The sequence below is a fragment of the Ovis aries genome, chromosome 4, assembly GCF_016772045.2.
Source record: "Ovis aries strain OAR_USU_Benz2616 breed Rambouillet chromosome 4, ARS-UI_Ramb_v3.0, whole genome shotgun sequence".
NCBI lineage: Eukaryota > Metazoa > Chordata > Mammalia > Artiodactyla > Bovidae > Ovis > Ovis aries.
Window position 1 is genome coordinate 94,110,789 of NC_056057.1, and position 70,878 is coordinate 94,181,666.

The 70,878-nt window shown below is 49.3% G+C and overlaps 1 protein-coding gene and 2 long non-coding RNA genes across 5 annotated transcripts in view; all 3 read left to right on the forward strand.

The window, feature by feature from the left end:
* Positions 1-23,711: 23,711 nt before the first annotated feature.
* LOC121819423 (uncharacterized) lies at positions 23,712-36,372 on the forward strand. Its single transcript, XR_006059671.2, has 3 exons — positions 23,712-26,352; positions 32,605-32,790; positions 34,013-36,372. It is a non-coding gene; the product is annotated as an uncharacterized LOC121819423 (long non-coding RNA).
* Positions 36,373-38,256: 1,884 nt separating this feature from the next.
* On the forward strand, positions 38,257-54,500 carry LEP (leptin). The gene is made up of 3 exons (XM_027968780.2): positions 38,257-38,310; positions 49,758-49,929; positions 51,769-54,500. Exons 1-3 carry the CDS (start codon positions 38,264-38,266, stop codon positions 52,126-52,128), a joined length of 579 nt encoding a protein of 192 aa, XP_027824581.2. The 5' UTR covers positions 38,257-38,263; the 3' UTR covers positions 52,129-54,500.
* Positions 54,501-62,010: 7,510 nt separating this feature from the next.
* LOC121819424 (uncharacterized) overlaps positions 62,011-70,878 on the forward strand; it is a 17,531-nt gene continuing 8,663 nt past the window's right edge. The window contains exons 1-3 of one of the 3 annotated variants that reach the window (XR_006059673.2): positions 62,011-66,159; positions 66,817-66,941; positions 68,698-68,756. This is a non-coding gene — a long non-coding RNA (uncharacterized LOC121819424). Of the gene's footprint in view, positions 66,160-66,816; positions 66,942-68,697 lie in introns of all 3 variants that reach the window. The other 2 variants (XR_006059672.2, XR_009600529.1) reach the window with 2 other exon arrangements.

Sequence of the window (70,878 nt, forward strand, 5' to 3'; positions counted from 1 at the left end):
TTTTCCTGTTTCTTCTCATGTCCAGAATGTTTTCTTACTGTGTTGTTGGCCATTGTGGATGAGGCATTGTGGGGCATCTTGTTCACATTTTCTTCCTTTAATGGGTGTTGATTTGTTCTGGTAGCTCTTCATCCTTGCAGGCTAGTGTTTTTTGCTTTTTTCTTCACTATGTTTTTTTCCTTGCTTTAAGGTATGGCACTGATGCTAACTCATGGCTGTTAGCCCTAAGGTGTTGCCTTTCCAGGATTACTCCTGAACGTTCCAAGCATTTCCTGAGGTCTCGCTACTTTTGTCTGGACTGGAATTTGGTCTCTGAGCCCTGCATGACCTGCTGTAACTCTACACAACAGCCGCCCTCTGATGGGCTTTGTGGAGTCCAGTCCTGTGCAGAGCAGCCCTTGGCCGAGCACCCAGAGGAGACCTTGGAGATGCCAGTCTCCTTCAGCACAACTCCCCTCTCTTCACTGTTGTGTTCATTTGCTAGGGCTGTCGTAGCACAGTACCACCCACTGAGTGACTTAACTAGCCTGCATTCCTCACAGTTATGGATGCTAGAAGTTCAAGGTCAAGGTGTCACTCTGTGTATCTAGATCTCGCTATAAGAACGCCAGTCAGATTCGATTAGGGCCGCCTTAAGAGACTCATTTTACTTACTCATGTCTTTAAAAGCCCTGTCCTGGGACTTCCCTAGTGGTCTAGTGGCTAAGACTCTGTGCTCCCAATGCAGGGGCCCAGGCTTGACTCCTGGTCAGGGAACTAGATCCCACAAGTCACAACTAAGACCTGGTCACAGCCAAATAAGGAAATAAAATATTTATTTTATTTTAGATCTTGTAGCTTTGAGTTCTGAAATTTCCATTTGGATCTCTTTTATAGTTTCTATTTTCTGCTGAAATGTCTACGTCTGTTCACTCATTATGAATATCTTTTCTTTTTAAATGCCTAAACATATTTATGGTAGTTGTTTATAATTTTCTATCTCTTAATTCTAACATCTCTGTTATTTGGGGACCTGTTTAAAAAGAAATCCAGGTGGTTCAGTGGTAAAGAATCTGCCTGCCAATGCAGGAGACACAGGAGAGGCGGGTTCAAGCCCTGGGTTGGGCAGATCGCCTGGAGGAGGAAATGGCAACCCACTCCAGAATTCTTGCCTGGAGAATCCCATGGACAGAAGAGACTTGCAGGCTATAGTCTGTGGGATTGCAAAGAGTCGGACAGGACTGAGAGACACACGCACATGTATTTTGGTATATAAACGTGAAAGCCCTGCCACCAAATACAGTCACATTCTGAGGTGTGGGGGTTAGAGCGCCAGTGTGTGAATTTGGGGCTGGGGTCCCATTCAGCCCATAACAGCTCTCCTGCCCCTCAGAGTCTTGCCTCTCAGCAGCGCTGCACTCTGACCTCTGTTGTGTGGAAAGTGCCGCAGTTCCCCACAACCTGGACATGCTCTTGGCCACTATGAGCCCCAGACCCTCTCCGAGGGCCCCTGCAGGGGGGTCCAGCACCACAACGCCCTGAACCACTCCTCCTCGGGTGTAATATGCTCACCTGCTGTGCCATTTACTGTGCTTCTTGAAGTGAAGTGAAAGTTGCTCAGTCATATCCAACTCTTTGTGACCCCACAGACTGTAGCCCACCAGGCTCCTCCATCCATGGAATTCTGCAGGCAAGAATAATGGAGTGGGTAGCCATTCCCTTCTCCAGGGGGTCTTCCCAACCCAGGGACTGAACCCAGGTCTCCTGCACTGCAGGCAGATTCTTTGCCAACTGAGTCACCAGGGGAGCCCACCGTATTTCTTGCTCCCCCTAAATCCAGAGCGGGATGCTTCCAGACCTGGTCTCCACTTTGAACAAGAAAGAGGGTTTTCTCTGCACTTTTGGGAAAAGTTCTTTCTCCTGGAGGTCAGATCCTGGAGATCCCCCAGAGAATTATGGCAGCTTTCGGCTTTTAAGGCCTTCTTTTCAGAATCCAACTCTGCAGATCCAGCGAGTTCAGTTGGTGGAGTCGGGGTGGGAGGTTGCATTTTTATTAGCATCAGAAAGAAACAAATCAGGAAACTCTAAGATTATTAATAGAATGAAATTCTATAAACTGCAGTACCTCAATTCACCCACCATTCAGAATATACAATAGTTATTTTTATCTAAATTATTTCCTGAACAAGAATAAGATTCAAATGTTAAACAACTGTTACTCTATTTAGTTTCATTTCATGGTTAATGAAACTATGAGGACAATATGAACTTACAATGGATCTGGAAAATATTATTACTGAGCAGATAAAAAGAATGGTCTATAAATTACTGAGTAACACTTGAATAAGGAATGTTTCTATTTTAACATGAAAAAAGGAAAATGTAAATATGAAATGGAGAAAATTACAAGGGACAGCATGTCACCAAGCAGGTGACAAATCACAAAACATGAAGCTAAAATGCCAAAAGATACAGAAAGAGTGATTCAGCTAGTGATGAAATCACAATGTAAAAACGCCTAATTTTAGCAGGAGTTCTATTACACAGCAATGGATTGGATGCACGTATGAAGAGCCTGCCTCCTGTAGCTCTGCGGGGTGGGAAGGTCAGCTGGAGTTAACAGCAGTTGTAATAGGAAAACATGGCCAGTCCCCCTCCCACCTGTCCCTCCCTTCTTAACTTGCTTCTTTAACTCCTCCCTTCCTTTATCTCATCAACATTAACAGTGGCTGCTGGGTATACATCAGCTAACAAGACAGACAAGATTTCTGTCCTTACGGATTTATAGTCCAGAGGAATAGGCAGACATTAAACAAACAAACAAATCATTCTAATAACTATATATTTGCAAAAGGAGATTAAGTGCTGGGAAGATGCTGAGTGGACTTCATCTGGGTGCTCAGGGAAGTTTTCTCAGAGGGAGTGCCCATGAAGCAGGGAGTTATCCAATTGGAGAGGGAGGGATGATGTTCCTGGCAGAGGGGACAGCAAGGACAAGGGCCCCAAGGCAAGCTCAGCGTGTTCCAGGAGCTGGAAGAATGCCAGTGTGCCTGGAGCATGAGAGAGGGAAAGACATGAGGAAAGAGGGGAGCTGGGCAGGGCAGGTGAGCACATGTGATTTAATGATAAAGGTGATAGCATCTAGAGATTTAAGGAGAGGAAGGACATGAGCAGATTTGTACTAAAAAAATTAATAATAATAATAATCACAGAGGGAGGTATGGACGTGGAGTGAGCATGTAGGAGGCTGCTGTGGCCAACAAGGTCACCAGTGCAGAGGGTCTTCTAAAGGGCAGGGGCAGCACAGAAAGGGTGGGAGTGGGTGGAGTTGAAATACATGCAGGGGTTTGAACATGAGACATCTAAGGAATATGGGGTGAGAAAGTGGAGGTGCCCATGGTGGCCTCTCTGTTCTGTGCAGAACAGCCAAGAGGTAGGAGCACCCTCTCCTTTGTGTGTCTGAAACTCTTGTTTTACAATTAAGGGGCGTTAGTGCTGGCCTTTGAGAGGAAGCATGGGAAGTCCCTAAGGTCATTCTGTCAGTTGGCAGAGAGAGCTGGAACTGGAGCCCAGGGATCTACCTGTGCCCAGCGCCCACCACTCAGCAGTACTGGGCACAGATCTCCACTGAGTTCCCTGCTCCGAGCTTGGGGTCGGGGTATTCCACAGTCTCAGGAGACCCCAGCCCATCCACTCTCCACCACCACCCCCATGCAGCCCTGCCTCTCTCCCAGGCTGGACATCACCCCAGGCCCCGGAGCCTGTGGTGTGACCCCACTCCCTCACCCCTCACTGTGGGCCTGCCCTGCAGACCCCCTCCACCCAGCCCAGGCGGCAGGGACAGTGCCAGGCAGGCCTCCACACGCCAGCCTGGAGCACAGCGGCCGCGTCCACGTGCCCGCCTCCCTTCCTCCTGCTCTGTTTCTCCTCTCTGGCAGCCTCCAGCTTCTATTTCTGCCTCCCTCTGTCCCTTCTGCCCTTCACTTATCACGGTCATTATCAAGTCCTACACCTTGAGAGCTGAAAGTGACCCTCTACACGGTGGGTCCTCAACTTCCGCTTATTAAATTGGACTGCAGGTCACTTCCCCTCTGAGTTTGCCCCTGGGTCCTCACCACTCTGACCCCTCTCCCCGCTTCCAGATGACCTGTACATTGTCCACTCCTGATTCTTACATCCTCATAAATTTGCTGCATCCATGCTGCCTTCCATCTCTCTAGGTCAGGTCCCTCCTATTGCCTCTCCTCGGAACTGTTGCAAAGCCTCTAACCTCTTCCCCCGGCCAGCAGCCTCTCCCTTCTCCAATCAATTTCATAAAATTCTCCTGTTCCAAAACCTTCAGAATTATTTCCCATTTAGGTTGTTATATAAAACTGAGCAGAGTTCTCTGTGCTATACAGTAGGTCCTTGTTAGTTACCTTTTTTTTTTTTTTTTTGGTTCCACTATGCAGCCTGTGGGGTCTTAGCTCCCTGATCAGCGATTGCACCCATGACCCCTGAAATGGAAGCATGGTGTCTGAACCACTGGACCCTCAGGGAAGTCCCTGGTTATCCATTTTAAATATAGCATATGTAGAACTGAATCACTTTCCTGTACACCTGAAACCAACACGGCATTGTTAATCAACTAGACTCCAGTATAAGAATATATATATACACATATATAAGTGGGCTTCCCAGGTGGTGCTAGTGGTAAAGAGCCTGTCTGCCAATGTAGGGGACGTCAGAGACGTGAGTTCGATTCCTGGGTAGGGAACATCCCCTGGAGGAGGGCGTGGCAACCCACTTCAGTATTCTTGCCTGGAGAATGCCATGGATGAAGGGAGCCTGGCGGGCCACAGTCTATAGGGTCGCACAGAGTCAGACATGACTTAAGTGACTTAGCACTTACACACACGCATATATACAAACAGCCTGCAGAAGCTGCCCATTGCCTGCTGGAGGAAATACCTGACATAGAGGCTTAGTTTTGGCCGTTTGACCTTTTCTCACTCCTCCCCATCCCTCACAAACCACCCAATCTGTTTCCACCTGGAGCCTTTGATTCGGCCAGTCTCTCTCCACCTCTGAGTCCCAGAAATTCAAACCCCTCCTGCTCCCTGGGGCAGCTCCCGAGAGGCTCCTGGGTGAAGCCTCCCCAGTTTCCTCATGCTTCCCCACCCCTCCTGGAGGAGTGTCCCCTTCCTGGCCCCAGGGGCACTGGCACCTACTCAGACACCCATCGCTCCCTACCTAGCCCATCATTCTCTGTGCTGGCACCTGGGCAGAGGGGTCCCAAGGGAGATCAGCTCCCCAGGGAGGCTGAGGAGCTCGGAGGGAGATGAGTTTCGTCTGAGGGGCCCAGGACACCCAGGGAGCCACGTCTATGTTTTCCCTTCTAAGCTGGGAGCTCCTGGTGGGTCGGGACTGTGGTGGGCTCACCTCTGCCTCCCCAGCATCCTGTGCAGGTGTGGCAGGCGGCAGGCACTCACGGACATCTGCCAAGTGACCCTGAGACACACTCGGGACCAGGATTAGGGAACCCAGGAAAGTGCCAGGAAGAGGTGGAACTGGTGGACTGAGCGAGGAGGAGTTCAGTAAGGAAAAAGAGGAGAAGATGGAGAAATAGCGGGTGGAGGGGGCAGAGGGTAGGGGGAGAGACAGCCTCCTTGGGAGGAGCAGAGGGGCTGGGGTTGGGCTCAGACAGGGGACTGTGTCTGGATCTGGTGAGGTTGGTCCTGCCTGGACAGATAGTGTGCCAGGCAGAAGAGCTGGGGAAACAGAGGGAGCCCTGGCCTCACCCCACACCTATGGACGGGTCCTCCCACCAACAGGGGTGTGGCCTGAGGAAAGCGCTTGAGAACCTGGTCCTGCCTGTGTGGGAGGGAAGAGCTGGAAGCTGGAGGGCAGCCTGAGGCCTTCTTCCCTTGTGCCATCCCGCGGTTTACGCCTTCCACATCCCAAGAGGTACATGGGGAAGGTGAGGATCTCAGCAAAGCACACACACTGCCAGAGCAGTGCAGGGCTAGGATCAGAGCTGCCTGGCCAATCCTGGGGCATTAGCAGCGGTGCACACAGATGAAGAATCAGAGAAGCCTATGGAGGCACAACCTGGTGCTGACCGAAGTGGGGGCGGAGAAGGGGGAGTCACAGTTGACCTGGATGGGGTCACTAAGGGCTGAGCGTGGGGGGAGAAGAGGAGGCACCCGGTTGACTCTGGTGCCGGGAGCTTGGGGAGATGAGGCGGGTATTGCCAGCAAAGGAGTGGCTGGTGGGGAAGGTGGCAGACAGGCTGGGGAGGGGTGTTCCAGAAGGACTGCGCAACCAACTGTGTACAGCACTATCGACAGGTCAAGTGAGACAAGTTTGGAGAATCGACCACTGGACTTCCAGCACGCACATGACAGTGACCTCGATAGGAGTGATCTTGGGGACAAAAGTGACTGCAGGGGATTCAGGAGAGAGTGGGAAGGGGGTGATCAGAGTAGCGAGTAGTTTTGCTTGCAAGATGGGCAGTAGCTGGAGACAGATATCTGGCCAGCAGAGGCTTTTTATTCAGGTGGGAATGACCCAGGAGGGGGCCACTGGTCAGTCGGTGTCCATGAGGTGGCGAGAGGGGAGGGGTTCCAGGCAGAGAGGAAGAGTGGGCCTTAGGGAGGAGCAGGGTGGGTCATCAGAGGTCAGAAGGGAAACACAGGTGTGCGCAGGTGGGAGACTTGGTAGCAGGAACACAAGGTGTTTCTGTCTGAGCCACACACTGGGTTACTACGCCCACTGTAGTGGTGAGGAAGCCGAGGTACGGACAGGTCAAGTACCCACTATTAGGCAGTGGAATTAGAACTTGGCCTGGGATTGGAAGCCAGCAGACACTCCCCAGGGAGTAGGAGAACAACAGAGTCAGGGCAAGGCCGTCAGCAACCTCCTAGGTCCTGTCTGTCCTGGGAGCCAAGGGCAAAGGGAGCCGCATGGGCTTAAGGGTCAGACAGACACCAGCTCCGGGTGGGTCTCAGCCACTCACAGGCTGTGATTAGACAGGTCAGCTTCCTCCCCTGTGGGAGTATGTAGAGAGTACCCCCTCCACGGGGTCTCTGTGAGATGTGAGCAGCGTGTGATGACCTGCAGCAAGCCCTCCACAGTGGAACGCCCTGGAGGGCCGACATCAGAGCAAGGAGGAGCCTCGGAGAGGAGGACCACGCATCCTGTGGGGGTCGATGGGGCCCGTGCAAGCAGGAGGGGGCCGGCTGACTCCCTGAAGGCTCTCGGTTGCCCTGCCTCGCGGTCTAGTACCAAGGCCCGCGTGTCTCAGTTCAGACCCTCCTGTGTGCTCCTCCTATGCCGTCAAGGCCCTGGCGGGCTGCGGCACAGGCTGGAGAAGTGGGGGCCCGGAAGTGGGGCCGGAGGAAACCGCGGGGTCCCCAGAGAACCTTGGAGCTGGGGTTGGGGAGAACGGGTGGAGGGCACCTGGGAGCAGTCCGAGCTCAGACAGGCTGCGGGTGATTCTCAACTCCTGTGAACCCTCTGAAGCAGCCTCAGGCCCCAGTTCTCAGGATGCAAATAAATTACCACCAGGTATGGAGTCCGGAAGGCAGGGCGGGGCCAAGCATCGAGGAGGGCCAGTGTCTCTGGGCGGCCCCTGCTGACAAGTCTGTGTTGAGACCTGGGGAGAAATGAGCAACCACTCTCTCTGGCAGGTTCCAGATGCGTCCTCGACTCATTCAGGAAAAGCACGGAACAAATCACCCTATCCTGAACTTTGCCATGGAGCACAGGCCGAAGCTGTCTGTTCTGAGGACCCATGATGCTGAGCGGACTATGTCTCCCTCCACTCCTCAGCACTTGTGACCTCTGGGGGCTGAGTGGGGCGGGGGTGGTGGGGTGGTGGAGTCCTCCAGGCAAGACAGGTGAGACCCAGGCCAGGCCGCTCGGGGCACTTCTGGGAGGCTTTGCTGACTGCCCTCATTAGGGAAGCAGGAGGGCGCTAAGATGTGGGTGCTTGGCTGCCACCTCCATAAAGCGGTTCATTTGATACATGCAAGGGAGGTTTCACAGGCTAAGCCAGCTGGCACTTGACCCCTGGCTTCATCATAACCATCTCATCTGCTGAAACAGAGGGCGTTGTCAGAACACACCAGAGGCCCAGGCCTGCAAGTTCACAGTTGTCTGGCCTCAGGTCTCATCTGACAACTGTCATCCAAGCCCCTCTTGTTGGGGCTCTGGGCATTTGTAACTCTGCGAGGTTCCCAACAGGACCTGAGTGCACGGATCCCCCCACCCAGGCTATCTAACTGAACCCCAAATCACAGCAGGAGACGAAAAACTTCCAAGGTCAAAGAGAATACAGGGAGGCGTGGACCATGAAATGGAGAGATGCAGGCTCAAACAGCCCTCGCTTGACGATGCATTACCATTCTCCCAGCCCTGCCAGCCTCCCCACCAAATGGACCAGGTAAGAATTAGGTTGTGACACTGAGTGTGGGGAGGAAGGGGTTACTGAGATTCTTGCTGCCCGCTTGCTTCCTGGCGCTCTCAGCTCTCTCCTCCCCCCTCCTCCCTCAGGTCCTGGCTGCATCTCCTATCAGAAGGCCACCTGCAAGCCAAGCCCCGGAGGGCGGCGCCTTCCCCTCCTGCCCATTGGCCCTAGCAGGGCTTCCGGCCCCTTTGGATCTTTTTGCGGTCTGGGCTTGCTGTTCCTCTCTACAGTAGTCAGGAAGCCCTTACCCCAAAAAGTATCTGCGGGAGGCCTTGTCTACAGAGGCACGCCCCGGAGGGCTCCCGGTGGGTCACATACCAAACCCGAAGCCATCAACCTGACCTTAGGGCAAGTGCTGAGCCTCTCTGTGCCTCAGTGCTCCACCACTGGACCGTCAATCAATTGACCTGTCAGTTACCAGTGCGGGAAGTCTGGGGGAGATTCCACGAGGTAAGAAGAAATAGGAGTGGCTCAGTTAATGTGGTGGAGGTTGTGTGATGACTTGGCCCCAGTCTTCTGTCCTGTCTGGAAACCACCTCCCTCTAAGCTTCTTTTGGGGAATTACCTCTCCTATGCTGTGGGCACTCCTGGTGGGACTGTCACTTGAGGCATCTCACATTTCCCTGCCCACCGTCCCAAGACAGGCCTGGGAATTGAAATCCCATGGGCAGGGATATGAGACTGGAAATGAAACATCGATGCTGATTGAGTGGCAGCTCTGCTGATGGGGAGACTGTGAGCTCGTGCTCCTGGAGTCCCCTGAATTGCCTGGCGCCTGCCCTTCCCCAGCCTGGACCCTCAACTGCCCCCCTTCATTTTATGAACCACTCCCAAATCCCTCCAATAAAATGCTTTATTGCTCTAGTTAAGCAGTCAGTAGAGTTGCTTGCCTCAAGATCCAGAGACCCCTAGAGACAGGAGGTAGGATTGCTTACCTTGGAGAGGAGGCAGGGCAGGCCCTGGGGGAGCTGAGTGACCGTCCTGGAGGGTGGGGCCACCCTTGGTGTCAGCCCCCAGGGCACAAGGGACAGAGCAGAAGACAGAGATCACATACACAGCTCGGGTTAGGGTCCCAGGAAGCGTTCTCAGAAGGTGAAACAATGTTGGGATGCAGGACAGAGGAGAACCATGTAATATGGAGCAATGTGACATATAGATAAACAGGGCCCTCAGGACTTCCCGGGGGTCCAGTGGCTGGGACTCCCAGCTCCCAGTGCAGGGGCCCCAGGCTCCACCCTTTTGGGGGGAACTGGATCCCACATGCTACAACTAAAGATCCCAAGTGCTACAGTTAAGGCCTGGTGCAGACAAATAAATAATTTAGCAGAAAGATTAATAAGGTCCTCATTTTCTTACTGGGGGACAGGATGGGTTATGACAACTGCAGGTGGCTGTGGATTGCTGTCTCTCCTACCGGCCGTGGGTTTCTGGGGATGGCTTCTGTGGCAGCAATGAGCACAGGCCTCGGTGTCACGCTCAGAGAGGTCCCGAGCGCCTCGGCACTCTCCATCAGCGAAAGGCTCGCTCCCCTGCCCCTCTGTTCCTGAAATCCTCCCACTGGGGCCCCTGGCTGGCTGCTGTGCCCAGGCAGCCCACAGTGAGGGGCACGTGTCAGGCCTCCCCAGGCCCATAACCCTTAGAGGCCACACCAGAACCACAGGCTACAAGAAACAAAGCAGCTGGAAGTTTCCCTCCCTACACAGAAGCCTCTAGAGGCAAGTTGGAGACGTCTGGTGAGCTGGTGTAGTATGACCCACACTGAGTTCAAAGGTGCAGAAGGAACCTAAATGAGGCTCGATGTTCACTGGGTGGGGGAGAGGGCTTAAGGAAGGCAGGCTTGGGTCCCGGAGCAATTAACTAGGTGTGTGAGGTCACCCACCCAAACACAGTCAGACATGAGTGGGAAATGACAGGATAGTGACAAAGCCTGCAGGGCTAACTAGTGCCTGTGACTGCCAGAGCTCCTGCCCACGGTGCCATCCTGATCTCCCAACCCCGCCCAGCTGCAGAAGAGGTCATGCCCTGCCACCTGCCTGCGGGCATGCAGGTGGGGAATGTATATGCAGCTCAAGGGTGGCATCGTGTGGTCATTTTGAGGTAGTGCACCCCACAGCCTCCCAAGCGCTCCATCCATGGATCACTCCCCCAGGTCCGAGTCCGACTCTGTTCTAGGAGGGCAAGGCCTATAGTCCTTGCCCACAGAATTGGAGTTCTTTGAGTTGCTGTCCTGAGGGGCTCAGAGCCTGCGAGGGGTGTTGGAGAGGAAAAAGAGATGGAGTATGAGAGGGAGGTGGGGGGAAAGTTGCTAGGTGGAAGAAGCCCCTCAGGAAGGGTGTCTGCCCCCCATGCTGCTCTCCTGGGTCTAGGCCACCTTTCAGAGTGGTTTTCTGGGTCCACATCACAGGCGTTTGACTGTCCTTGCCCCTTCACTTGAGCCCCTCAGGCTGCAACTCAGATCCCTGCGCCCTAGGGAAGCTGCTCCCAGGGAAGAGAGTGGAACCCAGGGAGAGGGATTCAGAGAAGACTCCTGTTTCTGTTGTGAATTAAAGAATCTCAACTTCAGAATGGATCGGATCCGGATTTACATCTCAGGTGCTCGCCATACGAGCTGTGTCACCTCCTTTACCCTCCCCGTGGGCACCTGTGGCCTCATCAGTGACACCGCTACGATGCCCACCTTGCAGGAGCAGGGAGAGGAGCCAGTGCTGGTACAGGGAGTGGGCAAAACCATGGAGAGGAAGGCCCCTGACTCTGAGTCTAGGGGTGTCAGCTCTGGGGAGTGTCTGCCCGGCTGCCCGTTGCTCTTTCTGCTTTTGTGTGTTTGGGTTCATTTGGCAGCGAGCTGTTTGATTGAAACCAGCCACGTGTGCATGCCCCCTCCCAAGGCACCCCAACAGACAGGAGGCGTGCCAAGGGCCCGAGGGCTGTGGCCAGCACTGGAGCAAGTCCACAGGTCCCAGGAGCTGAGAGGGAATGGGGGCAATGGGAGGGGCACGGCTGCCAGAGCGGCAGGGAACAAGGCTGAGTCTTAGGGAGAGGGAAGAGGGGGAGGGGAGACGGTACAGAAGGGGCAAAAGAAAGTCAAGAACGGATGGGAAGAAAGGGGGAGAGTTCACGGCAACATGGAAAGTCTCTCCAGGTGGCCAGGGTCCCCCTCTTTGGGGGCTGACACTGATGGAGTGTCCCTGAACCAGTCCTTCTCTGGGCCTCGGCTTCTGCCTCCAAAAAACCAGAGGAAGTTGGATTCCTTCTCTCAGCTACCATCGCTCCCCTCCAGGGCCCACCAGCTCTCCTGGAGCATGGGAGCCATGAGGGCGCTGGAGGAACCGGTGGGCTCACCAGCCAAGGGGTCGGGGGGTGGAGGCGGGTGGGACTGAGACAGAACATCAAGCTCTGGGAGGAAAAAGAAAAATTACCAGCAATGAAACCTATAGGCTTCCCCAAACTACAGTTTGAATAGAAATGTCAACTACACCTGGAGTTATTACACTCTGTAATCCTAATGACATCTAATCCTATATACCAACTTGATAATATCATGAGCATATATGGCAATACCTCAGCGTGTTAATCCTGCCTTCCTCCCAGGAAGGGCTTTCTCCTCCTAGCAGCATCTGCCATCTGCCGAGCTGCCTTTGTTCTCCCCAGAGGGGGCCTCATCCCTGCTGAGCCTGGGGAGGGACAGTGGGAGGACCAAAGTGCTCCCAGATGACAGCAGTTGTTTCACCTGGAGGGGAGTGGACAGTTGTCATTTGATGTGTGCCTAATCTGGCTGGAACCCGAGTCCCTAGGAGTTGCTGAGCCCCCACCTTCAGCCTCTCTGTTCCAGACTCTCTTTTCCCCGCCCTTCCTCTGTATCCTTTTCTTCTCTTATTCCTCCTTCCCATTTCCCTCTCTTCTTTTTTTCCTGGCATCTATGGCATGTTTTGCCAAGGACACCCTCAGACACAGTTCTGTCCTTCGAGAGCCCCCAGGGACTAGCCCATCTCCTGCAGGGCTGTGTCCTCCAGCTGTGGGGTCTGGGGTGGGGAGGGGGAGCAGACTGTTGCTTGAGGTGGGAGAAGCATGGTTAGTGGTCTGTGGACAGGGAGCTTTCAGGATAGGGGACAGAACATCTGGGCCAGTGTACCCCTTATGTTGGACCCTGGGCTTGGCTTATCTGCAGGGCAGCCCATGATGGTCCTCAGGGTGTGAAACTGCCTTTGCTGTCAGAGCAGGAAATCTCCTGGGCTCTTTTAATTTTTTTTGGTCACACAGCATGTGGGATCTTAGTTCCTTGACCAGGGATCAAACCAACATGTGGGATCTTAGTTCCCTGACCCGGGATCAAACCCCTACCTCCTGCATTGAAAGCATAGTCTTAACCACTGGACCACCAGGTCCCTGGGCTCCTTTTAAGGAAGTGGGATTTTTAAGGTCAAAGTTGCAGAGTTATTCACACAATCCAGGAATCCCATCCCAAACTCCATGCTCCTGTGGTCAACCTTCTAGAACCGTGATTCCGGAAGCCTGGCCTGCCTGGACTAGCAGCTTCAGCGCGACCTGGGATCTTATTAGAAATGCAGATTCTCAGGTCCCATGACAAAAATGTGCTGAGACGCTTTGCATCACCTTGGGAGAAAGAAAAGTGCCCATCCCCTCCCTAATTCCACATTTAATGACAGTCAAGTTGGGAGTTTGAAATCAGCTGTGATGGGAATATTTACACCATGGGAACTGGCAAGCTCTGTAAATCAGTGCCTATTATCCCTTCTGAGAGCAGCTTCCAGCATACCACTGGGCCCCATCCAGACCTTCTGAATCAGAAACTCTAGAGGTGGGGCCCAGCAGTCTAGGTTTGAATACGCTTTCCAGGTGACTCTGATACACATCCAAGTTGAAGAAGCCCTCAGTGGGTCAGCGCTGATAGAATCATGAATCTTGAGACTGGGATAGAAAAGAAAGATGTTGGGACTTCTCTTGTGGTCCAGTGGCTAAGACTCTGCACTTCAAAAGAAGGGGGCCTGGGTATGATCCCTGGTCTGGGAACTAGATCCCACAGGCTGCAACTAAAGAGTTTGAATGCTGCAGCAAAGATCAAAGATCTCATCACGTGCTGCAACTGAGACTCAGCGCAAACAAATAAATAAAAATATTTAAAAAGAAACAAAGGAAGAAAGAAAAGGGAGATGTTGAGGGTGGCCAAGGAATAGCATTCCCAAAGTAGAAAACTTTGGGAAAGGTAAAGAAAGGAGAAAGTAAACCAGACCTTGAGCCTTCCCTCCAGGCAGAAGGGCAGCAGGCTTTTAGCAGGAAGCCCTGCTGTGCAGTTGGTTGCAGCCTGCCTGGAGCAGTCTGCCCCCTCCAGGTATCTGGATGAGGGACCCTTGCATGAGATCAGGAGGGCCCAGAATAACTGGCTGGAAAAGTGGCCCTCTTGATATTTCCACAACAAAAGCACATTTACGAGCATTTTGTTAGAGATACAAGGAAAGGAAGTCTTGGAAAATTTTTTTCAGATACAAGATAAAAATGGAAAATCACATTACCATACTCATTACTGCTCACGTCAATGGGTGCAATATGCCATGGGAATTTTCTTTGTCCAACTGTTAAATATTTCAAACATACAGCAAAATATAAGGGGGTAATACAACAAAATCCTTGCAGCTACTCCCAGAAATAGCAAAGCTGAACATTTTCCCACAGCCAAATCAGATCAGTAAAAAACAAACAAAAAAAAAACCTTTTGTTTGGCAAAAAGTTTGGCAAAGTTCCCTTTGTACCGCTTTTCCTCCCTCTAAAAAATAGCAACTGTCCTGAGACCGGTGGATTTTCTTTTCATATACGTGTTCATACTTTACTACATATGAATTACTCATATATCACACCCTGCAATGCTTTGGGTGCTTCTTAATTTACATAAATGGTGTCACACTGAATGTATCATTCTGGAACCTGATTTTTTTGTTGTTGTTGTTTAACCTAACATTACATTTCCAAGATCTACTCTTGCTGATGGGTGGAAACCTAGTTCATTCATTTTGATTGATGAATAGCATTACACTGTACAAATAGACCACAATTCATCAACTCACCTACTGATAGATATTTAAGTTGCTTCCAATTTTTCACTACCACAAAGGATTCTGGGTGAACATCCTTGAACTTGTTTCTCTAGGACACATCGCTAGAAGTGGTGCTGCCACTCTAGGGAGGGTGCATTCCCAGTAACACTCACATTGCTCAACTGCTCACTAGCTTGGCTGAACTGGTTGACGCTTCCACAGGTGTGGATACGATATATCTTAGAAGACTCTTTATTCAGTATGCTCTTGGATTGTGTTCCTTTCTGAACAAAAAAACCCATTCTAATGTTCTCCAGTTCATTCCTGACCTTTCTTCTCCTAACTTTACTCTCCTTTGAAGTCTTAGATTCTTCAGTCATCAGTTCTCCTACCGGCAGTTTTCAGGATCTGAACCGAGTGGCTCACAAGGCGTGACCAGTATGTGTGTTACAAGGTGGAGTGTATGGCTGTGTTTGCAGCTTTGCACCAAAGCCAGCAAGAAGGACTGGAAAGGGCAAGACTTCCCACAACATCTTTTCAATAATCCATCAGAACTGAGGGCTGGGGAGTACCCGCCATGATGGAGAATCCTCTCTTCCTCCATCCCTCGCTCTTACTTGGCATGGGTAGGGGGGAGAATTGTCCCAGGATGCCACCCTACTACACATCTGCCCAGCTCTCCTTGTTGTTGTTTAGTCTCAAAGTTGTGTCCGACTCTTTGCAGCTGCTTGGACCATAGCCCACCAGGCTCCTCTGTCCATAGGATTTCCCAGGCAAGAATACTGGAGTGGGTTGCCATCTCCTCCTTCAGGGGATCTTCCACCCAGGGATTGAACTCGCATTTCCTGCTTGGCAGGTAGATTCTTTACCACTGAACTGCCTGGGATCTCCAAGGTATCCCCACCCAACTCCAAATACTTCTTTAAGCCACACAACCCACCGGAGAGGGGAAGAAGTGTGCTTTTCTGGGGAGGGGCAGCTCCATTTCGGGGAAAGGGTTGATTTCTTGGCCCTGAGCCTAAGAGTTCTTTGTTCATGCCAAGGGCTGCCTCTTGCATCTGGGCCTGTGGGATTAGGAGAGCTGCCCAAATCCTAGACTGGGAGTGACAGTGGACAGCCTAGATCTTGATCACTGACCCTGGGGCTGTTCGGAACTGCTCTGGAGTTCCTTTCCTCCCAGGAAAGACTCCCTGAAGCAGGGAGTCTTCAAGGCCTCAGAAGTAGACTTGAGAAACGGACACCACAAAATCACTTGCCTCAAACTAAAGGCCTTTCAAGAGTCAAGAACCCAAAGTGAATAAAAAAATACAATTCACAGTTAAGTGGGAATAGGGAGGGCACGGACTCAAGGACTATTTCTGGATGAGACATTTCCTCCCCAGCACTTTAGGTGCAGCATAGGAGTTGTTTGTTGTAGGGGGAGTTTGTCCTTTCTCAAAAAGATGAAGCCTGAAACCCTTGGCTTCCTTGTTCCAGGAATTCCAGAATTTTGGCCTTAAGCAGCCCACTCACCTGGGCAACAGGCAGCTTTCTTCATGTAGGAGGACAGGAGGCCTACCCCTCCTGTTGGCAAGGAATTCCCGCTGGAGTCCTCACCTTTGAGCCCCGCCCACCAACCAATGAGGACTCGCGGAGGTGATGTGACTACATCCTGTTTCCCAGCCCAGTGGAGGAGGATGGGACCAGCTGGGGAAAAGAGCCAACGTAAGTGACGGATGCCACAACCATGTTGGTAAAGAAGTGGAAGGCAGATGAGTCAGCAGCAAGTTTAAGCAATGAAACAATTGCACCACGGGGTGTTTCTTAAATTCTTGTCTACTTTTAGAAAGTATGCAATTCCATTTGGTTGAGCCTCTCAGTTCTGAAATAGCTACAGAAAATGTTAAAAATGTTGTGGGTGAAGATGTGCACACATCTACCTCTTCTAAAACAGTACTTAATAATTCCACTGTGTGTCTCTCAGCAGATCTTTTAACCCGACTGTTTCTTAGTTTCCTCATCTGTAACAGATGAAAATTATCTCTGGAAATTCCTGTCAGTCTAACATTCCATGATTTGATATTATGCTCACATTCTTAATACTCAGGCTGGGTCCATACAATGCCAAGGCTACTAGCCAGTTTAGTTAGCATGGACAAAATGTTCTCTCCCATCAATTCCTTGGCACCATCTAGATAAAACAACCAGTTAATTGACACAATTTTTCATTTCACAACAGGTTGGTCTGGGATCATCTTGACCAGTAATTCATCCGTGCTGGTGTCCTGACACGCTGCATATCTCGAGCAGTTATGAGGTGTGTCATAGGCAATTTGCTATTAATAATCAACTATTGAGATTTTTCAGACAATTGATGCACTTTTTAAACGGTTAGAATAGATCCAACATATCCCTGTGATGATGCTTCTGTCACTCACTTGCGTTCTGATATGCCTCCCTGTCTAAAAGAAGAAAGGGTGGAGTTACAGCTGCCAGCCGGGGGTTGCGTGTAGCCCTGGGCTGATGGGGATGCCCATGGGAGGGTGTCACGTGGCATGCATGTGAGTGTTGCCCATCACCTGCAACAGAGCGTTTGACTTTGACTGATGGAGACCCTTGGTACATAGTGAGACATCAAGTCACTGGAGACTCAGGCCCTGGAGCAATCTGATCCAGATGTGAACTGCTGCCAGCATCCTATGATTCAGCGGTAAGTCAATAAAGTGTTGAAGAAAGCACAGAATGAAGGGCCTGCTCATTATGCCAGTCTCTTATTCCAAAACAGCAGTGTTTCCTCATAATCTGTTCACAGTTGGGGGAGGGGAGGGCGTATGAAGTAGGGATTATTGAGCATGTAGGTGCCAAGTACTGTGGCACACACTCACGGCAGGTTTGAATGCTGCTTGCCATGTACTTTCCATTCTCTGCTGTCCAATGGTATGGCACTTCCTCCCCCCTTATGGTTCAGAATCTTCACGTAAAATTCCGGCCAGTGAGTTGTGGGTAGAAGCAAAGTGTGTCAATTCAATGCCAGGGCATTTATTTGCTAGTTTTAGACCCTCCAGAATGCCCTCTCCCTCTACCAGGGGGGCTGGCAATAGTCCAGTGGCTGTTACATCTTCAGCAAGAGTCCTGGGGGACTACGGGGCAGGGCCCCCAGCCAACTGTGATGCATGTGAATAAGGCATCACATGTGAGGAGAAAGCAAAACTCGGTTGTCAGAAGTCACTAAGATTTGGGGGTCGCTCATTACTGCAGCACAACCTAATTTTGTGCTGGCTGGAGCAATGTTTTATACAGCATAGTCCCGGAGAGGGAAAATATGAGCTTTAGAGTCAAAAAGACTGAGGTTGGAATCTTAATCTTACTGACCTTGAGCAAATTCATAACTTCTCTGAGTTTCTTCATCTATAAAATAGTAGTTATGATTCTTATCATGATCTTGCCATTAGGTTTGGAAACAGTATTCATAAAGTACCTAGGATTAGCATGTAGTAGATGGTTGACTATAATTATTTTAATTTCATTTATTTCTCAAAATAAGCCTGTGAGTAAAGAGAGATCATGGGAATGTAAGAGAAAGGACAATTCATTATTGATGTTTCAAATGACTTTATATGCTATGGACAACATGGACCAGGGACCCCAAGGGTAAGTGGACGTGTGGAATCATCTGTGCCTATCCGCTCCCACCCCCTGCCACCCCCTATCCTCCCACCCTCAAGTTCAGAGAGGCTCTAGAAAAGAGAGGAAGCCCCCAGGATACCATTTAAAATTCAGTCTTTCTATTGCCAGAGGAAAGATGAATTCCACTTACAGAAATGATTATCAATACCATCAGCATATAAAGTAAGAATATAGCAGCGGAGTGGGCTAGTATCCTTGTTAATTTCACAGAAGCTTGTTATCTTTTCAGGCAAGGGCCAGCTGAGATCTATCCCAAAGGCCCAATGAGCTAAACACTTCTGTTAAATCAGCTTATTAGTAGTATCGTGCCCACTTCAACTGGCTCACCCAGGATAAGAAAAAGTTTGTGGAGAGTAGAGAGGAAGGGGGAGAAGGCCACGCATGGGACAGGGGGACCTGGGGAGCCCTTTGCCTCCTCCCGTGCCCCACCGTGCCTGGCCTGGAAAAGCAGCAGGGCACAGCCAGGGAAGGAGGTGGGGGACCCATCCCTTCCTCCCCACCTCAGTCCCTCTGGAAACCGTCACATTCCAGGGCTAATGCTTGCTGCAACTCCTAGCTACATGTACCTCCTCCAAAGTGGAGCATGTTAAACCTCCAAGCCTTGCTTTGTGTCCTGTCTGCTCCCAGACCTCTGTCTTCCTCTGAAATGCTACATTGTGGCCATGAACTTGAAATTGCAAATATTCAGTGACCTGCCCCATAAAACGCCTCGATTCTGCCTCTCTGGGATGGAAGCTCGTTAGACACACTCACACACATAGAATGCAGACAGCCACACTCAGGGTCCAAGGAGAACTTGACCACCACTTCGACTACTTGGTCAGCAGTAGGTCAGGCAGGAAACACTGGTTGAGGCCCCCACAGCCTTGGTTGAATGAAAAATAAAGAAATGTCCAGTTCCAGACCAAGCCCCACAGGCTGGGGCAGCTGTTTGTTGCGGTGAGTGGGCTTCTTGGTGGTGGTTCCTCTGGCTGGGCAGCACAGGCTCTAGAGCTTGGGTTCAGTAGTTGTGGCACCTGCGTTTAGCTGCTCTGAGGCATGTGGGATCTCCCGGATTAGGGATTGGACCCATGCCTCCTGCATTGGCGGGCAAATTGTTAACCACTGCACCACCAAGGAAGCCCTCTTGGTGAACTTTCGACTTCTCCCAGGCAGATCAAGGTCCCATGAAAATTCCCATGGCCAGTGAGGTGACTGATCTCCAGCAATCTTCTAAGCTGGGGTGGTGTAGCAGAAGCATGTGTTAGATGTACATGGATCTGTGCTCGGGGGATTACAGCATGATGAGAATGGAAATAAGACTGTGGGATTGGGTCCCACTCCAGGGGATCTTCCTGACCGAGGGACTGAACCTGAGTCTTTTGCTTCTCCTGAATTGACAGGTGGGTTCTTTACTGCTGTACCACCTGGGAAGCTCCCAGGTAGGCATGGCCTCTTGCAAAGTCATTCCTTTCATTGGAAAAAATGTTCTAAAGGTGGGACCAGAGAAACCAGTTTTGTGTTTGGAAAGATCATAGCCCTCTGGATCCCTAGACAGCTATGAGAACTCAAAAAAAAAAAAAAAAGGAATATTGTTAGAAACTTAGACCAGATAAGGGGCTGTAGCTTCAGTCCCCATGTCAAGATGGTAAATGTAAAAACTTCAGATGAGGTGAAAACTACGTGTGAATGTTGGGTTTTATAGAGCTGCAAGGAGTCTGTAGTAACACGCTGTTTATATATGTGTGTGCACATATATATATATATATATGAATCTTTACTGAATTCTCAGTGGGGCAGTGGTCTCTCAGGGATGTGGCTTCCGGAGAGCAGTCTCCAGGCCCCAGGTCTTGCAGAGAGGGGCGGATACCTGGGGTTGACCTGACTGTGTCCCATACTGTGGGGCTGCTATAGAAGGGACACAGACTTTGAATCATCCATGTGGGAGACTGAATTGTACCCTTCAAAATCGTATGTTAAAGCCCTAGGCCCTAATGTGACTGTATATGGCAACAGGACCTTTCAGGAGGTAAAGTTAAATAAGGTCATAAGGGTGGGGCCCTAAGCCAACAGAGCGGGTGGAAGAGACATCAGGATGTGTGGACACAGAGAAAAGGCCGTGTGAGGACACAGCCGGAAGGCGGCCGCCTCAGTTCTTGCCGCACATCTATCTTGCCAGCACCTTGATCTTAGCCTCCCAGCCTCCAGAACTGTGAGAAGATAAATTTCTGTATTTAAGCTGCTCGGTCTCTGGTTTTGGCAGGTCTTGCCAACTGTTGCAATCTACAATGCAGATTGCTTGTTTTCTGTTGTCTGTTTACTGATCAATTTTGCAGAATAAGACACCTTTCCACAATTCTTCAGACCCTCTTAGTCCTTCTTAAGATTCTGAGTGGTCCCACTCACCCAAGTGTGAAGCCAAAGGGTAGAACCATGGCAGGTGAGGAGACAGATTGAACATGGGGAGAACTTGCTTGTTAACCCCTAGTTGTGGGAGAGTGAGCAAATCCTCATCTCTTCTGTGCCTCAGTGTCCTCATCTGTAAAATGGGAGCGAAAATACTATCCTCCCTCATAAGATTATGATGAGGATGAAATGAGATAACACAATGATTAACACGCGGCGTGATGCTCAGCGAGGAATTCCTCTCAAAGCACAGGTAGCCTGGGTGCAGCCTGGGTGGGACACATGTCTGCTCGCCCTGGCTCTGGTGGGCAGAGGAGCCCGGGGGTGAGGGGCCGGGAATGCTGAGAGAGCATGGTCTTGGCTCTCCAGGAGACCAACACTGTCCAGGAGGAAGTCATCTTAACTAGGACAGCTGCTCTTGACATCAGCACCTGTCCCAAGTGGAAATTTCTCTCTCCTGACTGTTTCCAAATAGGAGGAGACCGTCCTCCTCTGGAGAACCTTGTGCATCTTAATTGATAAGATAATGAAGAAAAGCCTTCACCAAAAACCTGGCTCCCAGCAAACACTCAATAAATGTTAATGATTTCTATCTACACGCGACCCACAGGCAGTTTCCACACCACCCCTGCATGGAGCTGTGGCCTAAAGGCATAATGTGGACCCTTTTGATCAGACCGGCATTGGGTAACTTTATTAACCAAATTGGCTCAGCTTTTCCAAGGCGAAAAGCTCTGTTGGTGTCAAAGGTTTCCCCAGGCCTTTCCCAAACATCCCTGGAAGGCTGAACTTCCCACGACCCCCATCAGGACACAGCAAAGCCCAACAGCGTTCCTTCCTGATGCTCTGGGCCTTGTCATCCTGCCTGCGGAGGGGCAACTCAGCCCTGTGACTTTACCGAACTCCTGTCCTCTCAACTCGCCACGCTCGTGTCCTCTCCCATGAGCGAGAGCTCTTTTGACCTGGGAGAAAATCAACACCGATCCTGGGCAGAGAGTTATATTTGCAGGAGGATTGGGAGCCACAGGAAACAGCTCAACTTACAGGTGGTCTGAACGCAGGGGAGTTCACCTCACTGAGTCAGATTCGATGGGCTGCGACAGTCTGGCCGGGGTGCTTTGTATCTGACTCCCAAGGGGTTCTCCCTACAGTGACTGCCAGCTCCTCCAGCACTTTCCTATTTTTGCATCCCCTGGGATCGTGCTGAGCACACAGGGACGCTCAGATAGAAATCTTTTTCTGTCTTTGTGTCCCTTTTTCATTAAAAGGGCTTTAAAAATCATGTTCTGGGATGGACTGCTTTGTACCTATGAGAGAGCCAGCTTTGCAGAATCAGGCGACATTAGGGGTCAGCTTACAATCTCACTTTATCAGGACCTGGTTGCTAAGGGATATTTCAATGGAGATTAGTGGTAATAAACTCAGCAAAGAGCTGATTCTTGAGGAAGGGATTCAGGTGAGGAAAATTCTCCTGCTGATTCAGCAAAAGGCAGTCACAAATTTTGAACATTCTGGAAACATCACACTTTTGTATAATTTACTTTCTTTCCACAAGGAAGCAGGGATGAGACAAAGAAACCTACAAGAAACCGAATCCTTCTTCTGAGAAGTTGTAAGAGGTCAGGAGGGGGTTCTTTAAAAGATGAGAGATCAGGGCTGGAGAAAACCTATAGACAAGGACTCAAAAAATCTAACCAGATTTGGCAAACACTTAAGACAAGATTCAGAATCATTGAATGCTACTCAAGCCTGAGGAAGACCGAGATTAAATTAAATAAAGGTGCTTGAGGGTTTAGGGCACAGCTCTCCCAAGACTGCTGCCTGAGGTTCCAGCCACCTTTGATCTGTGGCTGCTCTCCTAAGGTGCAGATTCCTTCTGGGCTGGAAAGTGGGGACATAGATAGTCAGGAGACACCTGTTAAACAGCCAAGCTCATGACCCTCCCTAGTCAAATGGGAATAACACCGTCTGCCTCTCCTGTGCTCTGGCCTATGGCAGGATGAGCAGAAAGCAGTGTAGGGAGAGTGCCTGGGGAGTGCTATGAGGTGCTGTCACTCAAGATTCATTCATGTTACAGACTCACTTTCTGCTCAGAATGGTGCTGGCTGGTGGGAAGCCAGGGATGAAAGATGCATTCTGTCTTCAAGAGGTTCCCCATCTAGTGGAGGAGACAAAGAGTGAAAGTTGCTCAGTCATGTCCGACTCTTTGCAACCCCATGGACAATTCTCTAGGCCAGAATACTGGAGTGAGTAGCCTTTCTCTTCTCCAGGGGATCTTGCAAACCCAGGGATCAAATCCAGGTTCTTTTACCAGGCAGGCAGATTCTTTTACCAGGGTGTGAATCACAAGGTGTGAAGAGTGCTCTAATAGATATAGGTCCAAAGTGAGATGGGAGCACAAAAGAAGGACTCCCTCTTGATCCCAGAAAGGCAGGGAAAGCTTCCTGCAGGAGGTGACATTGAAGGATGAGTCATGTTTAGCCAGATGAAGAAAGATGGGAAGGGTGTTCCAGACTGTGGGACCTGCAGGTGCAAGGGGTTAGGGACATAAGAGAGTTTACATGTTTGGAGCCAGGCTCGCAGCCAAGTGTGGGGCCAGAAGAATGAAGAATAGTGGGCCAGGTACATCCCAGAGCATGTGCAGAGCAAGTAAAGACTGCTCCCTGGTTCCCTAGGGACTGGGCCCTTCAACACACCATTCCAGCCTCAATGGGTGACCCTCCCTCTCTGCTGACACTGCTTATAACTAAGAAACTGTCAGACTTATCTCTGGCCACAGCTTGCAAGGGGGGATCCCATGGAAACCTCCCATCTGTACCACGAGCAAGAACATGGACCACATGGGACAGAAACAGAGACACAGCAAAACTTGCTCAGGGACACACAGGGGTGTAGAAATCTAGGATTCTCCTCTGCATTTTCTAACATAAATACGAGGCCACACGCTCACAGACATGTCCTGAAGATGAAAGGTCCTGCTCAGAATTTGTCAGCAGAAAACAAGCCGGTCCCACCACCTGCATCTCAGAACTATCCCTCCCCAACCTGTACCCCCCACCTGCCCAGAGCCACCCAGTGAGCCCTCAGCTGGTCAGCTCTCACTGCATCCATCCCCTCAACCCCATAGTGCTCCCCCACCCCAACCCCACCCCCACCCCCGCCTCCTGGGATGGTTCTGCCCGATTATTTGCAATGTGAACATTCAGGGCTTGGAAAGACTAAACAGCAATTGTGCTGTGCTTTGCAACCTGCCCCTCACTCCTCAATAATTCTTCTCTTTTTTTCTTTTCTGGACAACACTTAGCAGGAAAAGCTAATTTATGAAGTCCCTAAAGATCTGAACTTTCCGCAGAATTGGCTGCAGCTTCTAGTGGGTTAGAGTCTAATTGGAGTGGAGCAGAAGCCAGGATCTGTGCTGAGGAGGAGGAGGGAGGCATGAAGCCACAGCCGAGGAGTCACCCCTGGCTGGGGTCCCCAACCTGCCCTCCTGCCCAGCAGGGAGCAGGGGGAAATCAGAATGGGGGAGGACAGAATGAGTCCGGAAAGACAGAGGGGTCAGGGGATTTCTGTGACACTTATTATTGCTAACATCCTAGCCAAATCTGAAACTCCCCAAGAGCTGGAGGCACTGTCCACCCTTCTTCCTGTCCAGGTCGCAAGACTAAATCCACCTTAAGTCTACACTACCCCTCAGGTTGGGGCTTCCCAGGTGGTTCAGTGGTAAAAGAACCTGCCTGCCAATGCAGGAGATGCAAGAGACGTGGGTTCGATCCCTGGGTCAGGAAGATCCCCGGGAGAAAGAAATGGCAACCCACTCCAGTATTATTGCCTGGAGAATCCCATGCACAGAAGAGCCTGGTGGGCTACAGCCCATGGGGTCACAGTCAGACACATGTATGTGTTGAGCAGCTGAGCACCCACAAACGCACCCCTTAGGTCTTGAGCCGACAACACCTCCCTCAAGTCAAACATTCCCATCACTTCCCTACAGGCTCTGCGGGAGGGCCAGTGTTCTGTAAGGGTAAATAGAAATTCAAAATAAGAAGCTTAACTCTCTCTGTTGAAAATAATAGAGACTTTTCCACCTCACCTCACTCCCTTTTCTTAGAGCATTTACTTTAGAAAACTTGTAATTGGAAATGCTTTCTCAGTCTCTTTGAAATGTATGTAAATTTTGTCAAAAGCCAAATAAGCCTCTTGCCAGCTTTACTATCCAGGCATGTCTTTCTCAAGGACCCAGGAATCATTCATTTCTTTGAAATGGAATCATCCCGGAAGAAGTGCCCCATCTCCTAGATTCTGTGAGAGAATAGGACCCTAACTTCGGCTTCCATTGCAAAACTAGCTCTTGCCATAAAGAGATGAGTTTCTTTTTCTTTCGGGTAAAGGCAGTTAGCCGACACCGGTGGCCACTGCAATAAATGAATCCAGGGTGAACTATGTGTGACCCATGGTGCTGTCAAGTTCTCTGGCCCAATGGGTGGGGGCTGCTCGTCTAGAGAAAAGACGAGTGATTTCTTCCCATCTTTGCATTCTCCCAGCGGATCACCTCACATTCTGGTTTAATGCTAATTCAGTAGTAAAGTTGTTTTTCTTTGCTACCTCCAGAGAGAGGTTTGCCAGGTTGGGAGGAGAGCTTGTTTCAAACTCTCCCAGAAATTTCAATTTCTCCCAGAAATTGTCTGTTTCAATTTCTCCCAGAAATTCCCACGCTCTCCTAAAGGGAGTTCAGGGCAGTGTTCTGCCCAGGCTTTTCCCGAGGAGGGAGGGCGCAGAATGGAGAGGGGAGAAGTACTCAGGCTCTGCCAAGGTCACAACCAGCACGGATTAGAGAGCCTGGACGTCACCTGGAAGAGGCAGGCCCCGTTCCACCCTGGACTGGCCGCCGTGTTTCCCAGCTCCCAGCCTGCCCTCTTCACCGGGCTCCTTGCCCCGGGTTCACCTTGCTCTTTCATGCATTGAGTGTTAAACTTCTTTTGTTTTCCCTGTCAGCATAGTAATCCTATTCCACAGCTCTTTTCCTCTTTGCATACAAAAGCCAGTGTATAATAGACTGCACAGATTCCATTGCTGTCTGTCTGCTGAGTCCCCTTTGTCCCATAGTTAACCTCATTCATCTGGACCCCATTCATGACGATTTTTTTATATCACTTTTCTAGGCAAAGACTAAAGTGCACTTTGCTTTCTCTGTGAAGAAAAAATCTGTCAAGTAAATTTGTCAAGGAATTTGCTGGAAAGCATTTAATTGATTTGAGAGCAGGAATTCTTTCTGAGCATTTAACGACGTCTTTGCATACTGATAGTTGGATGCTGATTGTTTTTCTCCTTGTCTTCCTTCCCCAGAGCTAGCTGAGAAGCTAGCAAAGGAGAGATTCCTTTCATCTGGTCTCGGCCCTAGTCAGGTTGGGATTGCTCAGCTGCCTCCCCAGGCCATTTGTGTCCAGTCTTCGGAGTCCAGTTCTCAACACTGGCTACACTTTTAACACGTGGGGAGTTTTAAAAGTATATATGCTGGAGCTTCCCTGGCGGCTCAGTGGCAAAGAACCTGCCTACCAATGCTGGAGACATGGGTTTGATCCCTGATCCTGAAGGATCCCACGTGTTGTGGAGCAACTAAGCTGTGCCCTGCCACTATTGAGCCTGTGCTCTAGACCCTGAGAGCCGAGACTGCTGAGCCATGTGCTGCAACTACTGAAGCCCGCACACCCTAGAGCAGTGCTCACAGACAAGAGGAGCCACCGCACCACAGCCGAGAGTAGTCCCCGCTCGCCGCAACTGGGGAAAAGCCTGCGCATCGGCAGAGACCCAGCACAGCCTGAAGAGTGGGTAAGCAAAATTAAAAAAAAGAGTATATGCTTATGCGTGTATCCCGCCCCAGCATCTCTGCCTTCATTGATCCGTGGTGGAGCCAGGGCAGCATCTGTCTTAGAGGATCCTGGGTGATTCTGAGGTGAACGGAGAGGAGCTCTGTAACGTGGGTCAGGTTCCTCCCTCCCTGTGACAGCTGAGAGGCAGCTCTGCCCCGGTCCCTCCTCCCCTACCCTGGCTGCTCATTTAAGCACCTAAGGAGCTCTTTAAAAATACAGATACCTGGCACTGAGCCAAGCAATTCTGATTTTATTAGGCTACAGTGGAGACTTGGGCACCAAGAACCTCTGGTGTGCACCCACGAACCCAGACAGGGGAGAGAGCCCTGACTTCTGAGACTGACCAGAACTAGCATCGGGGCTCTGCTGGGCAACTCTGAGCAAGTTAATTAACTTCTCTGAGCCTCAACCTTCTCATTCCCAACCATGGAATTGTTACCCACATTAAAGGGTTGACTGTAGCCTACCGACTGTGTAGGGTCTTCCTCCACCCTCCTGGTACAGCAGGGGTTAAAGGGGTTAAATAACGCTTCCTTGTGCAAATTTACTATCACTAATTAACCATGCTACCAATAAAAATTCAAATTTTATTAATTAAAGAGTGTTGCTTTAGGGATGAGAAAAAGAGGATTCCAGGGCCTGCCCATCCTGCCAGTCTTTAGTAAGTGTCAGCACCTTCTTATCTCATAAAACCCTGTTCAGGGCGCTGGCACTTCTGAATCAAATTTTAGTTCATTAAAATCTCCCTGGAACTCCCAAGGGGAACTCTCTGCATATGTTTAAAGTTCTGCACGCTAGATGTTATTGTAAAGAAGTGAATGCTTTTCTGTTAGAAATAATCACATTTGTATCATAATATAAATATGCAGTGATTGAGCTCAGAAAGCGAGCCTCAGACTTGAAATCAGATCAGATGGATTCTCCATCATTGCGTATGCCTTCAGCCAATGCCCTTCACCGCTCTTGGCCTCCATTGGCTCACCTAAATTTTAGATGGAGATTCTAAAAATTGGGGTTGAAAATAGTGCTGCTGCTACAAAGGGCATTTGATTCTGCAGCTCATCTCTGATGCCGATATCTACAGGCAGAAGACGTGGTCTCAGAGTACCGCAGAGAGTCACTGCAAGGCTTTAAAAGAACCTCCTTTCCCGAAGGGCACCCTTCCATCCAACTTTCTGAACCTGCTATTGGTACCGCACTCTGCCAGATGTAGAGAAGGATGAAGATAAAATAGCTGTGGATTCTGCCTGCCAGCCCTCAAATAGATTGTGGTTGGGAGGTTCAGATAAATCATGCATGTAACTGACTCTAATGCACAGTAGAAAAGATGTCCAGCTGGGGGTCAGGGCAGGCTTGCTAGAGAAGGTAGTATTTTAACTGTGCCTTGAGGAGAAGAGTTTAGGTAATGGGGCAGGAAATAGCAAGGATGCTGAGGAACCCAGGATGTGAATGGAGAGTGTGTGAGTGGAGGGGGCAGGAAGAGAATCCCCAGGAAACAGAGGCGAAAGGCGAACAGGCAGTTCCTGGGGGTCTTGGATTTCTTTAGGGTGTTCCTAGAGGAGGAATGGCAACCCACTCCAGTATTCTTGCCTTGAGAATCCTAGGGACGGGGGAGCCTAGTGGGCTGCCGTCTATGGGGTCGCACAGTCGGACACAACTAAAGTGACAGCAGCAGCAGCAGCAGCAGAGGTGAAATTGCCAGTTGAAAGGAATGTGTACATTGCTCAAGTGGCCTATGGAAAGGGTGCTCCAATGTCCACTTCTAAGGCAGCAAGATGCCAGAAACTTTGGTCTAAACATGGGGGACAAGGAGGTGCAAGGGCTGTGAGTTGGGGTGCAGGCTGTCAAGTCAGTTTATTCAATATTTTTGGATCACTGGGCTGGGTGTGGGGGTGCAGAGATAAATATACACATCACTGCTCTTGGCAGGACAGACAGACTACAGTCCAGCAGTGTGGGCTACCCCAGGGCTCCCTTGAAAGCTACAAGCAGGCTTTTGTGTGGAAGGGTGTCCTTTCTGGGATCTTCCTCTTTGAGGCACCTCACTCACCTCCACAGAGTTACATACATGGTTCCACCTGTTCTCATCAGGTTACCTGCTCTCCAAGGGGTGGCTCAAGGTCCCAACTGCAGTCCACTTTCTACCATGGTCCTTACCCCAGCCACCACCCTTCAGCCTTGGGGGAGTTTCCAAGATGCTTGGTGACATCTGCCCAGCTCTTGCAGGTGGTTCCTTCTCTGGGCCACAGGTAGGACAGCCACTATCGGGGGTCTCAGCTGGGGAGTCTTTGCAGTAGGCATCCAAGACCTTAAAATATACACACCTGTTGACCCAGCTTTTCTAAATGAGCCTAAGGAACTAAGCATGAATATTTGATTTATTTACAAGATTAGGCATGAGAACATTGTTCATGAGACAAAAAAAAACAAACAGTGAAAACAATCTAAATTTTCAACCATAGGAAATTGTTTAAATAATTTATGGCACAGTTGCACATTGCCAGCGTTATAAATTACATGGTAGATGCATATTTAATAATATGAAAAGAAAGTTGAAGACAATTGAAAATATCACATTGCAAAATGGTATTACTTTATGATTCTATTTATGATAGAAAAAAGTATACACACACACACACATCTATTAGAGAGGGAAACAACAACCCTCTCCAATATTCTTGCCTGGGAATCCTATGGACAGAGGAGCCTGGTGGGCTACAGTCCATGGGGTCAAAAAGAGTCAGACACAACTGAACAACTGAGCACACACACATACGCATCTATAGAGACACAAAAGAGAAGAGCTGTGCATGAAAAACATAAAACATTAGTGATTTCAGGATAGTGACTTATAAGAAATTTAAAGCATCTTCTCTGGAGGTTGTCTACAAGAATGTTCAGTACTTACATAATAAGAATAAAGGATACTCTATTTCTTTCTTTTTATTTATTTATTTGGCCACATTGCGCATGAAGAATCTTAGTAGCCGACCAGGGGTTGAACCTGTACCCCCTGCAATGGAAGCATGGAATCTTAACCATTTGCCCACCAGGGAAGTCCCAAAGATACTCTGTTTCTTAAAGTGACATCTTCCCAGACACAGGGCGATGGGCAGTGTCTCTCATCTGAGATATACCCAGGCAAGAGCTGGGTACTAGGGGCTGGGTGCTGGGGAACCACACTGCTTGGGAGGTGGCCTGGCCTGAGAGGATCCTCCAGACCTCCAGGTGCCCCAGGTCATGCCTCAACCATGCAGGGTGCCACACAGCAACCTCTGCTTATGCAACGTGTTGCAGGAAAAATGCTCTTGGAAGTCTGGCCCCAGCCCTGGGCAAACAAATCTGCCCATTCCTTGGCCTCATTACAGGCCATGATGGGACAAACCAGGACTCAGGCCTGGTGGTTGCATAAAAGAAGGATAGATGGATAGAGCTCCTGGTCTTTGCGTTCCGCTCCATTGAGCAGGCATATTCGAACTTCCCCTCCCTGACTGCTCAGCCCATACAAGCCAAGAGCCTTCTTCAGGAAGACTTCCAGGCTAACCCCACCATGCAATGTACCCTGAATGTCCCCTTCTTTAATTAACAACTAACATTTGTAGAGTGGCTACCAGGTGCTTTACTTGTAACAATCTGAATACCCTGACGATAAGGTGTGAGAAGGTACTATAAGGATCTCACTACCAATGAGGAAATAGAAGCAGAGAGAAACTCATTCCCTAAAGTCGTGTCTGACTCTTGTAACCCTATAGACTGTAGCCCGCCAGGCTCCTTTGTCCATGGAATTCTCCAGGCAGGAATACTGGGGTGGGTTGCCATTCCCTTCTCCAGGGAATCTTCCCAACCCAGGGGTCGAACCCAGGCCTCCTGCATTGCAGGTCTATTCTTTACCATCTGAGGCACCAGGGAAACCCCTTCCCTAATGTCACAGGCTTCTAGATCACAAGTCCAGGATTCAAACTCAGACGGTGTGACCCCAGAGCCAACCCTCAGAGATACCACACCTTATAGCCTCTCTGGCAGATGACTGATGTCACAGTCATGTTTCCATGGTGATTTTGAGTTGCTCCCAGATTTTTCCTGGAAGACTGAATTTCTCCAGGGTCACTGAGAAGGTGCTGGATACGCTGTTACTATTCTAACTGCAGGAGAAGCAGGGGCAGCCTATGGAGCTAGCGTCCAGCTGCTGCGGCCATATCTACAGGTGACTGTGTAAGTCGTCTGATAAAACACCTTTAGGGACGAAATTGGGCTGGTGACTTGGGAAGCCTCAGAATGCATTAAATCTCAGTTTTCTGTAGGGTTGAAGGCTTCTTTCTGCTTCTCCACAGCATCTTCCCAAATGCCTGTTCAGCCCCGGGTACCTGGGGAGGGTCCAACTCTACACAGGATCATGGCCCGCGTCCTTCCACTCCAGTGGGGAAGGGGGATTAGGACAGAGAAAGAGCATGCAGCCCAGAGGCTGAGCCTCCTGAAGCCAGTCTCTTGGCTGTCATCCCTTTCTTCAGAGATTCCAGGCTGGATTCCAGCCCGGGACGTAAGAAGCCGTTACCAAGTCTAGGCAAATCGGCACAACCATATTAACAAGTTATCTCCGCATGGTGGAATTAGAGATGACTTTTTGTCATAGCTTTGCTTCTTTGCATTTTCTAATTTTCTGAAATGAACATAATTACTTGGGCAATTAAATTATTAAAGGGAGCAAAAGTCACTGCCCTTATTCTGTTCTTCACAGGACTCTTTCCCCAGCTATCTCAAGGTGCCCTCTACCACATGTGGCTCCCTCAAAGCCCCTTCTGTCCTTCAAATCAACAAATTCCCATCACTTCCCTCTTCTTCCACACCCTCCACTGCACACTAATCTACTCAAAACCTTGCAAATGACACACTGTTTCACAGGCCTGAGGCTACTGGGCCCCCAAACCCTGGTTTCATGAGAAGTCATCTTTCCTGTTTTTGAAGATGATGCCTAGAACAATGACTCCACCTGGAATTCAGCCTCAATTAACTGCTGGACATCTGCAACCAGAGGTTCTAAACAACCACACTAGCAACATACCTTGGTCCCACTCTTATTGCTGTCCTCCACATGCAGACACCCCCTCAGTTTCTGCCTCTGCCAGCATCACCATCACTGAGCTCTAGGTAGGAAAGCTTATGGAACTTTGACAGATACTTAGTTTCTTCCCAGGAAAAAATTCAGTTAACAAGGCTGTTGTTCTTTTATTCAAAATGTCTTTTGGGTCTTTCCTGCTTCTGTCTCCTCACTCACGCTCCTGGACTATGGCTGAGGTCCAGGACAAACTCTTACTCATTTTTAAAAGCATCTTTTATTTTGTTATTTGCTTTGGCTGTGCTGGGTCTCCGTTGCTGCCTGGGCTTTTCTCTAGTTGTGGCGAGTAAGGGCTACTCTAGTCGGTGGCTTCTTTTGTCGTGGAGCGGAGGCTTCAGTAGCTGTGCGTGCTGGATTCTAGAGAACAGGCTCAATAGCTGTGGTGTTCTGGCTTAGCTGCTTTGCAGCATGTGGAATCTTCCTGGATCAGGGATTGAACCTATGTCCCCGGCACTGGCAAGCATATTCTTGACCACTACGCCACCAGGGAAACCCAAATCTTACTCATTCTTGCATCTCCAGGATCTAGCATAGTCCTCAGCACACAATATACTCTCAATGTTCGCTTTCCTGGTTGAATGAATGAATAAATGGGTATAAAAGAAATCTTTTATAACTGATCTCTTTTAGTTTTTCCCTGCAATCTTTCTTATATTGCTTTGCAGTTGAATCTCCCCAAATGGTGACTTGACCGTGTGAATCCCCTCTGGTGCCTTTAATGGTTCTTATTCTCTGCAAGGTCCTTCAAAATCCAGCTCCCCTAGAGACACAGAGGTAGAGAACAAAAGTATGAATACCAAGGGGGAAGGTGTGGGAGTGAGATGAATTGGGAGATTGGGATGGACATATATACACTATCAATGCTACGTGTAAGATAGATAACTAATGGGAACTGACTGCATACAGCCCAGGAAACTCTACTCAGTGCTCTGTGGTGACCTAAATGGGAAAGAAATCCAAAAAAGAGGGGATTTATGTATACATATAGCTGATTCACCTTGCTCTACAGCAGAAACTAAAACAACATTGTAAAGCAACTAGACTCCAATCAAAATTAATTTTTAAAAATCCAGCCCCTCTTTCCTTTTCTTTATAAAGAATTTGCTGTCTCGCGCCCTGAAGCTCTCCTCCAGCTGTGATCCTGTGGAAGCCAGTGGACCTCGGCTGGGCTGTCTGTCCATCCCGGGCACTGCTGGGCAGCCTGGCTCCTTGGCCCTGCTCTGCTTTTTCAAACTGGAGTCTTCAGCTCAGCTGTCAGAGATGTGTGATCATGAAGTCTCTGTGGTATGTAGTCAGGGTTTATTCCAGGAATGTTTATTGAGGGCCCGCTATGTGCCAGACACTGCTAAAAGCATTTGCTCAAAGCTTCATTTAACCGTTTCTAGAGTCTTTACTATGTTTCAGACCCTGAGCTAGAACTGGGTAGACCCAGTCTTGACTCTCATGGAACTTACTTTCTCATGACAAAGATAAAATCATTGACAAATTAGTAATTAACTGATTGTAGTTTTTGATTCATGCTACGGAGAAGGCAATGGCACTCCACTCCAGTACTCTCGCCTGGAAAATCCCATGGATGGAGGAGCCTGGAAGGCTGCAGTTCGTGGGGTCGCTGAGAGTCGTACATGACTGAGCGACTTCACTTTCATGCATTGGAGAAGGAAATGGCAACCCACTCCAGTATTCTTGCCTGGAGAATCCCAGGGACAGGGGAGCCTGGTGGGCTGCCATCTATGGGGTCGCACAGAGTCGGACACAACTGAAGCAACTTAGCAGCAGCAGCAGCATGTAGAAAGAAACACGGTGCTCTGACAGATGGTAACAGGGAGGACATCAGTCATTAGCAGAAGTAACTCAGACCATTCATGTACCTGATAGGCATTTATGGAGCCCTCACTATGCATCAGGAGCTGTGCCAGGGGCAGGCAACAGTGAGGGGAATAAGATAATCTTTTCCCTTAGGGAGCTCACTCCTGAGAAGCCACATACATACCAGGAGAACCAGTCCAGTCCACCCACCCATCCGTTCCCACCTTCACACAAATATTTAACTTAGAGAAAGTGAAGTGAAGTCGCTCAGTCGTGTCAGGCTCTTTGTGACCCGTGGACTCTAGCCCACCAAGCTCCTCCGTCCATGGGATTCTCCAGGCAAGAATACTGGAGTGGGTTGCCATTTCCTTTTCCAACGTGAGCCTGCAGCTCGTGACTGATCTCAGCGCAAAACCACAAGGGCCAAGGCAGCTGGGAACTGCGGTCTCTAATGATGCCACTTGTTGGGCCCGTCCCTTGACCATGCTGAATTCCAGGCTCTCATCCATAACTTAGAGAAAAATAGCCCATTATTTGACCAAAGTATCCTGTTGCTTTTTTAGTCCAATCTATAAGCTTGTCTAGGTCCTCCTCATTGTGGGTTGAAAGGCACATTTCATACAAGAGAAGGTGCCTGGGATTGCCTAAGATCAGAACAGAGATCTAACCTTTCTCTGCCTTTTTCCTCCTTCAACAGGGCACCAGTAGTGACTCTGCAAAGCCCAGAGCTCTGTGAGGACACCTTCAGACCCTGGCGCACCCACGTGAGCCTGCAGCTCGTGACTGATCTCAGTGCAAAACCACAAGGGCCATGTCAGCTGGGAACTGCGGTCTCTAATGATGCCACTTGTTGGGCCCGTCCCTTGACCACGCTGAATTCCAGGCTCTCATCCATAACAGGGAAATAAGACCCATTTTATCTCTTACTGTGGGTTATTGTCAATCAAGAGACCATGAAAGTGCTTTGAAAAAGAAAAAGCAATATTCAGATTCAAAGGATTAGAATCACTTTTTTTTCACTGTGAGGGTTTTCAAGGTTCAAACAAAAAGGATTTATACGTTTTACTATTTAATAATGAAGTCAAATGTATCAGAAGTTTGATAAAACACCATAGTTGAGTATGCTGTTTAATCACTAAGTCATGTCCGACTCTTTGTGAACCCATAGACTGTAGCCCACTGCGCCTCTCTGTCCATAGGCTTTCCCAGGCAAGAATACTGGCATGGGTTGCCATTTCCTTCTCCAGGGGGTCTTCCCAACCATGGGGATTGAATCTGGGTCTCCTGCTTGGCAGGCAGATTCTTTACCACTGAGCCACCTGGGAAGTATAGCAAGCACTGTTCACTGTATTCACAAGTATTCACTGTATTTCTCCTCTTTTTCTTCTGAGCTCACAGAACCCCAATTCTTTCAGGAAAGAACAAAGCTTCCTTTCATCTGCCTTGATCTCCCCCAGACCCAGGGGCAGACCTATGATTTGTCTTATCATTCATGGCAATCACCTTCCATGTGGCCCGTGATGGGTTTAAGGATATTTCCCAGTTCCAGTCAATGAGAAATAAGGGAAACTGTGACTTCTCTTGGAGAAGGCAATGGCACCCCACTCCAGTGTTCTTGCCTGGAAAATCCCGTGGATGGAGGAGCCTGGTGGGCTGCCGTCTATGGGGTCACACACAGTCGGACACGACTGAAGCAACTTAGCAGCAGCAGCAGCAGCACTGACTTCGCTTTCCCAACTTGAAATACAATCTCAAGAGGAGAAAATCAGGGGACTTCCCTGCTGGTCCAGTGGTTAAGACTGAGCTTCCACTGCAGGGGGACACTGATTTGATTCCTGGTACGGGAACTAAGATCCCATATGCCACATGGCTTGGTGAAAAAAAAAGAGAGAGAAAATCTTTTGCCTCTGCCCTGCCCTTTGTGAGGTCCTGGTGCCTGGAGAAGTAGCTTCCATCTTTCAACCATGAAGCAATGAGCACAAGGGCACAATGGAAGAACAGAGAATCAGAGGAAACAGGATTCTTGAAGATGTCTCCAAGCTACTGCAACCGTCCTCCTCCAGTTATGAGACAATGAAATGCCCTTAATGCTTGAGTCAGTGTTACTTGCTGCCAACTGCATATGTAAATCAGTACAATCTCTGAGGAATGTAGCTTGACAATGTGTTTCTATTTTGAATGCACATACCCTTGAATTCAACAATTCTATTTATCAAGAAATATCCCACAAATATACTCACACTGTGCTCAAATAAGTACTTTTGAGTCTATTAATTAACAACATTATGTATCTAACAATATGGTTAGATTGATTATGGTGCATCTGTATAAATGAAACATACGCTGACTCTAAAATGATTGGCACAACCCTGTGTATTGGTAAGAAATTGTATTCTAGATATATTAGGTGAAAGAAGTGAGATAAATAATGGTTGAAATTGGGCAATGGTACATGGACATTTGTAATGCCATTTTTCCTTATAAGTGTATTGTGGAGATTTAAACTTTTCAAAAAAAAAAAAAAAGCAGAGGCAAGGGGCAAGAACATTAGTGTGAATAATATGAGATTATTTACATGCTCTTAAATATATTTTTAAATTTTATTTTATTTTTTTTGCTATGCTGCGTCTTCATTGCAACGTGCAAGCTTCTCACTGTGGTAGCTTCTCTTGTTGTGGAGCATAGGCTCCAGGTGCCCAGGGACTCAGCAGTTGCAACACACAGGCTCTAGAGCTTGGGCTCGGGAGTCACATGGACTTTGTTGCTCCCAGCACGTGGAATCTTCCTCAACCAGGGACCAAACCTGCTTCCCTGCACTGGCAGGCGGATTCTCATCCACTGTACCAACAAGGAAGTCCTGCACACTGTTTTTTTTTAAGGAAATAGATATATGAAGGACAGAAAAAGAATATCCATGAAAGGACACACCATAAACTGAGAACAACTACTTTATATCTTTGTTCCTTTTGTTTGTTTGTTTTTATATATATATATTTTTTTCCTTTATTTTAATTTATAATACTGTATTGGTTTTGCCATACATTGACATGAATCCACCATGGGTGTACTCTTTGTTCCTTTTGAATTAAAAAAAAATAATACATTATTCTAACACAACGCTGTAAAGCAATTATACTTCAATAAAAACATTAAAAGTAAAAATACTTTATTATATAATAACATATAATTATAATATAAACATAATTATATAATATAAATATATAAATAGCAATATATAATCCTTTATTTAAAATAATTATTAATCAACACAAAATGTAAAAATAGGTAGGTGATGGGTAGATAGGCAGACAGGCAGTCCACACCCTCACACTGTGGTCTCAAGCGCTACTTGGTGTTCAGGCAATAACTCTGGTCCCAATCTGATCTCTGACCCTCAAAAAGGTGATGGTAAGACAAGTAACCTGAGGCTGCCAGGGCCGCTGCCTGTGAGCTAAGTCTCTGCTTAGAACCAAGTTACAAAGATATTGTGGACAAGAAAAACGTGGTCGTAGTGGATGCTACTGCCTGTATATGAAAATCAACACAAACATTTTCGGGGTGGTGGGGAGGGGATAAAAGATTTTCTTCAAAATGTAATTTCATTGTAGATACTTCTTTAACAGACACATTTCTTTATTTCTTTATTTGACAGTTCTGGGTCTTAGTTTCAGCATGCAGGATGTTTAGCTGCGGCATGAGAACTCTCAGCTGCGGCATGCGGGACCCAGTTCAGTTCCCCGACCCGGTATCGAAGCTGGAAGATTCTTTCCAGCTCACAAAATAAAGTTATTTTCCTACATCATTAAATATTATTTTATAACATAATTTTTAATGTGTGTATATTGCTGCTATGTGCTTTTCAATAACTTGCTAATTTCCTATGCTGAACATTTAGTTGTTGTCCCACCTTTTTAGTGGCAGTGTAATTATAAATCATGGTCGATGCTAACAGTTTCTGACTTCACAAACATATAGTACAATATCCTTCCTTTCTTCAATAGATAATTATTAAAAGCAAAACAACCAGGCGCAAACAAACAAAGCAATTATAAAATAGCTTTTTAAAAGACATTGGGTAAAATTCAAATACAGACTAGCTCTTGATGTTAAAGAATTACTCTTGTGTGGTAATGGTCTTGTGATAGAGATAGAAATGCTTCCTTATTTTTCAGAGATAAACACTGAAGTATTTAAGGATGAAACGCCATGATGTTTGTAATTTGCTTTAGAATATTTTCGCCAAAAAAATTAATGATGCAAATATGCAAAATAGTACGTTAAACCTAAATTTGCGATTTTCATTTTAAAATATATCTTAAAAATGAAATTCTTCGTGCAAGGCGCCGGGCTAACAATGTGGGATACAGATGTGAACAAAACGGACTCCTGTGGGACTCGGCGGAGCACACAGATTTTGCGGGAGCACGTTCCCGTTAGGAAGTCTCCAATGCAACAAGACCGGTTTGAGCCTGACTTTCCTCATCCCCTCCACACCATCATCAAGGCAGGTGTGAGGCGCCCGGCCGGTCGCTCTTGCCAACCCCGGGTTTCCCCGGGGGCCCAGAGCCGTCGGGTCCCGCCGCCCAGCGGAGCTGGCTGCTCCGGCCTCAATGTCGGGGCGCCACCGCCCCCAACCGGCTCAGAGGAACCCCTCACCGCCACCATGTCCCAGGCGGCCTTTCCCCGAGGCCCGAGGGTCAGATCCTGGGGCCACCTCGAGGATTTCTCACACCTGCCCAGCCGCCCCCAGCTTTTCAGGCGATACCGGAGGGTGGGCGTGGGGCTCCTGGCGCATCCGAGTCCCTCCCTGGAGGCCCCGACCCACGGCCGCCCGGCCCGACGCTGCCCCGCCGCCCCGCAGGGCGGGAGCTGGCGCTGCGGGTGCGCCCCGGCCTGCCGGGCAGTTGCGCAAGTTGCGCTTCGGCGGCTATAAGAGGGGCGGGCAGGCATGGAGCCCCGGAGGGATCGAGGAATCGCGGCGCCAGCAGCGGCGAGGTAAGTGCCCGGCGCTCTCCTTGCTCCTTCTCCGCCGGTCTTTCTTGGCAGGCCACCCAGCCCAGTCCACCCGGGACCCTGGGGAAACTGAGGCGGGCGAAGGGCAGGGCGGACAGCTTGGTTCTGGATTAGGGTAACTTTGCACCAGAGTTCTAACCGGTGGGAAAGCAGCTGGGAGCCGGGGAACGCTAGCTTTGGGGTTGGGCTCTGCCTGCCCTTGGGGCAGGAATCAGCGCTCCAGGAGCCAGCCTGGGCCCCAGGAGACTGCCAGAGCCTCCAGCCCTGCCTTTGACATGCTTTAGAAATGGCCTTGAGCACACCCCCAAAGATCAGGATACCCCGCCCCCTTGTGCAGGGGACGTGCGTTGAGTTTCTGAGGAGTGTGAGTGCTGAAGGTGTACAAGAAAGAAGTCTTTGTCTGCAGGTGAGAATTCAGGCAACATTTTCTAGCAGGGTTTCTGACTTGGAAATGCGAAGGATTGTATAAAACCCAGGCCATAGGATGGAGATGAGGAAGTAGGGGTGAGCAGAAAAACTGGGAGAACCCAAATCTCCCAAAGAAATTATGAAAGATCTCACTGCATCTGTCCTCAAAGTCATGAGAACTGCCTTCTACACTATGGATAAAATAGGGTTCCTTTGGGGCGGCCAAACAGGGGATCATGGGAAAGGCCTGTTAAACTTTTCCCACTGTAACCATTTCTGTAGCCAAAACTGATAAATGCACACTATTGGCAGGTGGGCCCCCCGGTGACACCTACCAGGCCTGCCTTCTCTCCTGGCTTGGTTTCAATTTCATGGGGGGTGGGTTTGCCTTCACACTCCAGTTTCTATAGCTTAAAGATGTGGCACTTTGGAAAAGTGAATTCTTAAATACAGTTCAATCCAAGTGACACTCGATGGTGACCTGGTTGTCATTTGAGAATAGCAGCCTTGGAGGGGATGGGAAGGTAGTCTGCAGGGGAGGCGAGGCAGAGGGCAGGGACTGGAAGGCACCACCCCAGATGCAAGAGGTCAAAGATTCCCCACGCTGTCCTCTGTCCAGCTTCTGGTGTTTGCTCTGTAGAGCCTAAGGTGGCAGTGCAGTGGGCAGCTAGGACCAGGTGGGAGAGAGGGTACCCAGTCTCTTCCCACCAGGACGGTGTGCAGAGCCATGGTTGGTTCCACTCCAATGCCCTCCTGAGCAGGAAGGTCTTGCTGATCTTTTTTCTCATGTAGGCAGAGCGAGAAGGCATGAGAAAAGCAGTGGGTGTGACTCGGTTCTTTCCTTTTCAAGCAGTTGGACATTGGGCTGAGGGGAACATTTCCATGTTGGCCAAAGGAGCATCCCTCTCATATTTTGTACATCTTATGCCCAAAATAACTCTTCTTGGTATTTGGGGGAAATATTTTCCTCCCCCTCCATTCCAGGAAATGGCTCCAAGTGCCAAGGACAGAGCCAAGGAGATTGCAATGAATTCCTGCCCGTCAGCCACAGGCGGATGCCTCTCGCGTCTGAGTGGCCTGTGCAGGGTGTGGAGGTGACCGCTTGGGAGAACCTGAGTCTTTGTCCCCACTCCAACCTAGATGCCACTTAGGGGGACGTGGTGGTGGTGGTCAGTGTGAGTCAGAGAGAGATTAGGGCTCCAGGGATGGGAAATCCTCATGGTGTGTGTATCCTTCAAACGCATGCATGTAATTGAAAGGAAAACCGAGCCAATTTCTCCTGCAGTCAGTCAGTCAGTAGGCCCTATTCCCACCAGCAGTAGGAGTCCAGTGACAACAGCTCCCTCCTGGCCTGCCAGCGAGAGCCTTGGAATTCTTCTTTGTCCGCACAGTTGTCTCAGAGAAGTAGAAAGAGAGGATGTTTCGGCTTAAAAACAACATACCTGCCCCCTGGGCCCACAGAATCCTTTGCACTTCATGTGTGACAGCAGATGTGCCTTGCTTCTCAGCAAACGGCATTTTACCATCTTTCCTGCTCCATTCATCCATCAGCTCTCTGGAATGATCAGTGTCGATGCTGATATCTCATCCACCCCACAGAAGATTTTATTCCCGTCTGTGCACACACTGAGTGTGTACTCTGGGGTACTCCAGACTGGGTGTGCCAAGGAAGACGTGAAGAAGCCACAGGGAAGACAGGCTGGGCAGAGCAAAGACCTCTGAGAAGGGCAGGAGGCCCAGAGCACAGTAGGAGGAGCCAGGCTGATGAATGGGACCAAGACAGGGAGTATCTGGGACAATAGTTAAAATGGAACAGAGATCAGGAAGCTGAATGGGAATAGGGGCCCATGTTGTGTTAGAGGACACTTGTGCGGTGCAAGAAGCCGTGAAAAGGAGATCAGGATTCTGCAGCACTTTCTGTCTTCATTAAGAAAGCTTCTTAGGAATTCCTGCTGGGCAAAACTGAATTCTAGATGGACTTTAAAATGGGAGCAGCCTAACCATCTAGAGGTAGGTTAACCTCATTAGATAATGAAAACCAGAGATGGGAAATATTTCATTCATTCATTCCACAAACATTCAGTGAGGACCTACTCTGTGCCAAGGCTTTGGGGGGAGATGTTGAACAAGTGACATGTTCACCACTCCTGGACCCAAGCAGACATCAATAATTGATCTTGGCACCTTGTCCCTCTCATACTGGAGGGAGTATCAGATTCCTCTCCACTCAGCACTCCAAGGAACCACTAAAAACTGATCAGAGTTGACATAGGAATTGAAACCTATTTGTTGTCCCTGATGAGATCAAATCTAAGGGTAATTTCTGATGAACAGAAAAACTATAACCCTTGCACTCGCATTCTGGCTACCAACTAAGTATGTTAACCTGATTTCTCAACCAGGCTCCTTCTTGCAAATAGGAGAAAATCTCTCATGCTAGCTCAATGTTTTCAACTGTATATTGCAACCAACATTTATAACCAGAATGGAGACTCTCCAGTGTGCATCACCCATAGTGAAGATGAATTTTATTTCCTGACAGTTGTTTTTATTACAGATGTATCTGTATGTCTCCTGGATAAAAAAACAAACAAACATATATTCAGAAAGTTGAAAACTACTCAAGTGAGCAGTATATGTGAGAGTATCTCACCCTTGAGGCTAAGGACAGGGCGAGCCTAGAACCAACAAGGACAGGAACCAGAAAGAAGGTCAAGAAAAACCACAAGCACTGACTTTAATCCACATGCCCCCTCCCCCAAGTGGGTAGAGGGACCCTGGTCTCTCTTAACTAATCCGTGCATGTGAGGTCAGCCATGGTGACCCTTGAGTTTCTGAGTCTTCATCAGAGGCAAACCGGACACCTCAGAGCATACTTTAAATTTCTGGGAGAGATGTTAACTGACCCAATCAGGACCTGGAGGAGGAAAGGGAAGAGAAAAGAGTATTCTGCTTCTCTTGCCCACTGTTGTTCATGCAAACATCACCTCCAGGATTCGTGTGTGTGTGTGTGTGTGTGTGTGTGTGTGTGTGTGTGTGTGTCCGGCATAGGGCAGATCCCCCGGAAGGTCCCGGCCACCCATAGAATCAAGCCCAGGACATTCTAGCTCTCCAGCCTCACACACACTACTCTTCTACCCTATTGAATTCTCTCAGACCCACCGTGGTATATCCCAACTCCACGCTGTCCCCTTGGCCTGGAATGCCCTGCTTGCTTCCCTCCCCCTGGGGAACTCCGGTCCTTCAGGTCTCAGTGCAAAGCTATCTCAGCTGCCCAGAGTCAGCCCTTTTCCCTGTGTTCCCCTAGCTCCAGGTTCCTTCCCTTATAACTTTCACCAGGTTGTATTAAAATGAGTTGTTTAAGCTTCTATCTGTTCCACTGGATTCTGAAGAACTCAGAGCACCCAAACGTTTCTCTCTCCTTCATCATTTGTCCTTTTCTTCGTCCCCAAGTCCCTTCCTACTTAGAGTTAGGGAGCAAGGAATGAAGGAAGGCTGAGAGGGAATAATGTAAGGGAACCAACAGGATAGATTTCTACAGGGAGAGAGAAGGCATAGAATACCCGAAGCTTTCTCCTTAAAATGAATAGTAAATACCACATTCAATTCAGTTCAGTTCAGTCGCTCAGTCGTGTCTGACTGTTTGCAACCCCATGAACTGCAGCACGCCAGGCCTCCCTATCCATCACCAACATTACCAAATACCGCATTACCTGAATTTAATTTGCGCTAACAAACCAAAGATCATTGGAGTTGTTCAGTTGCTCAGTTGGATCTGACTCTTGGTGACCCCATGGACCGCAGCACACCAGGCTTCCCTGTCCTTCACCATCTCCCAGAGCTTGCTCAAACCCAAGTCCATTGAGTTAGTGATGCCCTCCAACCATCTCATCCTCTGTCCTTATCTTTCCTAGCATCTAGGTGTTTTCCAATGAGTCAGCTCTTCACATCAGGTGGCCAAAGTACTGGAGCTTCCGCTTCAGCATCAGTCCTTCCAATGAATATTCAGGATTGATTTCCTTTAGGATTGACTGGTTTGATCTCCTTGCAGTCTAAGGGACTCTGTTGGCTGGAGAAGAAGGAAGAGAGAAAGCTGTACCGGGCCCCTTGCTTACCTCTGTTACCTTCTACGGTGAGAAGGCAGAGGAGTTTGCATAGCTCAAAGCTAGTGGCCTTTACCAGCAAATGCCTGTGACCTGGAGCTTTCCCTATTCCCCCACCACTCCCTCCACTGCTAGAACCCGCGGTAGGCCTGCCCTGGGCCCAGCTAAACTTCTAGTGTGTGTGTGTGTGTGTGTGTGTGTGTGTGTGTGTGTGTGTGTGTGTGTCTAGAGAAACACCTCCTACCTTGACATGGAGGCCCCCACTTGGTCTGCTGCATCCCCCAGGACAGGAGGGAAGGTGAGGGAGCTTACGTCTGGAGGCCACCAGCTTCTTGGGGAACCAAGAGGCAAGCTTGTCTGTGGAGAAGGAGGTGCTGCAGGGAACTGCCAAGTGGGGGAACAAGGCCTGCAGTCAACCGTGGATGAGTAGAGGGGGGACCAGTGCCCAGGACCCAGGTGAAGTCAGAGCAGGGGTCATGGCGGGGTTGATGGCAAGGTTACAGGATCCTCTTCCATTAGCCTTGAGCCTGTTTTCTGTGATTACATTTCATTTTCTAGTGCTCCCCTGGGGGTAGGGGGTGGAGCTCATTCACTGGTTTCTCTCTTTTCTTCTCCAGTGGCCCCTTGGCAGGGGATGCTGGTAGACCTGATGAGGCGCGGTCAGGTCTTAATTCAAGGAGAGGAAAGGCAGTCTGCGGCACACGTTCGTTAGCTGGCAGGGCGTCTGGAGGATGCAGAGAACAGAGCGGGTGGTGGGGGAGCCAGCGGAATGGAGGGGAGACCTCAGAGTGGAGAGCAAGCCTCCCCACTCCTGAGCTGCACACACAGCCCAGCCACCCCCTGCTCTCTCCCAGTAGTGCTCCCTTCCTCTCCAGGCTCAACATTTCAGCAGTTCTTCTGAGAAAATGACAGCTCCTTAAACATTTAAAACTTCTAGAGGGAAAAGGCTTTGCAGCCCAGGCAGATGGCTGACACCTGCCTTTTCCCCTCATGACTCCTCCCACCTCTGCTCTCTACTCACTCTAGTCAGTGGCTCCAGCCAGCACTCCTGGGTCTGTGTCTGCAGCACCTCCTCCCCTTTTTTTTCCTGCACTGAGACCCACCCCCCCCCAAGTTCCAGCTGTCAGCAGGACAGGTCCATCTGAGGTCCCACCAGTACTAGCGAATCAGCATGAATGCTTGTTCATCAAACCTCTCCTCATGCCTTTCCCAATTTCCAGCTGTCTCCTTCTTGTCACCTGGGCTGCAAGCCTAAGCCTGGAAGTGATCAGAGCGCCTCACTTCCACAGAAAGAAGCCTGGCCTCCCTGTCTGGCACTCACAGCTCCACCCCTCCCATCACATCTCCCATGCCAGCCGGGAGCCACCGTTTTCTGAGCCCTCTCCTGGGGCTTCCCCTGTCCTCCACCTTCACAGACCCAATCCCGCTTGGCCACTCTCAGAGTGTGTTAGTCGCTCAGTCTGTCTGACTCTTTGTGACCCATGGACTGTAGCCTGCCAGGCTCCTCTATCCATGGAATTCTCCAGGCAAGAATACTGGAGTGGGTTGCCATTCCCTTCTCTAGGGGATCTTCCCGATCCAGGGATTGAACACAGGTCTGCATTGCAGGCAGATTCTTTACCGTCTGAGCCACAGGGAAGCCCCCACATTCTCAAGGCCCTTATTAAATGCCACCTCCTCCAAGATGCTTCCTCCATTCCCTCACTGGAATTAACAGTGACAACGGCTAACGTGTATTGGGATTGACCATGTGCCAGGCACAGAGCAAGCATTCTCCATCACATAACAGCCACAGGTAGGAATTATGATTTGTTTCATCCCCATTTTACAGCTAAGCAAACGGAGTCTCCAAGAGACCAGCAAACTTTCCCAAGGCCCTATGCTCCAACTGAAACATAGTTCTGCTGAACTCTAGAGCTCATAGTTTTACTCATGAGTCCCTCCCTTGAGTTATTCAAGGCATTTTATTTCTTTAAACATTCTTCCTTGCATTGTATTGATAGTTAATTAGGTAAATTCTGAAACCTGTTGTTGAAGAGCACAACAGTTTTGTTCTTTAGTTTTATTTTTAACAAATAACATATGTAAGTAGTTGACAATGCTGAATACTGTGGTGTACTACCTGGGCTTCCTGGGAAAACCACCAGTTCAGCCCCAACCATCCCCACTCCTAATCCCACTTTCCTGTGGTTACATGTCTCTTTCATCTCTGCCTCTGGCCCACAGTGGGCCATCCATACATGCTAGATGTCAATCATCAAATAGATGTTGAGTAACTGTTATGCTTCCAATAGTCATGTACGGATTGAGAGCTGGCCCATAAAGGAGACTGAACACTGAAGAACTGATGCTTTTGAACTGTGGTCCTGGAGAAGACTCTTTAGAGTTCCTTGGACAGCAAGGAGATCCAACCAGTCAATCCTAAAGGAAATCAACCTTGACTATTTATTGAAAAGACTGATGTTGAAGCTGAAGCTCCAATAATTTGGCCACATGACGAAAAGAATTGACTCATTGGAAAAGACTGATGCTGGGAAAGATTTAAGGCAAAAGGAGAAGGAGGAGACAGAGGATGAGGTGGTTGGATGACAACACTGATTCAACGGACGTGAATTCGAGCAAACTCTGGGAGATAGTGAGGGATGGGAAGCCTGGCCTGCAGCAGTCCATGGGGGCTCAAAGAGTCGGGCACGACTCAGTGGCTGAACAACAACAGCAAAACTACTGTGTGTCCAGTGCTGTGCTCAGTGAAGTTGTCGTTGCTGTCCTGCTCTTACCAGCCATTCCCCACGAACTGAAAATCTCAGGCCACGGCCAGGCCCCACCCTGGTAGTGACACTGAAGTGAACCAAAAAAGACTCAATGTCTGATCAAGTCTGATGTCTGTGTCCAGGTGAATAAATTCATTAGCATTAAGTTTGGCCACGTTTAGCAGAGATCCAAAATAACAGTGGTTTCACCAAGACAGAGGCGACGTCTCTCGCACGCTCAGCACAAGTCCAGGGATAGGTGGTCCACGCCAGTGCATCATCTCAGCTCCAGGAAGTGCTCAGGGACCTGGCCACCTCCAGCTGCCTATGTCACTGTTCACACAGTGAGGCCGTCATCCTTATGATTCGAGAGGCACGAGAACGCAGGATGTACATGTGTGCTAAGTCGATTCAGTTGTGTCTGACTTTTTGCAACCCAGTGGACTGTAGCCTGCCAGGCTCCTCTGTCCATAGGGTTCTCCAGGCAAGAATACTGCATGGGGTGCGATGCCCTCCTCCAGGAGATCTTTCTGACCCAGGGGTCAAGCCCTCATCTCTCACATCTCCAGCATTGGCAGGCAGGCTCTTTACCACTAGTGCCACCTAAGAAGCCCAGGAGCACAGACTACCGCATCCGTAATTCAGGCATCAGGATGGAGGAGGGGACAGGAAAGGGAGGAGCAAAGGCACAGGGCGCGAGAACTGCACATCACACTTCTGCTTGTGTTCAGTTGGCCAGAATCAGAAGCTGGGAAATAAAGTATTTATTCTGAATGGCCGCCTCTCTAAATTTGGATGTTCTGTTAATTCGGAAGAAGGGAGTAGATCCTGGAGACAAATCACCAGCTCTAGCAAAAGGGTTAGATGTGTAGATAGGACTTCTCTGGTAGTCCAGTGGTTAAGACTCCATGCTTCCAATGCAAGGGACACAGGTTTGATCCCTTGTCGGGGAACTAAGATCCCATGTGCCTCAAAGTGCAGCAAAAAAAAAAAAAAAAAATTAATTGAAAGGGTTAGATGTGTTGATGTGTGTATGTGCACACCCGAGTATGATGTGTTACACACGTGAGCAAGTGGTTTCATGTTGTGTGTGGGGGTGGACTGGGGTTTCCTCATCACTTTGATCTCAGATGGGCCTGTTACACGTTCTCTCTGAAGCACCCCCAGGGGGCTCTCCTAACCCTGGCCTCTCCTCTTAGGCAGGCTTACTCAGCAGCAGCTTCTCAATTCCACATCTCAAGGAACTGTGATTTATTTTCAGTGCCCGCTGAAGCGTATTATCCATGGTGATCGAGGGAGCTAGTAAAACTGTTTTTTCACTCAGGTATTATAAGGTGGCCATGATGTGCGAGTGACTATGATCAGAGTTAATCTGGTAATAAATTCTCTAGGGAAGGAGGGTGTCATTAATACATAAATCCTAGAAAAGGTTACCACTCAATTTTGTGCCTCAGGGGGAGGACCCCGAAATACCAGGCACCCTCTTGAAATGCCCAGGGAAGGCAAGGGGCCAAAGGCTAGATTCAGGATTGGCTACAGGTAGTGTTGCCAAAGCATTTCCAGTTCTGCCAAGTAATTACACAATTTAACAAAAAAGCTGACATTTTCCCCCTGTCCCCCACCCCCATCCTCCACCTACACCCTTACACACACACACATACACAGAGCAGACAGGGACTTTACAGGTGCTTTTCAATTACCCTTTGAGCCAAGTGATGTTATTTGTTCCATTTCACTGATGGGAACTGATGATTTAGGGAATTAAATCTTGCCCAGAGATACTCGGTGAATAAGGGCGGAGCCCACTGATGAAGCTTTGGTGTCTAACCACTGGCTTCCACTTTTGCTAGGGTTTCCTGGGCTCATGCTGAGGGATTAGCACTATTTAATTCCGTTCCTTAAGCATTTGGTGGAAATGTCTACTCAGAGAATGAGGAGTTAATAGAGGTAGTATTGAATTTTTAGGAGCCAAAACAAGCACAAAACCATTTGAAGTACCCTCTCTCAAATTACTTATATATTTCATACATGAAATAGTTATGGGGGTACAATCTCTTAGCTTCATCCTAGAATAGAGCAGGGTGTTTGTTCCCAAGTGCCACGATCCCAGGAGCTGCCCTTGGTCAGACATCAGGGTGGCTTATAATTTGGGCTTTTCTCCAGGCTTCCCTTAAAGCCTGGAGAAACTGGTGGGGTGGGGTAGAAAGTGTTCCAGCTTTTCTGGGTGTGGCACCTTTGGCTATGAATCCTAGCTTTGCAGCTTACTTGTTTGACTTTGGACAAGTTAGCATGTTTTCTTGGGTTTCATGTTTCCCCGTTGATAAAATTCAGATTTAAAAAACCCCATTCTTTTGATCAAGCATTATAATATAGAAATAGACTGCTTCTTTCTTGTTTTGAATTAATGATTTAGTTTTGGTTGTGCTAGATCTTCGTTGCTACGTGTGAGCTTTCTCTAGTTGCGGAGTGCCAGGGCGACTTCGATGCGTGAGCTTCAGTAGTTGCAGCACCTGGGCTCAGTAGCTGTGACTTGAGGGCTCTAGAGCGCAGGCTCAGGAGTTTTGGCTCGTGGGCTTAGCTGCTCCACCACATGTGGAATCTTCCCAGACCAGGGAGCCAACCTGTGTCTCCTGCATTGACTGGTAGATTCTCATCCACTGTACCACCAAGAAAGTTCCAAAGCTTATTTATTTTCTTTTCTTGCTTGTGGGATATTAGTTCCCCAACCAGGAATTTAACCTGGGCTACCATGGTGAAAGCACCAAATTCTAACCACTGTACCACCAGGGAATCCCCAAGACTGCTTACTTCTATTATAGTGTCAGAATATGAATTATACTAATATTGCCACCTATGGACAGAAAATACATTACCTGTTTTCAGTCAAGACCCAGATGAAGCAGAACACAAAAAGCGGAGATGAACTTCTCTGCCATCTCCAAAACCTTCCTGTTAATACTTAACACCCGTGGTCATTCTTTCAGGCTCATCCACACATACTTAGCATGGATCACTGGGCACAGACTTGCAGGCATTTAACTTGATTACCTTTTGCCTCATGTATCTCTTTAAAACTTCACCGCTTAATCAAGGATCCGCACATTGTGAGTGTTAGAATTCACGGTTCCGTGACTTTGGAAGTGTCAGGCATCCTGAGTGAACACGGTGGGCTGAGCATGTGCTCTCTCTGGCCGTCAGGTCTTCGCACCAGCTGCTGTCCTGGCCACTTAACGGCCACCACTTTATACTCTTCCGAACCCCTCCTTGGCCTTCGATACCCAGCTCAGGCGACGCCTCTTCCCACGGAGCCCACTTTGCAATCCTGCGATATCTTGTCCTTGCAGAGCTCTTTCTTAAAAACATACATATATATTATTTATTCTTAATTGAAGGATAATTGCTTTACAATATTGTGTTGGTTTCAGCCATACTTGCAGAGCTCTTTCCTCCTGTGTTGTTATGGCCTGTTTACTATCTTCCCTGTTAAACTGGAAACACTTTGAGAGTAAAAAACATCCGTTGTTCACTGTGGCATCCTTGGTGCCCAGCACTGCGTCTGACATCAGACCTTCTGTAAGTGGCTGTTGGAGTCAGGCTCCCAATGGGAGGAAAGGAAGTAATAAAGCCAGTAGTAAATGCCATCACGGAGGTATCAGCGTGCTGCTGTGAGAGAGTAATGAAGAGGACAGTCACATAATCTCTAATAATAGGGTAGTAATAGAGAACCTTTCACAACTCCTTTAAAGCTCTCTCACGCGCATTATCTAATTTGATCCTCATAAAACCCTGGAGATAGGTACATTGCAGGGGATACAGGGGGAGTTTTTAGCGGTTATGGGATATGCCTGAAGTCATGCAGCTATTAAATGTCTGGATTCAAACCAGACCTTAAAAGCCCGCCGTCCGTCCGCTCATGCCCTGGCTCACTGCTGTGTGGTCTACAGCACACCTCACTGTGGTTTTCTTGATTCCACCGCACCTCTCTCCAGGGGAATGCATTTCATTACTGTTATTTCTAGACAATGAATTATCTTTGAGGAGATGATAGCCACGGCAGACAGCAAATCTCGTTATCCGCATCCAAAGACGTGGATGTGGGTGGTAACGGAGCTCATGGGTGTTCTCGGAGAGCTGGCGATGTGCCATGTGTGGTTTCTTCTGTTTTCAGGCCCCAGAAGCCCACCCCGGGAAGGAAAATGCGCTGTGGACCCCTGTACCGATTCCTGTGGCTTTGGCCCTATCTCTCCTACGTGGAGGCTGTGCCCATCCGCAAGGTCCAGGATGACACCAAAACCCTCATCAAGACGATTGTCACCAGGATCAATGACATCTCACACACGGTAGGGAAGGACAGGGAGATGAGGTAAAACCGTGGCCATCCCGTGGGGGACCCCAGAGGTTGGCGGAGGAGGCTGTGCAGCCTTGCACAGGGCCCCAGCGGCCTGGACGCCCCCACTAGCGTACAGACAACTCCTCTCCTCATCCACTTCCCTTGCCTCCCACCTTCTCACTCTCCTCCCTCCCAGACCGGAATCCTAGTGCCCAGGCCCAGAGGGAGTCACAAAGGTCCCGGTGTTCCCTTGGCAGGTGGCCAGAACCCCAGCAGCACTCCCTCTGGGCCTCCATCTCATTTCTAGAATGTTTTAGTCATTAGGCATTCTTCCCGGCTGGTAGCTGAGCTCCAACTCTGCGAAGCTTCTCCTCATCACTGCCAGCCCTCCCATCAAGCCCTCTTCAGATACAACCCTCTGTGTTTTTGCAAACAGTTATCAGTGTCTCTTGGGGCATTTTTTCTGAGGTCCACAAGCTCAGACCTGCGACCACAGATGAGGTCTGTATTTAGAATGAGGGAGATGAAGTGTGACTTCTCACCCTTCTGTTCTCTGTCTGTAAAGTCTTAAGCTGGTCAGCTTCCACAAGGTCTTTAAACTCCAGTTTCCTCATCTAGAAAATGAAAGTGGGAAAGTGTTAGTTGCTCAGTCATGTCCAACTCTTTGAGACTCCATGAACTGTAGTCTACCAGGCTCCTCTGTCCATGAAATTCTTCAGGCAAGAATACTGGAGTGGCTTGTCATTTCCTTCTCCCAACGAGATCTTCCCAACCCAGGGAATGAACCCGGGTCTTCTGCATTGCAGGCGGATTCTTTACCATCTGAGCCACCAGGGAAACCCATAAGACCTTGTGAAGACTATTAAGATAGTCATCTAGACAACAGGACTATCTTAATAGTCTTCATAAGGTCTTCATGAGACTAAATTAGATAAAGCAAGTGACCCTCCCTGCATACCCTTGTAGAACCAGAACTGTGTGTGCCCTCTTTCAAGGTTTTCAGTCATAACTTTTGATAGCTTCCCACCTTAAAAGCCAACTTGCTCACCTGCATGGAGCAGTCTGGAGACTTCCACATCTCCTGACCACTCTATATTTCTAACAGTGGCTTTGGGCAGCCAGGGAGCAGTTAGGTGGCCAGAAGCAGGGACAGATCAGAAATAGACAGCGTCTGCATTTCCTAGAGAAAAGCCCTTAAATTCCTTGCTTTCAAAACAGTCTTTCAACAAGCTGTACACAATAGATCCAGAGGGGTCGCACAGAGTCAGACACGACTGAAGCGACTTAGCAGCAGCAGCAGCAGGCCCAACCTGTGTGGTGCCAGGATTGATTGCTGTGGGTGGTGGGGGAAGGGAGAGCCCCTCCTGGTAACCAGGGTTACTTGAGCAGAGCAGTGAGCTGGGGCATCGCTGGGGTAATGGCCTGAATCCCTTAGGGAGTGAGACTTCCTGGAGAATCTGACTGTGAGGGAGGAGTCTGCTTGGGGTGGAAGAGCTGGGGACGGGGAATGTATGGAAGACCTCAATGCCTGGGGAAGAAACTCAAGCAGGAAATAGGGTGTCATGGCTTGTTCTATAGCAGAGTCATTTGGAAAAGGGAACAGCCTGCAAAGGCTGGTCTGGAAGCAAAGGGCAGGGTGGTTTGGGAAGGGCAGAAAGATAGGAGCCCAAGGACACCAGCTTGGAAGAATGGCGGCCACATGGGCGCAAGAAGTAAGGGTCCAGGAAGGATGGTGTGGAAGGCGGGGGAGGAAGCACCTCTACACTCGAGGGAAAGGCGGAGTTGGGGGAGCTCTGAGGAGCTGCCCTCTCTCCCACTGAGCTCTTGATGTCCCCTTCCTCCTGCATAGCAGTCCGTCTCCTCCAAACAGAGGGTCACTGGTTTGGACTTCATCCCTGGGCTCCACCCTCTCCTGAGTTTGTCCAAGATGGACCAGACATTGGCAATCTACCAACAGATCCTCGCCAGTCTGCCTTCCAGAAATGTGATCCAAATATCTAATGACCTGGAGAACCTCCGGGACCTTCTCCACCTGCTGGCCGCCTCCAAGAGCTGCCCCTTGCCGCAGGTCAGGGCCCTGGAGAGCTTGGAGAGCCTGGGCGTCGTCCTGGAAGCCTCCCTCTACTCCACCGAGGTGGTGGCCCTGAGCCGGCTACAGGGGTCTCTACAGGACATGTTGCGGCAGCTGGACCTCAGCCCTGGGTGCTGAAGCCTTGAAGGCCTCTCTTCCCAAAGTCCAGGGAAGAAACCTGAGCTTCTGGCTGTCTGCAGAAGAGAGCCTATGTGGGCATCCTTTATGCAGGCCAGCGGGCCATTTCTCTCTTGCTCCTCTCAGCTGCTCTTCCAAAGGCAGAAAACTGCGAGCCAGGAAACCAAAGATATAAATACAGGTTCCATGCCCACCAGGAAGGGGGGCCCATCCAGCAAACAGTAGACCGGAGCTGGGATTTTCACAGCAGTCTTCCTCCCTGTTCCAGCTCCCTCTCACTGCATGCTTCAGCATGACCTGGGATGATTTCAGAGCCTTTGGACCATCAAGCAAGATTCCCTCTGAGAATCCAGGGAGCATCATGAAGGCTACAGGCACATACAGCTGGATATTCCCACACAACACACGATGGAAGCATTTATTTATTAATTATGCATTTTATTCTGAATGGATTTGAAGCAAGACACCAGCTTTTCCAGGCTTTTTGGGGTCAGCTGGGGCGAGGGATGCTACTGGGGTGCCCATCGACAGGCCTCGGCGAGGCAAACCCATTTTGAGTGACTTGAGGGCTCTCAAGTTTGTTCTCCAGGGACTGGCTTTGTTTCTACTGTGACTGACTTTAAATTACAGTGTTTGCAATGGCATTGCTCTGAATGGATCTCGAAGGACCAAGTTATTTTAAAAAGAAGAAGAAGAATTTTGTCAAGTGTAATATATTGCTGGGTATACCCAGAGGTGGGAAATGTGTTGATGGAAGGGGGGGAGATCCAGAATGTGTTTTCTGAATAACATTTTTGTGATGGACTCTTTGGATGGGGTAAGTCATCTTCTCATCTTTGCAGTTTTCATGAAGAGGAGATGACTCCTTCGGGGGGGATTGTGGGGGCTTGCTAACCATCCATGGATCAAGTGGTGGGGGTACTGAAGCTGAAGGCCATTGGGATAGTGGTGAGCTCTGGCCTTCTCTGACTGTTAGAGAGTGGTCTTGCTCATCAGGAAGTGAGGACCCCACACTGGAAATGGTGATCCCCAGAACAGGGGTCCTTGGTGTGAACGGTCTGGGTTGACCCCACGTTGTATTGATAACATGGTCATGACCTTCTTTGGGATTTGCATGCTCACCCAAAGCAAGGCCATGCTTCCCATCCATTTGGGAAGGATTTTTATTCCAGTGGGAGGGGGAAGTATTCCAGCGTGGGCTTCAGTGGATGGTCCCTCGACCTGGGTCAGCAATGGGTCAGTTGAGGCCCAAGACCCCAGGACCAGCCCCCAGGAGCCTCCTTCTCACTAGTGGTCATGTGCAGCAGAACAAAGGAGGAGGCTTGGGTTTCCCACCATCCTGCCATTGTGATGCAGCCATCACACGACAGGAGGTGGATCGGTCCAAGGAAATTGGAGTCTAAGCAACCAATTTTAAGACTGAGCACCTACTTGTGCTCAGCCTCAACTGGTGCTATGGGCTGAGAAGCTCACCAAATAAATATTAAAATGCAAGCCCTGCCCTCAGGGACCTTGCATTCCAGATGGTAGAATCCCACTCACCAGCATGCAAAGGCTGCCGTTTCACCATGGCAACTGAGCAGCTGAGACAGTGCAGTCCTCAGCAGGTGGGAAATGCTGAGCTGTGGAGGGCAGTGCCCAGGGGCCTACAGGCTAACTGTGCTTGCACTTGGTAGCATTTTTACTTTTCAGGGCACGTCAGCATCTATTACTGTGATGCCACATCCCTTTGAAGCGGGATAACTAAGAAATTAATAAGAAGAAAATACCTAAGACCATATCAGCAGACAGGGGGCAAAACCAAGACTAGAATCCCGGTCCTCTGACCTCCAGAGTGCGCCTTGAGCCAGGTGGTAGTCTCTGGAGATGTGAACAAAGTAGGGCAGGGAGGGCAGGAGTGCTGCAGGAAGAGAGGAGTTCTGAGGCCAATTTTGCAGGTGGTGAGGGAAGTGAATTGCCTGGAGGGAGGAGGCTGTTTTGTTTGAAGCTTTGGTCTGAGACACCGAGGGGAGGTGATAGAGTGAGTAGCTAGTTACAAAGAAAGGCAGAGAAAGGAAAGATGGGAGGGAAGGGTTATGTTGAAGAGGACTTCAGGGGCAAAGATGTTTGCTACTGAAAGAGATAAGGGTGAAAGTTCTAGAACGAGACTCATGTGATGGACAGAGTCAGACCTGCTCGAGAAGATATATCCTGATGATCACAGCCCAGTCAGGCCAGGATGTTTTAAGCCTTTTGCTCACAAAGCCTGGCATGGCACTAGGGCTCGTTCCCGGAGCGTGAAACTTCCAAAATGTAAATGATTGTGTTTTTCTGTAACTTAAAACAATTTTTTTTGTTCCAAAAAGTCCAAATAAATGACCTTTGCCCCTTGGTCCTTGTTTTTGGTCGTCCGCTGTGGAGGGGCTCCAGAAGGGCTGCCTGTGTGTGACAGGGCACCGCCTGGCTGGCCCCAGTCCATCCCTGGGATCAGCTCTGCCGGGGCTTGGCCACAGCCGGCCACCAGTTATTCAGGCTAAAGGATTCCCCCAAAGCCCAGAGCACTTGCTGCACCAGAGGCTATACAGATCAGCCTTGAGAAAAACCAAGCAGCCAACTATTCCAGAAACAAAAACTGAGAAAGGAGCAACCGCAACAAAACCATACATAAAAACATGTGGCCCAGTAACAGAGCAGGTGCACAGACTGGAAGAGACCGGACTGGTCTTGTCCAGGACACAGAGCACAAACACTCAGCTCTGTGATGCAGTTTGCACTTGAGAGTTTCAAAACTCAAGCCCCGGGGAGGACCCAGGGGGCCAGCCCCTCTAAGGCAGTCACTTCCACAGGTGAAAAATTGCTCCTCCAAAAATTGCTGATTTCTCTGGAGAGTTTAATGAGATAATGACCTAGCAGTGTCTGCCTTAAAGCAGATTTAAGTGAATTTTCTTCTCTTCACATCACAATTAGCTGCTGCTGCTGCTGCTAAGTCACTTCAGTCGTGTTTGACTCTGCGACTCCATAGACGGCAGCCCACCAGGTTCCTCCATCCCTGGGATTCTCCAGGCAAGAATACTGGAGTGGGTTAGCAGCGGGCTTTAAATGTCAGTGATCCAGGCCCAGGGAACACACCTGTGCAAACCCACCTCCACTAGCTTGGATGGAGGCGGCAGGGGGTAGCAAAGCTCCTGAGGTGGGGGAGACTACAGAAGTGGGGCAGTCCGGTGTGGCTAGAGCCTAAGTGGGCTGCTTGGCAGCTTGGGGAAGTGTCTGGCCTCTCCTCTTTAGACTGGAAAAGTGTCCTTTAGCTGGGAATGACAGAAACCCTAAGGCAAACCAACTTAAGCAAAAAAGAAATTTTTCGGCCCACATTGCTGAGAAGTTCAGAACTCAGTCCATCTCTTACAACACTTTCCTCAGGGACCTGGAAGGTGCTATGCCGTGATCCATGCCCCTCCCCTCCTGCCTGGGGGGCTGGGGAAGTGCAAAGGCAACCTGAGAAGCCCGCCCACCTCCAGCCAGCAGCTGGGGAAGCCAGCCCACAGCAGCAAGGGTCTCCGGGCAGAGGCCTGGGGATGACACTCCCCCCTCTGTGAAGTGACTCCCAGGGTCAGAAAAGAAAGGCCTGTTCTTCAAGCTGTGCTGTCAGAACGTTCTCGCTCCTTAGGCATTCTCTCCTGCTCCCCTGAGGCAGCAGCTCATATCTGCCAAACAGCTGGCAGAGTCTGGGAGCAGTGTCTGGTGGCCGTGTTCAATCTCCAAAGGCAAGACTTTGGCTGAGTCTAGTGACAAAAACCTGTGAGCAACCCAGGAGGGCCTTCTGAAGACCCCGACCCAGAAACTTTCTGCACAACAGCACACAACCAAAAAAAAAATCACACCCTATTTTTCCAAAAGGAATTTAGAGCAATTTATTCCAGGCTTTTAACAGCAGGGTCTGAGTCTAGTGACATCTGACCACACAAATCCATCTGGGTTAAGTTCACCAGTGGGGTGCTTAACCCTTAGGCAATCTACTTAACATCTCTTGCATGCACGCTAGTCACTTCAGTCGTGTCCGACTCTTTGTGGCCCTATGAACTGTAGCCCACCAGGCTCCTCTGTCCATGGGGTTCTCCAGGCAAGAATATTGGGGTGGGTTGCCGTGCCCTCCTCCAAGGGATCTTCCTGACCCAGGGATCGAACCCACATCTCTTATGTCTCCGGTGCTGGTAGGTGGGTTCTTTACCACTAGCGCTACCTGGGAAGCCCTAACCTCTCTTAGCCTCAGCCTCAGTTAATCATCTGTACAATGGGAGCATAATAACACTGTCTGCATAGATTTTTAGAAGACTGAGTGAAGCTATTACCCCAATGACTGCTCCACAAAGAGCACTCAGTAAATTACATTGCTGTCATTAGTGTTAATGAGTCAGGGCAGAAAAAGGAATGAGAACGGCTGTAACAGACATGGTGGATGCCCTCAGCCCACTTCTGAGTTCAATGCAGCCGTGTGTGCAGCTGAGCCTTGCAGAGCCCCCCGTGCATCGCTCCGTGGTGAAACCTTAGTTAGCTTTCTCAGCTCACATGGGTCAGCCTGAAAGTGAAAGAGAGTGAAGATCTCAGAAAAGCAAGCCACAACCAGTGGGGTGTGGGGGCCAGCCTCCTATGGTCGGCAGAAGCAATTCTGAACTACCTTCTACCTGGATTGAGCCCCTGGTGCTCACACCAGTCACCACATCAATAAAGCACTCTCAATACCTTTTCCTCCTTCCACATCTCAGTCCCGCCCCCCTCACTCTTGCCTCCAAAATACATTAATACACCTCCTGCACCAAGAACTCAGGCGCTGATTTTGGAAGATCTCAAAGACAACTGTGGAAAGAATGGAGTGGATTCAGATCCTGGGAGAACTGGGAAGCAAGGTTCTGGAGAGGTGCAGGAATCACCCATCTGCACCCAGGGAACACTGAGGAACAAGGCTAAGTGAGAGGGCCTCAGGAAGAGGGGAATCCACCTCAGGAAAGCTTGACTTGAGCGAGTAAGGACAGGAAGGGGAATCCATTAAGAGGGAAGGATTACAAGATTGAGAAAGAAGGAAGGCAGGGAGGGGAGGAGAGGAATGAAAAGAGGAGAAATGTATAAAGTTAAGCATCACCTGTCTTAGCGTGTCCAGGATGCTATGACTAAGTACCATAGTCTGGGTTTCCCAGATGGCTCAGTGGTAAAGAACCCACCTGCCAATGCAGGAGATACGGGTTCAGTCCCTAGGGTGGAAAGATCCCCTGGAGAAGGAAGTGGCAACCCACTCCAGTATTTTTGCCTGGGAAATCCCATGGACCAAGGAGCCTTGCAGGTTTCAGTCCATGGGGTTGCAAAAGACACAACTCAGCAACGAAACAACAACATAGTCTGGGTGGCTTGTAACTAACAGAAATTTATTTCTCGAAGTTCTGGAAGCTAGAAGTTCAAGACCAAGGTGCCAGCAGATTTTGTGTCTGGTGAGAGCCCCCTTCCTGGTTCATAGACCACATCTTTCACTGTGTCCTCACGTGGCAGAAGGGGCTAGGGGATCTCTGAATTCTCTTTAATAAGGACACTAACCCCGTTCATGAGGACTCCACCCTCGTGACCTAATCATCAGGCAAAGACCCCAGCTTTTAATACCATCACATGGCATTAGGATTTAACATATGAATGTGGGGGAGGGGGGACACAGACTTTCAACCCATGGCATCACCTTATGATAACTGACTGCAGGGACAATCAGGCCAAATCAAAGGAGTCTCAATTGTTGAATATTTTCTGTGTAAAATGTCTTCTTACAAAAATAGGACTTAATATTGGCATTTCTTCCTTCCACCGAACTCTCACAGCCTCTTTGCTCCTATACACTAGCTCACAGGGAATCATTTTTGATGGCTTTCACAGCCACATCCCACTCTGAGTAGTGAGCTTCTGAGGGCCGCTCACCTCGCTCAGTGCCTGGCTATAGCGTCTGGCACAATGCAGGCCTCCAGTTCCTGCTTGGTGACCAAAGAAATTGAGGTTCTTGTATATTAAGCCCATTATTTACATGTAAACCAATTCTGCAAAAAACCTGAAGACAGTCCTAGCCGTTAAATTAGAATTTTCATTAGAATTCTGCTCACTCTGAATCTGCTCGGCAAACTTCTTTTTGAGTTCAAAGATAGAGATCCAAACCAACTGTGAAAGACTGCTTTGAGGCAATGGACAGAAATCTGACTGCGGATTCTGTTTTAGATGATGACAAGGAATTCTTATGAATTTTCTTAGCTCTGATGATGGCATGGTGATTAATTATTTTTTAAAGTTTTCTTATTCATTAGAGAGTCAAACTGAAGTAGTTTAAGGTGAAATACAGTGATACCTGGGATTTATTTTAAAATACTTCAGGAAGAAATCTATCCTTTTATTTATTATGTATATTTATGCATATATGAATATAGTATGTATATACATATACATGGAGTTCAATAAGCAAGATGTGTTGTAATATATTATGTACATACATATGTACAGCATGTATAAATATACATATGAAGTTGAATAAATAAGATCAGCACAATGTTTGACCATTGTTAAAGCTGGGTGGTATGTACATAAGAGTTCATTATACCAGGTCCTCTACTTTGGGGTAAAACTTCCAGAATAAATATTTGCAGGGGAAGGGTCGCTCGGCCCAGCCCCTCCACTGCCTGGGCATCTGCATTCTTGGAAGGAAGGAGGTGGTGGAGGGAGGAGGGAGAGTGAGGATGCCGCGTGGAGCCGAGCTGCACCTCACGTCACATTTGATGTCACCGCTTGGCAGATGTCCCGGGGCCTGGGGGGAATGGTAGACTGTCAGAGCAGGTGTGAAACACTGAACTAAAACAGACATTTAGCAAATCAAACAAGGAGAAAGTGGTTAAGAGCCAGCTGAAGACGCTGGCAAGGCAAGTTCTGATGCTGGTTTTAAAAAAGGAAAAAGAGCAGAAATCAGGGCTGTGAGCTCTGCCCCCTCCTTGCTGGGCCCCAGGGTACCTGAGGAAGCCATGAGCCTTCCCTTCCCCTCCCCCAGGAAAATCATGGTCCTCCGTCTGTTCAGTTACTCCTCCATATTAAACATATGTATAGAGAGAAGCCCTCAGCCCATTTGTGAAGGAAAACAGGATTCTTGTCTCTTTCCCAATTAAGTTACCATTAAAAAAAAAAAAAATTCACCTGTAGAAGGAAATGGCATCCCACTCCAGTATCCTTGCCTGGGAAATCCCATGGACAGAGGAGCCTGGAGGGCTATAGTCCATGGTGTCGCAAAGAATCAGACACAACTGAGTGACTATACCACCAGCACAGAGATTCAGACATTTTGGCACTTCATATAAGCCAACTGAGGGGTCACTTATGTAGAACGATTCAAGGAAGCTAATGAATAACCTCTTGTTCGAAACAAACAAGTGAATGAGTGAAAGTCGCTCAGTTGTGTCCGACTCTTTGCGACCCCATGGACTGTACAGTCTGTGGGATTCTCCAGGCCACAATACCGGAGTGGATAGCCTTTCCCTCCTCCAGGGGATCTTTCCAACCCAGGGATCAAACCGAGGTCTCCCACATTGCAGGTGGATTCTTTACCAGTTGAGAAAAAACAAACAAACAAAAAGATTCTTCATCCCAACCTTCAGAACCTTGTCCCTAGGGCTCTGCATCAGGTCACAGCCCAAGGAGGCTCATCCCTTTTCCTTTGGACCTGTACTCTGCCCCGGTGCACTGCTCACCCCGCAACACACACCCACACCTTCCGTATAAGCTTCAGGAGATTCAGGGAGTGCAGAGCAGGGCAGGCCTTGTTTGAAAGGTGTGTTTCCTGACGTCCTTGGGCCGAAGCCAGGCCCTGGGCACTCAGGGCTGCCAAACCTCAGGCAGGGCCTTCCTGTTGAAGACCAGCGTTTCATCCCAGGCAGAGGGCCTCCAGAAATATCACAGATCAGAAAACCAATCCTAGGGACTTTGCTGGTGGCCCAGTAGCTAAGACTACACTTCCATTGCAGGGGGGCCTGGGTTCGATCCCTGGTCAGGGAACTAGACCCCACATCTCACAACTATTATAAGACTTTGTGCAGCGAAATAAACAAAATAAACTGAAAAAAAGCCACCGCCAACAACAATCCTGAAGTTGCCTTGACAGCCCCACCCTTTCTTGGCCATAATTCTTGAGGGAATGCCAACCCTCACAGCTTCCCCTCTTCTGTGTATAAAATGCGTGTATTCGTCTGAGGGAGGCCCAGCAGGTGCAGCGCGAGGCATGGGAAGCAGAGCCTCCCCACCCTCCTGCCAGCCCCAGTCACAGAAAGGGGAGCCCCTTCCCTTCCTCACGTGAGCTTGGACCTTGGTCAGCACAAAATGTGGAACTGGCCTTCAAAACCCACCAATTATTTGGAGATCCTGAAAACAGCCCAGGAAACTCCCTCCACACTTCAGGAAGGAGGGATTGATGACCGTCCTGTCCTTGGGGCAGTGTGGCAGAGTGTTTGTATTTATCCCATGTGTTAGAAAATGCTACCAAGGCCCAGGTGGCTCAGTGGTAAAGAATCCATCTGCCAAGCAGGAGACAGATTCGATCCCTGGGTTGGGAAGATCCCCTGGAGAAGGAAATGGCAACCCACTCCCATATTCTTGCCTGGAAAATCCCATGGACAGAGGAGCCTGGTAGGCCACAGTCCATGGAATGGCAAAGAGTCGGACATGACTTAGCAACTAAATAACAACAACCAAGGCTTAGAGGTATCACAAGACTCCCATTTGAGGAGTAGAACCTGAGTCTTCAGACTTGCAACACCCAGGCTGGATATACATACAGTAGCCACCCAGCCTCTTATTCAGCAGTTTCCCAAGATTTCAATCACTTTCAGTCAACTGGAGTCTGAAAATACTGCATGAAAAAATTCCAGAAATAATCCAAAAGTTTTAAGTTGCTCACCATTCTGAGTAGTGGGATGAAATCTCTCACCCAGGACATGAATCATCCCTTTGTCCCGAGTATCCTCTGATTAGACTCTCAGTAGCTATCTCAGTTTTCAGATCCACTGTCCAAGTATTTCAATGCTTGTGTTCAAGGAACCCTTGTTTTACTTAACTATGGTCCCAAAGTGCAAGAGTAATGATGCTAGCAATTCAGATATGCCAAAGAGAAGCTGTACAGTGTTTCCTTCAGGTGAAAGTTCTAGACCTAAGAAGGAAAGGGAAAGAATCATATGCTGAGGTTGCTAAGATCCGCAGGAAGAATGAATCTTCTACCCATGGAATAGTGAAGAAGGAAAAAGAAGCGGGTGCTAGCTTTGCTGGCATACCTCAAACTGCAAAAGGTATGGCTACAGTGAAAGGTCAGTGCTTAGATAAGATGGAAAAGGCATTACATTTGTACAATAAGATATTAATATTTTGATAATGAGCGAGACCACATACACTATACTGTTAAAATTTTATTTATTATTATTAATCATTCTTGTTCATCTCTTACAGTGCCTAATTTATAAATTAAACTTTGCCATAGGTATGTATGGATGGGAAAAAAGCATAGTATATACAGGGTCCTGTACTATCTGTGATTTCAGGCACCCACTCTGGACCTTGGAGTGTATCTCCCTTACCCTGCCTTGTCTTGCCTTTCCTGTGCAGCTAAACCAGTATGCTCAAACCATGTCAACAAGAATCGTTCTCAATCTCTCAACTCTGCTTCCTTCAACACTGGCATCATTCTTAGATTGGTAGCAAAGGTGACCACAAAAACTTCACGCTTCTATATTCCAGTTTGGAGGATCCACCCAAAGAAGAGAACATCTCCTTCCTAATTGTTCTAACAGAAGTCCCAGGACCTACTGTCATTGGCCTGGCTTGTATCACGTGCCCCACTGAGCTAATCACTGTGGCCCAGAAGATACAGTATTCTGATTGGTCAGATTTAGTCATTCCAGAAACTGGGAAAGAAGTCGTCTTAGTTGGCATGAGAGTGAGGAAGGGATAGTTCCCCCCACCCCCCACCAATGGGGGTTCTAATACCAAAAAGAGAAACAGGAATGGACCTTAAGAAGGTAGAAACAATAGATGCTCTCCTCCAGGAATTCTCTGAGCATCTCTGTCCTGGCTTCTCTGATTCCTGACAGCCTTCCAGAGCCTTGTTCCAGTTAGGATTTCTTTCTGAGAAAGGGAAGAGGGAAGACTCACTTTGACCCCTTACTCTTTGTACAAAGATCTAAAACCATCTCCGACTGGCTCTTAACTTCAACTGTGTGCTGTGCTCTGGCATGTTCAACTCTTTGTGGCCCCATGGACTATAGCCCACCAGGCTTCTCTGTCCATGGAATTTTCCAAGCAAGGATTCTGGAGTGGGTTGCTAGTTCCTACTCCAGGGGATCTTCTCAACCCAGGGATCGAACTTGGATCTCGTCTTTTTACCACTAGTGCCACCTGGGAGGAAGCCCCTTAACTTCAATTACACAGCATCAGACAAAAAAGTATCCTTTGACCCCAGGCTTAGAAAAACGTGGAATGATTGTCTTTGGTGCTGAAAATTTCTCCTCATTAGAATGGGGAACATTTTGTTATTGGTTATAGGGAACTGAGCCTTGACATGAAGTGATCCAAGTTGTCATCCCTCTTGTTGGGGTTATTTTATTGGTCTCTCTGCTCTTTCTGGGGTCACTCTTTTCCATTGGGAAAATTGGTTCCTTTTTTCCTCCCTTATAATGGAACTCCTGCTGCTGACACTTTATATTGGAAGGTATGGCAGTTCTGGGCACATTACAATAAGCATGATGATCGGTAATGATCCCGAATAGGAGAATAGCATCTTGACATCTGGAAAAGACCTTCATACACATTATTATGTTTGATCCCCACAAAAACCAGAGTGAAGGAGTATAGTATTGTACTTATTTTCTTTAGGTACGGAAATAGACTCAGAGAGGTTAAGTGACTGGCTGAAGGTCACAGAGCTATGTTGGCTGGGGTAGCAGGAAAATATTGGCAGGAATGAGCAGACATTTATTCAAGGCTTCCTTTATTTGACAAGATTAGACTTTATTGCTGCAGAGTTAATCAGCCAACACCCCAGCGGTATTACTTTGCAGTATGCTCACTGCAGGAGCTCGGAAGGACCAAGAACAAACACTGGGTCACGGGGCCCTCAAGAGCCATGACTAGAGCCCGGCCCAGCATGTTGGCACTGAGGGGTCACCCGCAAGCATGCTCGGCCCTGCCATGGACCTGCTCCACAACTTTCCAGCTCCTTCTCTCCTCAAAGAGGCCGGTAGTTGGACCAGGGGTAGGACTGGGGCTGTGGTCACAGAGAGGGAGGGGACAAGTCTAGCAGGGTCTGGAGTGCTGGGGAAGCCCCAGGCTGGGTGGAAACTTCAGCCTGATGTGCTGGAGGCTTCCCGTCGAAGCCCTCACTTCTCCCCCTCCCGCCCCCCACCAGCCTTTTCCTCAAGGCCTCTCCTCCTCTCTGATAAGCTCCCGCACAGAAACAGCTGGCCATCTCCCTTGGCCTCCTCACAGCTCACAGATTCTGCTAGGGGGCACGGTGGCCAGAGGAGACAGTGCCTCCTGACATGAGGGGAAGAGACTCTGGGGACTTGGGGACCCCCACCCCACTATTTGGCCTGCCCCTGGAAACCTCGAGGGACCCTCTCATCCAGACCCTCTGCTGGTGTCTGAGGCAAAGCACAGGCAGACAGGATAAAGGCTGCCCCCTGACCCTGCAGACCCTGCTTCCGCCTTTCCAGCCCGGTCCCTGGACTCATTGTCAAAGTCCTGGGATGGCAGCAAGAGAGGAGGCAGCCTAGCATCAGGAGCATGCAGAAAACCCACTCTGTGTTGACGCCAGATCCCACAGTGGGTTCAGTAGGTCAGAAAGCTTTTCCAGCACTATCTGAGATGAGCAACACAAGGCTTTTCTTTTTCTCTTTTTCCCCCCATTTAAAAAATTTATTTATTTATTTGGCTCCACTGGGTCTTGGCTGTGGCACTCAGGATCTCAGATCTTTGTCGCAGCATGTGGAATCCTTACTCGCAGCATGCAGAATCTTTTCACTGTGGCATGCAAACTCTTAGTTGCAGCATGTGGGATCTATTTCCTTGACGAGGGAGTGAACTTGGGCTCCTGTCATTGGGAGTGTGAAGTCTTAACCACTGGACCATTAGGAAAGTCCTGGACAAGGCTTTACAAAGCCTGCATAGGCCAGAAGAGGAGCCAGTCAGCTCACCCTGCCCCTCCACCCCCGGCTTGAACTAAAGGCTTCCCTGAACCATCAGACTGTGTGCTGCAGGGAGGTTTCTATTCTAGAAGGTTCCGCCTCGCAGCAGAGACATACAGCAGATGCCAAAAACTCATCCATGTAAAAGAATTTGTTTTTCCCCCATAGGAGAAAAACCCAGTCACACCTTCTCCCAGCTGGAATATCTGCAATTACCTACCCCCGCCCCCCGCCCCCCACTATAAGCGGAAAAAGAATGTCAGGACTAATCAAACTACATCACTCTGGGAACCCAGCCTGTCTCAGCACCAATCTTTTTGAAAGGCCCCATATGGGAAGACAAATTCAATTTGTCTTGTCTAGGGGAAAAATGAGTTTTAAATATGTTGAATCAAAAGTGATATCTTATGTATCAGACAGGGATCCAGAACAAATGCCCTGGGAGAAAAATTACCCTGAAAATTGTAAGCAGTCAGGATGCCAGAGAACTGGGAATTTATGCTGCAATCTAAGCACAGAAAGTCCACAGGGGACACCCTCATGTCCCGGGCTGGGCCACGGAGTATTGTGCCTCAGACAGAGCCCACGTTCCCAAGGGCTGGCCTGGGCATCTTCCCTAAGGGACACCTCCTGCCTGCCTCCTAGAGACCTGTAGCCTCACCATCTTCCAGCTGTGCTGGGTGACCTAGGGAGCCAGCCTGGCCAGAACAAGTTGGTGGGGACGGCTGGGGAGAGAAAGAGTCCAGTTTCCACTGTTTCCCCAAGCCTAGTGGACACTGGTTCTATTAAATAGCTGGTTTACAAACCCTGAAGGACACTGGTTGTTCTCTTCCAAGACAAGCTCGTAGAGCAGCAAGCTCCAGGACCGGAAGTCTGGAGATTCAGGTTCTAATTCTGACTCTGCCAATAGCTGGCTAAACCTTAACTGATTAAGCAAAGAGCTTGATTTAAGTGATCCCGGGGATCTCTTTCAATTCCATGACTAAGATGTTTTTCTTTCTTTTTGCTGTCTTTTTCTTTCAAGAGTGTAGAGCATGGTGAGTAAGAGCAGTCTTTCAAATCAGTCTTTGTGGTTCTGAATCCCAACTCTGATGCTTTTTAACTGCGTGTCCTTGAGCAAGTAACTAAACCTCTCTGTGCTTCCATTTTCTTTTCTGTAAAACAAAAATAATAATATCTATCTCATAACCTTGTGAAAGGATAAGATGAATTTACATGTGCAAAAGGCTTTGCACAACTCCCGGGACATAGCTATTATTTACTGAGCACATAGCTATTATTTACTGAGCAACTAATGTATGCGAGGTTCTGTACTTGGCATGGTACATACAAAAATAAACCAGAGCCAGGTCCCTGCCTTCCAGGATGTTACTGTCTCCTAGCAAAATGCAGGCACCCAGGAAGCCCCTCTGTCATAGTCTCCTGAGGTGTCCCTAAGGCGGGGTGACTCCTGGTATTCTGCCTTTGGCGTGGGGTGGAGCACGGAGCAAGTCTTCCTGTGAGCCCCCAAAGCACACACCAATTGCCTGATCTCTCAACTTTTCCTGCTTCTTTGTTGCTTTTGTGCTCTTGATTTCACTTGAAGTCTCACTTCAAAGACAACAGAAATGAAATCTGCAAATCAGACTTTTCTCCTCCTCCCCCATCCCTCTCTCTCTCTTAATTTCCTGTCTCGTGTTCCGGTTGCATCACTTAGTCTCAGAGCCTCGCTCCACTTGCCCCATCTGGGGAGCTTCAAGATCCCCCGGTGCCTTCCTGCCCTCCTAAGAACACACTCTGGCCTCGCTCTTCCAAGAACTGGACATGGCCATCATCTCCTTGGTTGGTGAGGACCTTGGCTGTGGGAACATCGGCTTTGTTTTCCCAGGGGAGGTGGGGTGGGGGCTGGAGAAAATGTTCTGCTCCTGCACAGTCAGCAAGGAGGGTAATAGGGCTCAATCTGGGCACTGCCAAATGCAGATGTGTTCCCAGCCCAGGAGGAAGGACAAGCAGCTGCTCTCTCAGGGGCCAGCTGCGGCCCACAGGCGGGTCCCGGAAGAAGGCAGTCCTGGCCCAGAACAGGCAGCCCCAAGGGGTTCTAGGAAGCATCCTGGAAGAGTGGAGCTCCCCGCCCAGCCCCGCCAGGCCAGGAAAGCTGCTTGATGGATGCCTTTCATAGACACATCGGGGAGCTGGCAAGCCAAGCGTTTATGCCCAAAGGCCCACTGGCTGTTTCAGGAATTCCAAACTCCCTCACTGGAGCCTAACTTATGAAAAACATTTCTAGAGGAGTCCTGTGGCTTCTCTTGCCACTGGGCTCATCCTTGGGCTGCCTGGGGTGGGGTTGGGGGTGGGCGGGTGGGGGTGGGAGGGTTGGGGGAGGAATGTGAAGGGCAGCTCTTTAGCCACTCCTGGCAGGTTCTGGGTCAGGCCAGTTAAGTGTGAGGAGCTGGAGTAAAAGGAGTTGTTTGGCAAACATTTCCTGGTGCCTACTATGTGCCAGGCACTGTTGCAGACTCAAGAGAAACAACAGCAAATAGTAGCAAGCAGAGGAGCTCCTCCTCTAGCTGGGCAGACAGCTGCACAGAAGGAAGAAGAGCTTCCCAGAGCTGTAGGAAACACACCAAGGTAATCTCTGAGGTCCCAGTGTCCCTGCCAGAACTCCCCCAACTCCCTCACCTCTGCAGGTGCCAGAATCCTCTACAAGTAACAGTGACAAGTGAAGAGTTCCTTCCAGCGTGATTAAAGAGGACATTCTTGAACCCCCAAACCCTCCAGCAGTAGATGGGTTGGTGGCCTATAACAGCAATGCTTTAGGAATACTTACAGATCTAGGGGGAGGAATTTGAGGAGTGGCCTTCAATAAATCACAGGCTGGCCTGAATCAGGATATCTGGTATCTGGTTCATGGTGCCCTTTCCCTTTAGCTGGGGTGAGCCCAGCAAGTCAGAGCAGCTCTCCAGCCCACTCACTGCTCCCACTGTAGCGAGAAAGAGGAAACCACAGACCTGGGCACCACTGGAGGCTCCACCCGTCGGAGCCTTTCCTATCCTCACCCCAAGCCTGAGCACCCCCTTTCCACGTACCCAGGTGTATGCCTGCTACTGAGGTTTATATGATCACTGTTCACATTTCTTTATATGTAAAAAGTTGTTGAAATAATACAATATCTGATAAGGGTAAACAGCAGAGAAGGGGCTTTCATGAGGAAGTGTGAGTGGAGGGGAGGTCTGCCACATTTTGTAATCCCGTGTCTGAAAAGGCAGCTTCGGGGCTATCTAATCCTGGCTAGACAGGAACCAGGTTGCCCTGAACCTGGGCTGGGAAGGCCGTGGGGCTCCGATGTCTGGCTGTCAATCCTTTAAGCTGGTCTAATATGGATTTTTGGCCAGCGCCTGGGGGCTGCCCAACAAACGGTGCCTCATTCCCCTCTCTCAAAAGTGCCCTGATGCTGGGGGCTGGGCGAGGCCTAGCGCCCTCCCTCGGTTCTCACCGCCAGGGGGCGTTTGGCCGGGGTCGTCCAGCCTGGTCCTCCAAGACCCGAGCTCGGCCACGGGAACTCCTCCACCGCCTCTCCCGCTGGCCTACGCCCCGTCCAGAAACCGCGGCGCTGCGGGCTCGAGGCTCTGGGCTCTGGCTCTGCCTGCAAACTTCCAAATCCCGCTGAAAGGGGGCTGGCCAGAAGTGAGGTCTGGGCTCACCGACAGGAGTGCAGACGTCCTCGGGAAGAGTTAATCAAGGGCCCCACACTGGGATGCCAGATACCAGATTCTAATCTTAAGGCTGGGCATCTCCGGGCCTCAGCTTCCTCATCTGAAAAATCCACACTCTACAGTCCATTTTTTAGGTCTATTCTAGGTTTATTATTCTATGATTCCATACATAAACTTACAGGTGAGAGGTGAGGCCCTTCTACAGCCGGGGTCCAATTATCCAGCAGCCACAACTTGCGTCTGAGCCAACATGCCAATATAACACATCTGGAAAACACTTGTGTTTCTTGTGCCAACTTAGATCTGTGGGTAGTAGCCATCCGCACCGCTGTGCTGAGAAGGAAGCTGAAGCCTTATCTGGATCCAACGAGAGACAGGATGGTTGAGGGTTAAAAGCTGGGCTCACAGGCAGGCGCCTTTGCCAGTTGTGTGAATCGGGCAAGTTACTCCATCTCCCCCAGCCCAGGGGATGGTAACTGCCTGCTTCCCAGGGTTGGTTGTGCTGATGAATGAGATAATGTGCGGAAAACTGCTCTCATGGGGTCTGGTACATAATCAGTGCCCTGCTGGGAAGAGCCAGGGCTGCCTGGGGTGGGTATGGAAGCGGGGGGTGGGGGGCAGCAAAACAGAGGGACTTTACTAGCCACATAATCTTTTCTCTCTCTTCCCAGGGCTCATTTCTGGTGATGAGGGCACTGTTTCTCTCAGAGAGAGATCAGGCACCTCACAGGTGAGAACAGAGTCAGAGGAGACAGCCCACCCCCAAATCCTCATGAAACTTTGAGTTGCCCCTTTCGTTTTCCTTTGGAATGGAATTTATGGAATGGAATGGAATTTCCTGGATGGAATTTATTTCCAGAAATGCCTTTGTGACCCCCGCCCCCTGCTCTTCAGGGAGTCCACCCTGTGCCCGTTTATCCGGCCATAGACAGGAGACTGGTTGCCATCGTCCCTCCTCTGACCCAGTCTTGAGGGTCTCAGGCCTGTCTTCTGTAGGGGTCTTCCAGTTTCCTGCCCCGGGCCGGGAGAGGCAACGAGGAGAACAGCCAGGTTCACTGCAAAAAAATGCCCCACCGTGGGCCCCCACTGGCGTCCAGTCACGTGCTCAACTTGCTGGGTGTCAGGAGAGAATTTCACTCAATCAGCACATTTCCTTTTCTTGTTGGTTTTGTCTGTTGGCTTTCCCCCACGTTCTCTTTTTCCTTCTTCCGTTGAGTCAGCGATGCTGAGCCCAGCAACTCAGATGGAGTGAAGAGAAAGAGAGACTGTCCAGGGTGCACCCAGATTCCTTTAGCTGCATACCCCAGGCCAGCTTCCCTGGTGGTTCAGCTAGTAAAGAATAGGCCTGCAATATGAGAGATCACGGTTCGATCCCTGGGTGGGGAAGATCCCCTGGAGAAGGGCATGGCTACCCACTCCAGTATTCTGGCCTGGAGAATTCCATGGACTGTAGAGTCCATGGGTCCCAAAGAGTCAGAGACGACCGAGTGACTTTCCCTTCACCCAGGCCAGCTCTGCACTATGGCGACCTGCACTTTGGGCCCCCTTTTCTGCCCAGACAAGTAAACATCTGCCCCTGCCTGGGGCTGGTGCAAGGGCACTGGCAGGGGGAGAGCAGGCACTAGGCACCTGCGGTCTCCTGGGCACCCTGCCTGCTTGCCAGCCCCCTGGCTCCCTTTTCTGAAGCTCATTCCCAGCTCTTTGGACTTGGATCACTTCGGACCCTTTAACACAGTGCTTTACAATACGCTTTGTTCTCACTAAAACTTTGAGTAGGTCCTGTTACCTGGCTTGTTACTGTAAGCAGCCCAACTGAGCAATAGTAATAAAATAGTAATCAGTAAACCAGTGACTTTTCATCTGAGCATAAAGATTTGAAGGGACATTTGGAAGAATCCTGCCCAAAAAGTACTACCCTACACTCGGGTCTTAAAGTCTATCAATAAGTATATTTAGCATAAGTATGTCCCATGCAATATTTGGGACTTATACTAAAAATTTATCTATTGTTTATCTGGGATATACTTGTGCTAAAAATGATACATTTTATCTGAAATTCAAATTTAACTGGGCCCCCTGGTTTTTCATCTGCTATATTTGATATATAATCTTAGCCCCATGAGCCCTGAACTAAGATTGCAGAAGAGCCTCCATTTCCAAGAAATGCCCACTCCAGGCACAATCACAGCACCCCCAGCTGTGGGGGACCCCCCTCCCAGGTGGGCTTTGTTTCTCTTCCATTCTACTGAGTAGGCTCACTTAGGATCTCTTCTTTCTCCTCCTTCTACACTATAGCCTCTTCCCAGGCTCACAAAACCCCAGCCCAACTTGCCCAGGTGAGCAACGTGCCCAGTAGACAGTAATCTGCAAAGAGCTGAGGGTGGAGGTGGTGCTGAGTAAACCAGTCCCTCCAGCTGGGACTTCTGCAGTTTGGGCTACTTCCTAAGACCCTCTTTCTTGCCCCACTGGAAGACAAGGGGATTCCTCCTCTCATAGCAACATTGGGAGGGGGCTGCTAGAGAGAAGTGAAAAGGACTTAGAGTCTGGAAACTTTGATTCCATCCGAGCTGAATACAAGGGCTTCCCTGATAGCTCAGTTGGTAAAGAATGTGCCTGCAATGTGGGAGACCTGGGTTCGATTCTTGGGTTGGGAAGATCCCCTGGAGAAGGGAAAGGCTACCCACTCCAGTATTCTGGCCTGGAGAATTCCATGGACTGTATAGTCCATGGGGTCGCAGAGTCGGACACAACTGAGCGACTTTCACTCACTCACTCAGTTGAATACTGCTCCCAGCCTTCTCAGTAACTCCGGCATTTGGATCCTTCATTGCCTCATCTGCAACAGTGCTGAT

Coding starts and splice junctions, on each gene's coding strand:
- LEP (XM_027968780.2), top strand. CDS start 38,264: ATGGAGCCCCGGAGGGATCGAGGAATCGCGGCGCCAGCAGCGGCGAG. Junction 38,311..49,757: donor GCGGCGCCAGCAGCGGCGAG/GTAAGTGCCCGG, acceptor TTCTGTTTTCAG/GCCCCAGAAGCCCACCCCGG. Junction 49,930..51,768: donor TCAATGACATCTCACACACG/GTAGGGAAGGAC, acceptor CCTCCTGCATAG/CAGTCCGTCTCCTCCAAACA.